This window comes from Entelurus aequoreus, linkage group LG11 (genome assembly GCF_033978785.1).
Source record: "Entelurus aequoreus isolate RoL-2023_Sb linkage group LG11, RoL_Eaeq_v1.1, whole genome shotgun sequence".
Lineage (NCBI taxonomy): Eukaryota > Metazoa > Chordata > Actinopteri > Syngnathiformes > Syngnathidae > Entelurus > Entelurus aequoreus.
In genome coordinates, this window is record NC_084741.1 from 52,156,252 (window position 1) to 52,228,340 (window position 72,089).

A 72,089-nucleotide genomic window follows, 5' to 3' on the forward strand; every position below is an offset into this window, starting at 1 on the left:
CAAACGTGTCCGCATTATTAAACTTTCTACCACAGGAAACATACTGAACAAATACAGCAGTTACTGTCAGACTCTAATCTGGGATACCTTGTCTATCAGAGACATGGTTAAAACCCACAACACCTTTCGTTCTAATTAATGTCCCGGGGTACAAGATTACAGAAAAGACAGATCGAGTGACAAAGGGGGGAGGAATTATGATTTATGAAAGGGAAAACATTAAAAGTAGATCAATTTGAGTATGTTGAAATTAAAATCACATTTTTCTCAGAAATGTATTTCAAGGTAATTGTAGTATACCGACCGACCACAGCTAAAGACATTTTTCTTGATTCATTTTCAGACATCCTCAAACAGCATAGTATGAAAGAAATAACGTCATGGGGGACGATAATCTGGACTGGTTAAATAAGACGCGTAGAAAGAAACTTAAGGATATTATAAACGGCTTCTACATGATACAAATGATAAGCAGCCCTACTAGAATTACAATTGGATGACACAAATCAAAGAGAACATCTGTAAATACACGAATACAAAACCAGAAAGAAGAGTGTAAAATAAAAATACCTTTGGATTAATAAAACAATTTGGATTCTAATAAAGACATGAGGACTCAGCTCTCATAAGAGCAATTAAAACAGGTCTAAATACAGATCGTATGATTTTAAAAGTTTGGAGGAACAAAGTTACAATGTTTATGCGGAAGTCTAAGGCTGACTTTCACTTAGAATGAATCAAAGATGCAAAAGGGAACATTAGAAAGTTATGGAAAACCTGATACAAACTTACGGAAAGAGAGCAAACAAGAAACAACACTATAACATTAAATATCAATGGCGCTACTATCGCAGACAGTCTGGACATAAGTAATAATTTTAATGAACATTTCATCGAGTCTGTACAAACCCTGAATAAAAAGTCCCTCAAAATCAGTGCAAATAATTGTCATTTATTCAGGATGAACTAATTTTAGAATTAACAAATGAAACAAAGTTAAACAAAATCTTCACTGCATTATCAGACTCACGATCTAGAGATATATATATGGGTTGGACACTATCTTCCTAAAAACATATAAGGATTGTATTATTGCTCGTATAACAACGATTGATAAATAAATTAAACGGAAAACACTTTACCTACCACGTCGAGAAACTGCTACTATGATTAAATCCATAAAGCAGGAAATAAAGAAGACCAGAACATGTACAGACCAATTAGCCTTCTCCACGTTATAACAAAAGGAATAGAACATTTGAAGTTAAAAGGTGGCTTTGGAGCAATCAAGGCTGCTCACACGGTCACTAAGAGGGGCATTATGTTGACACATCAATTTAATGAGTATTATATTTATCCATGAGAGCATTTTTGTTGTAAATTGTGAGGTATGGCTGTTAAAAGCTTGGTTGTTGTTACGAATGATGATAGATGTGAACAAGAGCATGTATTGTCTTTGTGTGATGATGTAAATAAGGTGTGGTTGTATTGTATATTAAGAATGTGTCCATGAAGGGGCATTTTAGGACTTCTCTTAATCTGATTACATGCTACAGTATGATTATTTTTTGATTAATTATTGATTACTATGAATGTATATATTTATTATGATTAATTAGTGTCATAATTTTATTGCTTGATTTTTGGATCCCTTTAATTTAGGTAGCCAGGGACTGCAGATGGAAAGTAGCTATTTAGATATAATCTGGTACATAACTCTGTGCATTGTCCCATCATAGATAGACTAAATTAAATACAACTATTTAGTGAATTATTGAGGCCACAATAATTCACTAGGTGTTGTAAAATATCAAAGTACTATTGCAAAAGCGAACAGTGACCTCAAACATGACCTGTCCTCCGCCTCTGTTCTTGCTGCGCTTGACTATCAGCTGCCTTTTCTTTTTCTTGGATGTTTCTGAAACTACTACTACTACCACTACTACTACTACTACTATTACTATTACTACGACTAACACTGTCCCTGTAAGAGGGACAGAGGGGGGAGGTGAGTTTGGATTGGGTCAAGTTTGAGCGTGTTGAGGTTTTATTTAATCGATATGATCAATCCGGTACAAGGATAAAGGAACGTAATGATTTAGATTGACAATTGCAGTGGTTGGCGGAAGCAACCCCAACCTCAAAGGAGGGTGCCAATTCAGTAATTAAATGTTTTGTGAATTATCTATTATCCCGACATGGTTTCCCCAAAAAGATTAGGTCAAACAACGGCATCTAATTTAAGAAAACAGGTTAATCTTCTTCAGTCACAAGATCAGCACTTCTCAGGACCAGCAGCTTCCTAGGAAGGTGGAAAGACCATGAGACCAAAATGGTAAGTTTGCAAAATGTAGAATTTGTGTGCCAGTTCCTCTGTGCAGATTTGAGGATGAAAGCAGCCACTCCACATTCCCTTGCACTCGCTAAGAGGGGCACGGTCAAAGCCAATCCAGGACCAACACCCGATACCTGACTGGAAGGAACCGAGAGGAGAGACAACACCTTGCCAGCGATGACGAGAACAACTAAGGTTGCCAGCCAATGTGTCCACCAGGACTCCAGCAGCTGTGGAAAGAAGTGTCGGGAGTGCCGAAGCGGCGAGGAGGCCTGGACCAAAGCCCCACGCCCCATACTCTGCCCCCGCCTTCCCCAAAGCCCCCACAGCTCCAACTTTTTTTTTGGTGTGTGTTTGTATGTGTGCCCAATGGACTGAACCACACCCCAAGAAGAGACATAGACAGACTGTTTGAGTGGATCTCTTTCTTCACCAAGGCAGCCAAAAGCCCAACAAGGTGTCGGCAGGCCATCAGCCTGAGGCACCACCGAGCCATCTATACGAGCACTAATCGAACATGGACTCATACGAAATTCAGTTGTGTGTTCAAAATCAATTGATAATTAACAATATTGGTAACTACATTCATTGCAAATGCCGGGAAAAATATTTTTGCAAATGTCTTACAGTCATAAGTCTATATACATTCATCTATTTATGTTCAATGATGTTCATGATCAAAGTATTTGTTATTCCTTTACTAAATCAAAGGGTAGGCCACTAATTGTGTTCTGTGAGATGGTTTTACTGCAGGCTGGTAACAGCGATCGCTCTGAAGGAGGGTCATAGACGGAATTTTTGCCTCGTATAAAAACATTGAGGTTTTTGCCTCTATCTGTGGTAGAGATTTAACTTAGTAGTCTACATCAGAAATTGTTTTGGTCCAGGGTCTTAAGACCCTGGAAGGTGGGTATGTAGTAGAATTTCTGATCTTTGACCTATATTGCATGTCTAATAAGAATGTCCGCTCATTTTCAATTCTCTTCCATTTTGTGCCATTGAATGGACCAGTGGGACAAAGGTGAATATGGAGTTGTGCCAACCTATCTACAGAATGTTTAAAATGTCCAAATATGACTAAGAGATACAAGGTTGTTTTGGAACAGACAAAACCAAAACAAAATAATTATGACGCACTAGATAAAAAACAATGACGCACAAGAGACATATAAAAAATGGCAGAAGACCGGAACTCGACAGTGATTTTGGCTTGTGTGTGTCTTGCAGAGGTGGGACCAAGTCATTGCTTTGCAAGTCACAAGTAAGTCTCAAGTCTTTGCCCTCAAGTCTCGAGTCAAGTCCCGAGTCAAGACAGGCAAGTCCCGAGTCAAGTCCAAAGTCAAGACTGGAAAGTCTCAAGTCAAGTCACAAGTCCTGCATTTTGAGTTTCGAGTCCTTTCAAGTCCTTTTAACCACAGACTAATATTTTTACACAGATTGTGTATGCTTTTAAACCGCTGTATTTATTTATTAAAACAAGTGCATTTGAAATAGCAGGAAAAAAATAGTACTGACATTGCAATTCATAATAGCACTATTAACCAGTCATTTTAATAGTTTAAACAATTTTAAACATTTAACTCATTCCTTTACAGAATAAACACATTTGCAAAAACAAGTGCAACTGTACTTATTTGTACAAAAGTGTTAACATTGTATTTCCATGGCATATTGCATTGTAACTAGTTCCACATCAGTTTCTATTCTGTTCTTACCTTATCTCATTGATCTCATCTCATACTGTATGTGTGTTTATGTGTGCGTACACATGAAAAACATAACAAATACATGAACATAACAATGAACAGAGTTGTACTTTTTAGATGTCAGGGCCCTATGCAATATGTACACATATTCTTAATATAGTATACATTTTAACTGACCTTTATTTGACTATGTTTGTCTTTTTGTAGGTGGCTAAAATATGCGGTGCTGCTGACCGCCGTCTAACGTTATGTTACTGTGTGTGATACATTGACTAACGTAACGTTATGTTTGGTACCTCATGCAACCCTGCTTAAAAAAATCACTTGACAAAAAGTATGAATAAGGTAGCACACTGCGGTGGACGCAACATATTGCTGTGTTTGAAATGATGTTATAACCATAGACATCTTATAAGTAGACGCAGTATTGGTTGCTGTGACGCGAGCAAATTGCATCTTGAAGTGGTGATGAGGAGCCGGCGAGCAGCCTAAACTGACAGTTGACAGGTAGGAAACAAAGATGCCGGGCTGGTGTTCAGCGTTTTCCTGCTCAAATGAGCGGACTGTTGAAAATAGGAATTGGGGGATTACTTTTCACAAGTAAGATTTAACATTAATGTACTATTGGTTGTATTTTATGAAAATAACATCACCACAGAGTTGAGAAGGAGCAAAGATCTTCAATATTTGTATGTGAAAATCACAAATAAATCTTCTGGGGGAGGATGACGCCCCTACAGGGGTTTGGTTTACAAACTTTCAGCCCCACCTAAAACAAAATTCACAAGCCGCCACTGATTATGATGCATTCTCATTTTAGGCAAAATATAAGACAATACTTTCTTAACAGTATAATTGTAACCAGGAATAAGTCTTCAAGTAACAATATTCAAATACTAACATTGTTGGGTAAGACAGCATTTGGTTTTATTCTGAATCCAGTGAAACAGATTGGTGGTTTTAGCTGATATAAAGAGTTTCAGGTGTTTATATAAGTTTAAGTATTTGGCAGACGCTTTTATTCAAAGCGACATACATAAAAAATACATATATAACAATCACTGTAAACATTATCATTTAAGGGAAGAATGTAATACAAAATATCAATACAAAGTGTCAAGACAGAATAAACTCTCTGCTGCTGCAGCAACAGAGATACGGTCTATAAGATATATAGATATCTAATGTATTCATACATTGTTTATGTAGGATATACGCATTTATATTTAACGTAATCATATTGTTTCTTCAACTTAAAAATAGCTGACCGTTTTTTTCCCCCTTCTCTGGGCTTATATTCCCAGTTTTGATCTCGGACGTCTGGTCACTTATAGCATATAAGAATATTATATTACTGTTAAGCAAACTATGAATAATAAAACATGTGTCCGTTATCATAGCTACACGTATGACAAAAAAGCGCGTGAAAATGAGTGGTATTCAGTGAGGTAAAATGAATTAAATGCGCTGACAGTTCATTGCTCCTGCCAAATGAATTGCACTAAGTGGAGCGGATCACCACTCCAAGATGGCGGCCCCGCGTCTCGTCTGCGCCAGTAGGCAGTAGCGCTCGATGCTGCGTCTACTTACAAGATGTCTATGGTTATGACGTTAGCAGTGAGTTTACAGCCTCACTGATTTAACTACACAGCAAATAAAAGTCACGTTACTTAGCCAATAAACGTTATCTTACATTCAAAACTTACCCTTCTTTGTGCAACTTCAAATGTCGAACGAAGTTGGAAGTTGTTGCGTCTCCGTCTGTAATATTCGAACTGCGTGATTTGCATACGGCAATTCGTTTTAAGTTGACCAAGTCGTAGTTTTTATACCCGAACGAAACCAACTTTGGTATAAATCTTTCTCACTGGCGCGTTGTTTGACAACTCTTGTTCATTGGTTGTCCTGCAATTTGATTGGCTGAATGCTGTGTGATGAAAACAATGTAGATCTAATTTGATTGGCTGTTGTACTGAGAGCACACACGTTGACACGCAGCACACACGCTGATAGACAGACACGTACAAAATGAAAGCTACAGAGCGCTCCCAAATAACTTTTTAAGCTTTAGGTTTTGGGGAAAGTAGCAAGTCATGTCAAATCAAAAGGCTCAAGTCCAAGTGAAGTCACAAGTCATTGATGTTAAAGTCTAAGTCAAGTTGCAAGTCTCTTTACATTTTGTCAAGTCGAGTCTAAAGTCATCAAATTCATGACTCGAGTCTGACTCGAGTCCAAGTCATGTGACTCGAGTCCACACCTCTGGTGTCTTGTTTACTCCGGAGTAACATGTGGTCTGTCTGCACGGCCAACTTAATTCAACCTGCACTTCTGATAATGGGTAAATACATTTGTTGTACTAAACTACTTTTGTTGCCTGTTTAAGCTTCGGACAATCCACTACACCTTCACTCACAGGTTACACACGGACATACGCACATAAATAACACTTTTCAAAATAAAAGAAGCACAGTTGTATTGCGTGCACGACATAGATGTTTTTTAAACTTTATTTTGTAATTTGTGATTGCAGCTGTTCACATTCACTCACAATCACGCATGCGCATAGTCCACACGGAAGTAATACAAATAACACTTTTCAAAACAAAAGCAGCACCGTTGTATTGCACACTCGACATAGATACTCTTTTAAATTTATTTTGTAATTTATGATTGGCCTCACGTGGGCCGGACAGGGATGCACAAAGGGCCGGATGTGGCCCGCGGGCCGCAGAATGCCCAGGTCTGCTCTAGGGTGAGGGCAGTGAGATGCATGCCTGAAAAACTGCGAGGCGTGCAGGCATGTTTCGGGGTTAAAATGCATTTGTTGGTCATTCTCGGAGTGGCAAGGGCACTGATGTAATATTTCATTTATTTTTCTTAATATCTCCTGGACCTACCAGTTAAGTCCCAAAGATCGACTGGTCGATCGTGACCAACGGATTTGCTACACCTGATGTAAAACAAGAAGTATGGACATAAGTCTGAAAAGTTGGAAATGTAGGCTAGGGCCCCTTTATAGCCAAAGTAGATACACAAGTATACTTAATAAAAAAATACTTTGGAAGCTTTAGAATGGCCCAACCTGGGTATAGACTCAAATCCAATTGGAAGTATGTGGAGTGACTAAAAGACGGTGTATAAAAGAGATTCACTCACAATTAGACCGACATATTGCATATTTGCAAGGAGTCAAGCCATGCCAATAGAATCGTACACAAAATGCTTGCTGTGATTAAATCAAAATTTGCTATCAAGTAAAGTATAAGTTGTAGTATTTTTTTTCAGTTTTTCTACTAAATAGTACAGATTGGATTTGTATTATTATTTTAATTATTTATAAATGTTCTGGGTTTCTTTACCTCATTTTAAAATGTCATATTTCCACATACACTTCAGCGAGCCTATTGTAATAGAGGCCACGTGTCAGGACATTCCATTGTTGTTGCATTGGAAAATAACAAGAATGCCTGTACATGGTGGTGCGTACGGTTGCATACTACCCCGTACGATTGAAAGAAGCACACTGGGAATAACACATCATAGGTGAAAATATAAGAAATAAAATGCAGATTTTTTTAATGGCACAAGTATTGATGTTGACAATAAAGTGAACTGCATGAACATCTGTTGAGAGTAGCCAAAAATTGTACTCAGGTAAGAGTACTGTACTCTATAGTAGTATCCCTCAAGTAAAAGTAAAAAATAGTCTTCCAAATAAATACTTCAGTCAGAGTAAGTAGTCAGTGAATAACTGCTGAAGTACTGAGTAACTGCCAGGTAACTTTTAAATATATTTAGTAGAAATGTGTTAATGGTAGTTGCACTACAACCGTAGTAGGTGTGTGTTTGTGTTTGTGCCTTTGTGGGTTTGTGTGTGTACCGACAGCATGTACTACAAAATATGCACAGTTTACAGTCACTTATGATGTCACAACATGGCTTTTGTTAGCATCTACAACCTACTACAAAATTGTCCTGTTTTCGTCTTGTTGGAAGTGGAATTCTCATAGTCAGAAATGTGACTGTTTCTACTGACACAGATGACACATGATATGAATGTTATTTTTCTTATTTTGTAAGTAAACATTGAAGAGTTACCTTGCCTCGTCTGACACCATGTCCCTTTTTAAAATTTGAGTGCGGTCATGTCACTGCCAGGCTCCGTTTGATTGGTGATACGGAGTCAAAGGTCACTAATGCTTACGTTGGATGGATCGGTGGAACAGAGTCATGTGACTGTGCCCGCTGTAAGCCAAATAAATTAATATGTATTTGTAAGCTTTAAGCAATAAATTGGATAATGTAAAAAAAAAAAAAGAATAAGCTATACGAACGAAACTCAATATAACAGAGGTAAAGTAGCGTTTCTTCTTTTACGCAAATATACTCGAGTAAAGGTAAAAAGTTTACCTTTACCTGTGCAAAGATCAAGTTTATATATATATATATATATATATATATATATATATATATATATACTGTATATATATATATATATATATATACTGTATATATATATATATATATATATATATATATATATATATATATATATATAATTTTTTTTTTTAACTAACCGAGAGGTTAGTTTTATATATATATATATATATATATATATATATATATATATATATATATATATATATATATATATATATATATATATATATATATATATATATATATATATATATATATATATATATATATATATATATATATATATATATATCGGAGGGTTGCTGGTTACTGGGGTTCAATCCCCACCTTCTACCATCCTAGTCACGTCCGTTGTGTCCTTGGGCAAGACACTTCACCCTTGCTCCTGATGGGTGCTGGTTAGTGCCTTGCATGGCAGCTCCCGCCATCAGTGTGTGAATGTGTGTGTGAATGGGTGAATGTGGAAACACTGTCAAAGCGCTTTGAGTACCTTGAAGGTAGAAATGCGCTATACAAGTATAACCCATTTATCATTTATTTATATATGTATGTATGTGTATATATATATATATATATATATATATATATATATATATATTATATATATATATATATATATATATATATATATATATATATATATATATATACAGTGTATATATATATATATATAAATATATATATATATATATACACAAATGTATGTATGTGTATATATATATATATATATATATATATATATATATATATATATATATATATATATATATATATATATATACAGTGTATATATATATATATATATATATATATATATATATATATATATATATATATATATATATATATATATATATATATATATATATATATATATATATATATACACATACATACATACAGGGCAGCACAGTGGCATAGGGGTTAGTGCATGTGCCTCACAATACGAAGGTCCTGAGAAGGCTATTCCACAAAATTGTTTGGGTGACCCCAAACAATTTTGTGGAATAGCCTTCATTTCTAAGAACAAGAATAGACTGTCGAGTTTCAGATGAAAGTTCTCTTTTTCTGGCCATTTTGAGCGTTTAATTAACCCCACAAATGTGATGCTCCAAAAACTCAATCTGCTCAAAGGAAGGTCAGTTTTGTAGCTTCTGTAACGAGCTAAACTGTTTTCAGATGTGTGAACATGATTGCACAAGGGTTTTCTAATCATCAATTAGCCTTCTGAGCCAATGAGCAAACACATTGTACCATTTGAACACTGGAGTGATAGTTGCTGGAAATGGGCCTCTATACACCTATGTAGATATTGCACCAAAAACCAGACATTTGCAGCTAGAATAGTCATTTACCACATTAGCAATGTATAGAGTGTATTTCTTTAAAGTTAAGACTAGTTTAAAGTTATCTTCATTGAAAAGTACAGTGTTTTTCCTTCAAAAATAAGGACATTTCAATGTGACTCCAAACGTTTGAACGGTAGTGTATATATATATATATATATTAATATATATATATATATATATATATATATCTATATATATATATATATATATATATATATATATATATATATATATATATATATATATATATATATATATATATATATATATAGCGTATTACTACGTATGTCATGGCTTTCTGACTTTTGCGTCACGCTACTTTCGAAAATATGAGCAGGAAGTTGAAGTTGAAGAATTACGCTTGGAGGTGTGGGATCCTAGATGGTTATTCCAGTCAAACCAGCCTTGACAAAAATAGCCGTAATTACGTCATCTTTAGCAGAAGTTTCCAATGGAAATGAGTAATTATAGTATAATTCTGAACTTTATTTTTGAACTTTTGTCTGCCTGAGTTCAATATATAACAAATCTAAATTCAATAAGTAATGAATCCAATAATTTAACAATTATAATTAAGGTATTAAAGACAATGTAATATGTAAACTACTGAGTCCAAACTTGATAAACACTGACAGGTTATCCAAAAGAACAATTAGTATGCGTTAACAACTTAATGAGGTACTAAATAATGAAGATGGTTCCAGACATTGCAAATCCACTAACCACTTTCCACGTTTCATTCATGAATTCCTTATTGTAATCTATTTATAATCTGAGGTTTTATTTTGTTTTTAGAACAAAAGTTTTTTCTAAAAATAAAAATAAAATATGCTTCTATGGCGCGGTGCCAGCAACCTGAGGGTTCCTGGTTCATTCCCCACCTTCTACTAACCTCGTCACGTCCGTTGTGTCCTTGAGCAAGACACTTCACCCTTGCTCCTGATGGGCCGTGGTTAGGGTCTTGCATGGCAGCTCCCGCCATCAGTGCGTGAATGTGTGTTTGAATGGGTAAATGTGGAAATAGTGTCAAAGCGCTTTGAGTACCTTGAAGGTAGAAAAACGCTATACAAGTATAACCCATTTACCATTTATTATGACATCATCTGTTTTTGGGAATTTTGCATATCATTCGCAATTCTGAAGTAAGACAAGAACACATACTGTATGGTTTTCTTTTTTTATACATTCTAATTTGTAATATACACGTACATGGCGGCTAACAATGCAGTTAATGGGAGTACATTATTCCGCTTATAAAACTTTAATAATAAACATCCAAAAACCATAAACAATACTCCGTTTACGTTTTGTGAGCTGAATATTATAAGTTTTAGTTATATTGTTATTGTAAATGCTAACGTGGACAAACTCTTTTCAGCGGCGACGTGATAAAGAGCGCCAAATAGCTTATGCACTTTTTGACATGCTGTTACATCATCGCCTCGACAGAAAGTCAATAAAAGTTAATTATAGTTTATAAATCATTCCTTTTACCTAGATAATATAATGTTGTAGCCATACACCGAGAAGTTGGTTAACTTTTCAGTTCAGTTTAGTTTCAGTTTATTGCGAACATGCCTACGATACAATGTAATGCATCACACAATTCCAGTTGTTTCATTACAGCGCGTCCGAAAAGGAGTAGGAAGAAGCAGAGTTTATTTAATCCTACCCCTTTTCATACCATAGCAATTTTATCCAATTTCCTTGTTCTCTGTAAAAGAACAGTGAACAAATAATTAATAAATACATAATATACCATAGTAAGCATAAAAACATTAAAGGCCTACTGAAATTATTTTTTTTATTTAAACGGGAATAGCAGATCCATTCTATGTGTCATACTTGATCATTTCGCGATATTGCCATATTTTTGCTGAAAGGATTTAGTAGAGAAAATCGACGATAAAGTTCGCAACTTTTGCTCGCTGATAAAAAAAAGCCTTGCCTGTACCGGAAGTAGCGTGACGTCACAGGAGCTAGTATTCCTCACAATTCCCCGTTGTTTACAATGGAGCGAGAGAGATTCGGACAGAGAAAGTGATGATTACCCCATTAATTTGAGCGAGGATGAAAGATTCGTAGATGAGGAACGTTACAGTGAATGACTTGAGAGGCAGTGATGATATCTTTTTTCGCTCTGACCGTAACTTAGGTACAAGCTGGCTCATTGGATTCCACACTCTCCTTTTTCTATTGTAGATCACAGATTTGTATTTTAAACCACCTCGGATACTATATCCTCTTGAAAATGAGAGTCGAGAACGCGAAATGGACATTCAGTGCCTTTTATCTCCACGACAATACATCGGCGAAATGCTTTAGCTACGAGCTAACGTGATAGCATCTTGCTTTAACTGCATATAGAAACAAAAGAAATAAACCCCTGACTGGAAGGATAGATAGAAAATCAACAATACTATTAAACCGTGTACATGTAAATACACGGTTAATGCTTTCCAGGCTGGCGAAGGTTAACAATGCTGTGCTAACGACGCCATTGAAGCTAACTTAGCAACCGGACTGCACAGAGCTATGCTAAAAACATTAGCTCTCCACCTACGCCAGCCAGCCCTCATTTGCTCATCAACACCCGTGCTCACCTGCGTTCCAGCGATCGGCAGAAGGACGAAGGACTTCACCCGATGCGTTTGGCGGCCCGGAGACGTAGGAAGTCAAGGTGAGGTCGCCGGCTAGCGAGTCTGCTCTCCAACAAAGTCCTCCTGGTTGTGTTGCTGTAGTCCGCTGCTAATACACTGATCCCACCTACAACTGTCTTCTTTGCAGCCTTCATTGTTCATTAAACAAATTGCAAAAGATGTCCAGAATACTGTGGAATTATGAAATGAAAACAGAGCTTTTTGTATAGGATTCTACGGGGTACCATAACTTCCGTTAAACTGACTACGTCACGCGCATACGTCATCATACCGCAACGTTTCAGCCGGATATTTCCCGGGAAATTTTAAATGTCACTTTATAAGTTAACCCGGCCGTATTGGCATGTGTTGCAATGTTAAGATTTCATCATTGATATATAAACTATCAGACTGCGTGGTCAGTAGTAGTGGCTTTCAGTAGGCCTTTAAATACATAAATAATCTTTGTCTCAATAAAAAAAAGAAAAAAAGGAAAAAAATCGTGACTTTGACATCCAACTTATACCAAAGATGGCGAGATAGACACAAAAAGACGCTCGTTAGCGGCACTTTATATGAACATCCCATCAGTTGGCATCCTAGTGAGAGCAGACACTGTACAGTAAGTGATTGTTTTATTATGATAGTTTGTATATCTTGTTTAGCATTTAGCAATACTGCTGTATGATGGTTATGTATGATGCGCACTGGTGTTGTCGTCGAAGAAAAAAGCGAATGTTGTGATGCATCTGTGAAAATAATACAGAGTATATAATAAGGGTAGGTAAATCTCAACTTCTTCCTACCCTTTTTTGACATATTGAGTTGTGAAAATATCCCTTAATGTAACTTGATAAACACAAATGAATCATAAGCATAACCAAGACCATCATTCAGCTGTCAGTGGCAGCCAAGATGGAATGTTAGGGTTAAAAGTATGTGTCTGTGTCTGTTTGAGCGACATGAGGGAGGGCGTTCCGGGCTTCATAAGGGACATTGTCGCCTCACTTTGCTTACACAAGTTGATCTTCTCTTCACACAACAAGTCAGAGGTGAGCTTGATGCATTATATGTACAAGTATGTAAGTGTTTGTGTATTGTATCATACTGTTACTCAAAAGCTACTTGATATTTTTTTGGGATGTTTATTATACTCTGATTCACTAAGGTTATTTTCAATGATTGGTTTTAGAGCTGACTATTTACAACCTCCGCAATGATTGTGTACCTGTTCCTGTGCATGCTCTGTACAACTTGCCTGGCACAAATACGTGAGAGACCCTTTTACTGCAGAATGTCGCCAAATGTTCAGCATTTATGACAGGGAGCAGCAGTACTTTAACCGTGCGATTGTTTGACTCTGCAGCTTTCCAGGACCATTACTCTTTCTCCCCAACGGTTGGAAGTGGTAGTGGAACGTCATTTGCGACACAAGGAATCGGTAGAATCACAGCAGTTCGGGTTTGGGAGCTAAATTCCGCTTACATCGTTGGGTCAGTATCTTCTTCTCCAAGGGATTTTCAATATTAGAGTTCCGAACAACATTGTTCTGTATGGTAATATATTCACCATCCCTAAATAGTTTGTATTTTGTTGTGATTTTATGCAGACTTCAATTGCGCTATGACTATATTTGGACTAATCAAATTGGCCGAGCAGTTGGCCAACCACTGGAAATGATACTGCACCCAGGAGAAAAAATTATTCAGGTTTGACACTCACTTTATCAAAGGGAAGTGTTTCTTCTTCACATTAAACAATCATAGTAGTAGCAAGTATGCTCAAACTAGAATGAAAATGTCTTCTACCTGAATGTTCTGGAACCATGTGTCTTAAAGTCTGCACATTGCATTTAATGTTTCAGGTGTCTGGTAAATACTTCACCTCCAACTACATCTATCAGCTGATATTAGTGACCAGCACAGGCCGCAGTTTGATCAGTGGCCAGCCTACACAGGTGATGATCATTACCGTACTTTGTTTGACACTGTTACTTATTCATCCACAAAAACATGCATCAACTTGTGATGCTGCGTTACAGACCTCCTTTAACTTTTACCCCACTTACCCGGATGCCGAGCTCCGAATCCTGAGTGGCCGTTTCAACGGGGCTGGGATCACTGGACTGGGAGCTCATTGGGGATTGATCGACCCAAACGGAGTGGTGAACCCAAATAGCACTTACGCGGGTTAAAGGCATGCCAGCTTCATAGTTTAGTTTTGATGGATTACAGAAGCTTCAAAAATATTTACTTACTCTTCAATGAACATCTTACTATGGATATTTGATACAAAATATATATACTGAAACAAATCATTAAATGATTCCCAATGATTGTTAAGATTAACCGAAGAAGTGATGGATTTATAATTTTTGGTAATGTTGTTGGTCATGTTTTATTTACCGTATATTACTATATATTTTGTCTTATCATTATTAACCTCTTTCAAACTGCATTTTTATCAACAACAAAAATTATTTATTTAAGGGTAAATAAACTGTATCTTTGAGCAATTTAATTAGCTTACCATTTGATTTTATACTGGTTTCCTGCACTTCAAACGCTTTGTTGAGGCCTACGCTCATATGTGGCATGGTTATACAGGTTTAACTGGAATAAGCATTGACCTCTTACAGTAACAGAAGAAATTATTCGAAAAGGGAGCAAAAGAAGACATCAAACCACTGCTCTGCTTTGTTGTCTTTTCAGTCACGGTAGCTGAGGCAGATATGCGAAACAATGGAAAAACTTAACAAAAGGAAGAATTTAATTTGACAATTAGTGATGACAAATTAAGATGCACTGTACACACACTGTGTATAAAGCCCTTTAAAAAAAACAGAAACACCGGCAAAAATACTCCATTTACATGTCATGACCTGCGTATTAACCATGTATTGTATACGCAACATTGTTATAATAAAAGATAACAGAGATAAACTACTTTTAGCAACTCCTTGATCACAAAGCGGTAACTAACTTCTGCAGCTATTGACATACTGAGCCGGCGAGCTGCTGTGTCGCCTCTGGGTTTGTAAAAGTTTGTGCAAAATTATAAATCATGCCTCTCAATTGTATAGTAGAACGTTGTGATCATAAGCTGAGAACTTGGGCAACTTGAAAAACAATTTAGGCCTGAAGACATCGCAAGAAAGACTTGAGAAGGCGCTTGTTTTCTCCCACAATTATTTTTTTTTACCTAAAGAGTGAGGATTATGATTAATTAATTATCGCCTCCCTGCTCTAAAGGTTTATTGTAGATCATAAATCTTACATTACATCTCACCTGAATAGAAGAAGGCTGAGGACGTATTTAGACCCGTAGCCAATTTATACCCGGAAATGGCGAGAACGAAACGTAAAGACTCTTAGCTCCACCTCCCTTTTCTTTGCGAGGATTATAAATCATTCCTCATCTAAATGAGAATATAACAAGATTCTATCATTTGCCATCCCAATGACAGTAGGCATTGTACAGTAAGTGATGTTTTGTTATGTTTGTTGGCTCTCATAAAGTCAGCAGTAAGTAGTAATCAGTTATAGTGTTAAAAAAAAAGCAAATGCTGTGATGAGATTTTAAAATAATGTGCCGCATATGCTTAAAATGATCAAAATATGTGAATATTAAATTGTATTATAAATGTGCCCGTTACTAGATTACATATATACTTATGTCATGTATATAAAACCTTAATGGAGGTGTTTTATTGTTTTTTAAGGGCTTTATAGGCAGAATAGAGCAACTCCCATAGGCTCCATTATAAGCAGAATTTTGATCGCATTTATTCAATATTTAGAATGCAGGGGAAAAAAAAATCATCTGTTGTCAAATCATTTATAATGATTGTGAACAATAGGCAAAATTCCCCCCCAAAAAGTCCACTTCCCCTTTAACAAATTGTATCTTTACATGAACGGATATCAATAAAACTGAACATATTTAAAGTAAACATATTTTCCTGACTGTGGAACAGAGTCAACACAATGAAATTCCTCTCCAACTTCTACATTTTAAGTTATTATATAAGTAATATTGTTAATGTAATGAGAGTGTACATATGGAACGAAATGGCCCCAATAAGGGTCCATTACTATTAACTGTCATTTAGCCCTACAACTCCCCCTGGGGGTCCCCACACCCACTGTATTAATTTAAGTGTGCCTTTTCTTTGGCCCACCCCTATAATGTTATTCATTTTCTCTGCCTACAGTAAATAAAAATGGCGTCTATCTATAACACACATGTCATTGTTTTTATGTCAAGATGATTGGGAACGGTTTATAATAGTTATGTGCAATAAAACTTTTCATGAACTCAACTCACCTTTATGCGTGTTCTTAACTGTGTGTTCCACGTCCTCGATGTCGAGAGCAGTTTTGATTTGGGCTTACAAGTTAAACAACTAAAAGTAAATGTTTTGGGCATTGTTTTATCCAAACGCATCCACTGGGTTTCTTTTTTTTTTTTTTTTAAAGAAACCCAGTGGATGTGTAGCTTTTCTAGTTGTAGCGAGCTACTGCCCAACACTCTAAATCAGTGTTTTTCAACCTTTTTTGAGCCAAAGCAAATTTTTTTCATTGAAAAAATGCGGAGGCACACCACCAGCAGAAAACATACAAAAATGAAACTCAGTAGCCAATATTGACAGTAAAAAGTTGTTCTCACAAGTGTTGGATTTACAAACCCCGTTTCCATATGACTTGGGAAATTGTGTCAGATGTAAATATAAACGGAATACCATGATTTGCAAATCATTTTCAACCCATATTCAATTGAATATGCTACAAAGACAACATATTTGATGTTCAAATTGATAAACTTTTTTTTTTTGCAAATAATCATTAACTTTAGAATTTGATGCCATCAACACGTGACAAAGAAGTTGGGAAAGGTGGCAATAAATACTGATAAAGTTGAGGAATGCTCATCAAACACTTATTTGGAACATCCCACAGGTGAACAGGCAAATTGGGAACAGGTGGGTGCCATGATTGGGTATAAAATTAGATTCCATGAAATGCTCAGTCATTCACAAACAAGGATGGGGCGAGGGTCACCACTTTGTCAACTAATGCATGAGCAAATTGTTGAACAGTTTAAGAAAAACTTTTCTCAACCAGCTATTGCAAGGAATTTAGGGATTTCACCATCTACGGTCCGTAATATCATCAAAGGGTTCAGAGAATCTGGAGAAATCACTGCACGTAAGCAGCTAAGCCTGTGACCTTCCATCCCTCAGGCTGTACTGCATCAACAAGCGACATCAGTGTGTAAAGGATATCACCACATGGGCTCAGGAACACTTCAGAAACCCACTGTCAGTAACTACAGTTGGTTGCTACATCTGTAAGTGCAAGTTAAAACTCTCCTACGCAAGGCGAAAACCGTTTATCAACAACACCCAGAAACGCCGTCGGCTTCGCTGGGCCAGAGCTCATCTAAGATGGACTGATACAAAGTGGAAAAGTGTCCTGTGGTCTGACAAGTCCACATTTCAAATTGTTTTTGGAAACTTTGGACGTCGTGTCCTCCAGACCAAAGAGGAAAAGAACCATCCGGATTGATATAGGCGCAAAGTTGAAAAGCCAGCATCTGTGATGGTCTGGGGGTGTATTAGTGCCCAAGACATGGGTAATTTACACATCTGTGAAGGCGCCATTAATGCTGAAAGGTACACACAGGTTTTGGAGCAACATATGTTGCCATCCAAGCAACGTTACCATGGACGCCCCTGCTTATTTCAGCAAGACAATGCCAAGCCACGTGTTACATCAACGTGGCTTCATAGTAAAAGAGTGCAGGTACTAGACTGGCCTGCCTGTACTCCAGACCTGTCTCCCATTGAAAATGTGTGCCGCATTATGAAGCCTAAAATACCACAACGGAGACCCCCAGATTGTTGAACAACTTAAGCTGTACATCAAGCAAGAATGGGAAAGAATTCCACCTGAGTGTCAGGACTTGGTCTTTGGCGTGATTTGTTCTCCCGTGGTGCAAATGAACTGAAGCGGATATGGCGTGGAGGCAAGGACATGATTTTATTTTACACTAACAAGGCTCAAAAAGTTATAAACAAAAGGCGCTCACAGCGGAGGTAAAAAGACTATGAAAACAAAAGGTGCGCAAATAGGCAGAAATACAAAACTAGACTATGAAACAAAAGACATGCACGTGGGCACAAAACTATGAACAATAAACAAAAACTTACTTGGCATAGAAAGTTCAGCTGGAACTATGGAAGCATGGGTAAAAGTTATCTAGTGAAGAGAAGGTGATGTTGCCAGGAAGACAGCCTGGCAACTGGGAGCTTAAATAATAGTGACAGCAGGTACGTGACTCAAAATGTGAAAACGTGAGACAGGTGTGTGTGAGTCCAAACGTGGAACAGGTGAAACTAATGAGTAACCATGGAAACAAAACAAAACCAGGAAGTGAAACCAGGAACTAAGGAAGTCCAAAACTAACAGCATAACTAAACAAAACATGATCCGGACCATGGATCATGACAGAACCCCCTCCTCAAGGACAGATACCAGATGTCCAAAACCAAAAAAATGAACAAGAGTCATGGGAGGGCGGGAGGGGGACATGGCGGTGGGTCGCCAGACCACGTGTCCCCGAATCCACCGGGGCAGAATCAGGTGCCGGCGACGCGTAGACCGCCACTGTACCTGACCAGGTGGGCGACCCGGGAAGGGCCACATCCGTGGCGGACGAGGAGATCGGCGCACTTGGCGTGGCGGACGACCAGGTAGCGGCCATATCCGTGGCCGACGAGAAGGCAGGCGCGTTGTCGTCGTGGTGGTAGCAGATGACGCGGGTGCAGCCGACGAAGCAGGCGGAGAAGCTTGGCCTGGGGCGTCAGGCGGCGAAGCTTGGCCTGGGGCGTCAGGCGGCGAAGCTTGGCGCGGGTCCTGGTCTTGGCATGGGGGGTCCTGGTCTTGGCATGGGGGTTCTTGGCTTGGGTCCTGGCGGCTTGAAGGGTCATGGCTTGGGTCCCGGCGGCGTGGTTCTTGGAGGCTTGGGGGGTCTTGGCATGGCGGTACTTGGCGGCGTGGTTCTTGGCGGCGTGGTTCTTGGCGGATTGGAGGGTCTTGGCTTGGGTCAGGGTCTTGGCTTGAGTCCTGGCTTGGTGGGTCTTGGCTTGAGTCTTGGCTTGGTGGGTCTTGGCTTGAGTCTTGGCTTGGTGGGTCTTGGCGAGGGTCTTGGTCTTGGTCTTGGTGGGGGTCTTGGTCTTGGCGTTGGGGGTCTTGGTATTGGTCTTGGCGTAGGGGGTCTTGGTCTTGGTCTTGGCGTGGGTCTTGGTCTTGGCGTGGGGGGTCTTGGTCTTGGCTTGGGGGTGCTTGGTATTGGCTTGGGGCTGCGACTGGCGGCACTTGGCGTCGTGGAGCTGCGACTGGCGGCACTTGGAGTCGTGGAGCTGCGACTGGCGGCACTTGGAGTCGTGGAGCTGCGACTGGCGGCACTTGGCGTCGTGGAGCTGCGACTGGCGGCACTTGGCGTCGTGGAGCTGCGACTGGCGGCACTTGGCGTCGTGGAGCTGCGACTGGCGGCACTTGGCGTCGTGGAGCTGCGACTGGCGGCACTTGGCGGCGTGGAGCTGCGACTGGCGGCACTTGGCGGCGTGGAGCTGCGACTGGCGGCACTTGGCGTCGTGAAGCTGCGACTGGCGGCACTTGGCGTCGTGAAGCTGCGACTGGCGGCACTTGGCGGCGTGGAGCAGGTAGCGGAACTTGGCGTGGAGCTGCGACTGGTGGCGCTTGGCGTGGAGCTGCGACTGGTGGCGCTTGGCGTGGAGCTGCGACTGGTGGCGCTTGGCGTGGAGCTGGTGGAGGTGGCCTAGCTGGAGGCTGTGGCTTGGCAGGTCAAAAGACTGGTGGTGGCGGCCGTGCTGGTGGCTGTGGCTTGGCAGGTCGAAAGACAGGTGGTGGTGGCCGAGCTGGAGGCTGTGGCTTGGCATGGCGATGCTGACCCACCCCACCTGAACAGTTCCCAGCCCTAGCCCCCCCCCCCTCAAGGAGCGGATTCCGGACGCGCTCCCCGCGGTCTGGAACCGTCTTTTGGGGTGGGTGGAGGGAGGTCAGGAGGGGGGCAGAATCTTCCCCTCCAAACTGTCCAAAAAGTCTTTCTTCCTGGGATTGAGTGGGTGAAAAAAAATAATTGTGTGACTTGGGCGTGGCTTGAGTTCTGGGGGCGTGGCATGAAAACTGGGTGACTGTGACTGACAGGATCTAATTTGTAAAAACATGTCCTGATAATGTCTTATAATGTTTTTACAGTCTTTTGCTGGAGGTGAGTGATCAAAAGAAAAAGTCTTGAAAAAAAAATCCTGGTCTGTGATGTCATCCTGGGTAAGCCGGGCAGGCTGCGGCCCATTTCCGCCCGGAGGGGGAGGAGCTTGCGGGAGCGCCGCATGCTGTCCGCTCACCTTCCCTGACGTCCTCCAAACGGAGCTGATCGGCACCAGTTTGCCGGTCGGACCCCACATGAGATCCTTGCGCTCCATGGGGGAATGGCGAAGTGTTTCCGCCTCCATAGCGCGCAGGACTTCCCACGCTCCCTCGTCCAATTTTGCGGGAGAACTTTTTTGCTGGCAACATCTGTCAGGACTTGGTCTTTGGCGTGATTTGTTCTCCCGTGGTGCAAATGAACTGAAGCGGATATGGCGTGGAGGTAAGGACATGATTTTATTTTACACTAACAAGGCTCAAAAAGTTATAAACAAAAGGCGCTCACAGCGGAGGTAAAAAGACTATGAAAACAAAAGGTGCGCAAATAGGCAGAAATACAAAACTAGACTATGAAACAAAAGACATGCACGTGGGCACAAAACTATGAACAATAAACAAAAACTTACTTGGCATAGAAAGTTCAGCTGGAACTATGGAAGCATGGGTAAAAGTTATCTAGTGAAGAGAAGGTGATGTTGCCAGGAAGACAGCCTGGCAACTGGGAGCTTAAATAATAGTGACAGCAGGTACGTGACTCAAAATGTGAAAACGTGAGACCGGTGTGTGTGAGTCCAAACGTGGAACAGGTGAAACTAATGAGTAACCATGGAAACAAGACAAAACCAGGAAGTGAAACCAGGAACTAAGGAAGTCCAAAACTAACAGCATAACTAAACAAAACATGATCCGGACCATGGATCATGACACTGAGAAGCTTAATAAATGTGTCTCCTCAGTTCCCAAACGTTTACTGAGTGTTGTTAAAAGGAAAGGCCATGTAACACAGTGGTGAACATGCCCTTTCCCAACCACTTTGGCACATGTTGCAGCCATGAAATTCTAAGTTAATTATTATTTGCAAAAAAAAAAAAAAGTTTATGAGTTTGAACATCAAATATCTTGTCTTTGTAGTGCATTCAATTGAATATGGGTTGAAAAGGATTTGCAAATCATTGTATCCTGTTTATATTTACATCTAACACAATTTCCCAACTCATATAGAAACGGGGTTTGTACATTCAAACCATAACCAACCATGCATCACTATAGCTCTTGTCTCAATGTAGGTGTACTGTCACGACCTGTCACATCACGCCGGGACTTATTTGGACTTTTCTGGAGTCTTCCTGTGTGTAGTGTTTTAGTTCTTGTCTTGCGCTCCTATTTTGGTGGCTTTTTCTGTTTTGTTGATATTTTCCTGTAGCAGTTTCATGTCTTCCTAAGCGCTATTCCCCACACCTGGTTTGTTTTAACAATCGAGGCTATTTAAGTTGTCGCTATGCTTTATTGCAGGGACATTGTTGATTGTCATGTCATGTTCGGATGTACTTTGTGGACACCGTCTCTGCTCCACACGCTGTAAGTCTTTGTTGTCGTCCAGCATTCTGTTTTTGTTTACTTTGTAGCCAGTTCAGTTTTAGTTTCGTTCTGCATAGCCATCCCTAAGCTTCAATGCCTTTTCTTAGCGGCACCCGTCTTCTGTTTATTTTTGGTTTAAGCATTGAATACCTTTTGATCTGCATGCTGCCTCCAGCATATTGTGATCATGACAAAGCAATTAGCTACAGGCTGCCACCTACTGATATGGAAGAGTATTACATGGTTAGTCTGCTGGGCTCTAGACAGTACTGACACTTAACAACGGCACATTTTTTGCGGATCATAATTACTGGTTTGCAAAAAAATATTTTTAACCCAATTAGGTGATATTATATAATCTCCCACGGCACACCAGACTGTATCTCACGGCACAGTGGTTGAAAAACACTGCTCTAAATGACTCAGACTGCATCCGTTTATGTTAAAAACAATAAATGAAGAAATGAAGCCACTGTTTTAGTTATGTATTGTGCCAAATGCAGGAAACACAACGTTGTTCCTCTCAGGTCTTTATTGCAAGACTACCAACATGAGAATGTTCATATCACAACAACGGCACCTTAACAGTGTGCCCAAGAAGACATAAAAACCACACCTATTCTGCTGAGTGTGAGCATGGTCCTAGTGCCCGCCACACCCCTCTGAACACCCAGACAGCAAGTTATGGGGAAAACGAAAACCTTCCAAGGGGCCTTACTCACCTGCCGTACAATATCCTTCCCGCGGAGGAGCGAGTGCGACCTGTGGGGCAGAACAAATATCAGGGGCCGGTGGAGGTGAAGGACTTTGGAGGGTGACCTCAGGTGGGGACTTGGCCCGGCAGTAGTTCCTCACCTGCAACACAATGCGTCGGTTTAAGCCTGTCCACAGAAACACATTCCCTGCGCCCGCCCATACCAAGCACAAAGCTTTTAGGGCCGCGTTCCAGCACCCTAAATGGGCCATCGTAAGGGGATTGGAGGGGTGAACAGTGGGCGTCGCAACATACAAAAACAAAACGGGTAGACTTATGCTACGACGGAACAAATGACTTCGGGAAACTGTGGTTGACTGGGCCAGGAGCCAAGGGTCCCCTCAACAAAAAGGGAAAAAGTCGCGGGGGGAAACCCTCAGGCAAAACCCTCAGGCAAAAACTCCCCCGGAACACGAAGTGGCTGACCGAACACCAATTTAGCGGGGGCTGAGCGCAATCTGAGCATGACCCAAGGTAAACGGTCAATCCAATTGCTATCAGAGAGTGCTGCGTGCAAAGCTGCTTTAAGTGACCAGTGAAAATGCGCAACCTAGACTGACAGAAATGCACGGGCAATGTCTACAGAGGCAGTGGAGGAAACAGGAACCGATTCTGGCCATCTGGTGGTGCCATCTACCATGGTGAGCAAGTGCGTATAACCCTGCGATGGAGGCAGGGAGCCAACTAAGTCCACGTGTATGTGGTCAAACTGCCTGACTGGAATCGGAAATGGTTCGAGGGCAGCCTTAGTGTGCTGATGGTCCATGGCACGCTGACATGCCACGCATGTGGCTTCCCAATGCCTAACATCCTACCTCAGGCAAGGCCAAACAAACTTAGCACCAACCAACTTGATGAAAGCCCGAACGCCAGGGTGCAAGAGGGAGTGGATTGTGTCAAAAACCCAGCGGCGCCAGTCCACTGGGACTACCAGACGGGGGCGGCCAGTGGAAACATCGCAGAGGAGAGCGGGTCTGCCATCCTGAACCATCATCTTCTCGAGCATGAGCGCCGTACCGTCAGTCTTGAGTGCGCGGATGTCAGGGTCGTAGGGCACTTTTGAAGGCAAAGGAATCGTGGCCAGCGAGGAAATGCGGTGACCTAAGAAATCGATCTCCGACAGCCCAACCTGACATTAAGAAGGATTGACGTTCAGGCTGTGCTCGTCAAGACGTGTGAACACCTGCATTAGGTGTGACCGGTGCTCCTCAGCTGAAGGACTTGCCACCAAAATGTCATCAAGATACAGTAAACAAACACAAAATTGATGCCGCACAACACAGAGTCCATTAAGCTTTGAAAAGTTTGTGCTGCCCCCCTTCAGGTCAAAAGGCATACGCAGGAACTCAAAAAGCTCAAACAGGGTTATTACTGCGGTCTTGGGCACGTCCTCGGCACGCACCGGGACCTGGTGATAACCACGAACCAAGTCTTCCTGGGCGCGGCACCACTGCTGCCCACTGCTCCCCTCACCTCCCAGGGGGTGAACAAGGGGATGGGTCAAATGCAGAGGACAAATTTCACCACACCTAGTGTGTGTGACAATCATTGGTACTTTAACTTTACTTTACCTTCGAAAAAATGGCGGCACCAGCTCTCATCGGAGCCCAACAGCGACAGCATATTATCCATCAAATCCACCGTGGTACTATCGCCCAAAATAGGCAGGGAAAGAAGTCTATCTGCCCTCTCTCTACGCGTCAGTTAGAGTAAATCTCCGAAGCAGAATATCCTTGAGGGCAGCGTATTTGCCGTTCTGTGGAGGTGTTCGCAACAGCTGCATAGCACGGCGAGTGGTTGTCTGATCGAGGGCTGTTACAACCATGTAATACCGGGAGTCGGCGCCGGTGATTCTTTGCAGGTGGAAAAGTGCCTCGATGTGCTGGAACCATGATACCGGGTCGCTCTGCAAGAACTCCCGAAGCTTCGTCGCTGCGGCGACAAATGCAGGTTGCTGGATTTGGGGCGACATGGCCAATGAAGACACAACTTCTTCTTCTGCGTGAAACATTGTCGGGGTCACCGATGTTGCAAATGCAGGAAACACAACTTTGTTTCTCTCAGGTCTTTATTGTAAGACTGCCAACATAAATGTTCATATCACAACAACGGCACCTTAACAGTGTGCCCAAGAAGACATAAAAACCACACACCCATTCTGCTGAGTGTGAGCATGGTCCTAGGGCCCGCCACAGTATCAATATTTTGCTCTGCCACAATAATGTAATGTAATTAAATTTGTATTACATTACACCCCTATCAAACAGACAAAGTCTAGAGCCAAAGTCACAGAGAAGTTTCCTATATGCAAAAATTATGACTAAAGTGGTGAAGCTGAATTTTCATTTGAACTTTAATTTTTTTAAGAACATATCATTTTAATGTATTATTATTATAGTTAGAATATATTAATTTTTCTAGCGCTCCATAATTGTATGTACTGTACATTTATTTGTCATCAGTTTTTATGAGTCATCTTTTTTTCTGCAGTATATTTTTTTAGTATTTATATTGTAATCTTACTGACCTTAGCCTTGATAATATTTTTCAATCATCAATCAATCAATGTTTATTTGTGTCATGACTTGATTCTTGGGGTTTGCTTCTCCGGAAGGCAAAGGAAAATTGGCGCGGGCAAGGCGTGAATTTAAATACATTATTTATTTTTTAACACTAATAAACTACAAAAAAAAGGAAGCAAACAAAAGGCGCGCACAAAGGCGGAAACACAAACTTGACTAAGAAACAAAAGACATGCACGTGGGCACAAAAACTATGAACAAAGAAACAAAAACACTAACTGTGGTCTTAATAAACAAAACTTACTTGGTATGAGCAAAAACATGAAAAAGAGCAGCATGGATCATCAGAGTGGCAGGAGTGTGAATGTTTGAGGACGCCAGGACGAACAACAGAAACAGAAAGATTTAATGATCAGTGAAAACAGGTGCGTGACTCGAAACGTGAAACAGGTGCGTGACAAGACAGGTGAAAACTAATGGGTGACCATGGAAACCAAACCAAACAAGGAAGTGCAACCAGGAACTAAAAAGAGTCCAAAAAAACAAACACATGGCCAAAACAAAAACATGAACAGACATGACGCATGACCAAAACAAAAACATGAACAGACATGACAATTTGTATAGCCCAAAATCACAAGAGTCTCAAAGGGCTGCACAAGTCACAACGACATCCTCGGTACAGAGCCCACATAAGGGCAAGGAAAAACTCACCCCAGTGGGACGTCGATGTGAATGACTATGAGAAACCTTGGAGAGGACCGCATATGTGGGTAACCTCCCCCCCCTCTAGGGGAGACCGAAAGCAATGGATGTCGAGTGGGTCTGACATAATATTGTGAAAGTCCAGTCCATAGTGGATTTTTTGTGATTAACACATGGTTTCATATCATTTGACAAGGTTTATCCTGTTAGACTGTACTCTAAGCAGGTTAGATGTAATTACTGAATACGATAAAATCAAAGTACTAATTTAGTGTTAATATTTGAGTGGGCCGCGGGCTCCTCTGTATTGGATAGGTCAGGCCACGAGGGCAAAAAGGTTAAGAACCCATGATCTAATCCACAAGGCCACTGAAAGCATATTCTTAAAACCAGATCTAAAGTGAGTGTGTCAAATCGGTGCAGGTTGCAACATAACATGACCATGATCACACTGTTTACAGAAAATTAATGTTCATATGTGACACAAAAAAGTAACATAAAGTAACAGCACAGCGAAATAATAAAGATACATATATGAAATAATACACCCTGACTCAGTGTAAGAACCAAGAGAAACAAGTTATCCTAAGTTCTGTCTGACGCAGAAGTAAAGTTCACTTCATGTTCTCTACTGCTCGCTAGTGTCAGCATATCTGAGTTATTGTGCAGAAATACGGGGAAATAATTACTAAATTACACTTTATTCTCTAACTGTGTTACAAAAAAGATCAGTCAGAAAAATACATAATGTTGGATACAGAGAACATACAAACACTTTATAAAATCCAAAATATTGAAATTCAATGATTTGGTGCATTTGCAAACTGCTAAAATTAAGCACAAAGCAAACTATAACCTGCTACCCAGGAATGTCCAACAATTCTTCTCAACAAAAGAGTTAAAATATAACCTTAGAGGAAAATCTAACTTAAAACATATGTATGCAAGTACAACACTTAAGTCCTTTAGCATATCAGTATGTGTAATTAAATTATGGAATGGATTAAGTAAAGAAATCAAACAAAATACTAATATGATCCAGTTTAAGAGGCGGTTCAAATTACAAGTGTTTAAAAAGTACAAAGAAGAAGAATTCTGAGTCACGTCATGAGTTTATTGAAAATGAAATATCATCCATCTCATAAGCGAATCGTAACTGATTCAACTACCTATGATAAGAGCCGATGTATTTAGAACACATTGATGTAAATTGAGAACAGGAAGTATGTGTTAATAATTGCTATGGTGTGGAATGTTTTTAAAATCAATATGCACAACGAACGTGTAGCCATTGCCCACAGCGGTGGAGAGTCATTCAAGTTTTGTTCCCATTAATAAGGCAGAACGCAGAGTCCATAAGAAAAGGGGAGGATTGGATAATCCCTGCTTCTTCCTACTCCTTTTTGGACATGTTGTAAAGAAAATATGTAAAATATGTGATGTATAATATTGACACTGTGTACATTTTTCGAAATACATTTTACCAGCCAACCAAGCTCTCACAGCTGTTTCATTGACTTGTTTTCAACTTTTTCATGCACAATCACAAGCACTATTATTAATTCTCTATCATGTTTCACTCTTCCTCCTCACTGGCACTGCACTTCTGCATTTCCAGCACTGGCTATCAGAGATTTGGGCCTATATGAGTGCGTTGAGAGAGCTAAAAATGGTGAGATATTTGCATACTTTCTGAATATTTAGCTCTATTCTTGAACAGGCATTTAGTTGTACATTTGTATGCTCGTACAACACTTAAAACCTTTAGCATATCCGTATGTGGAATTACATTATGGAATGGATTACCTAAGGAAATCAAACAAAGCACCAATATGATTCAGTGTAAGAGACTGTTCAAAGTACAGGTGTTCACAAAGTACAACAGAACAATAATTATGATGAAGATATTGAACCCTCTTTTTTTTTTTTTTTTTTTTAGATAAAGAATACTTACTGTATGTATTTAATATTTGTTTACTTACTATGGTATATGATTTATTCACTGTTCTGTTACAGAGAACAAGAAAATGGGATACAATTGCTATGGTATGAAAAGGGGTAGGATTAAATAAGCTCAGCTTCTTCCTACTCCTTTTCGGACGTGCTGTAATGAAACAACTGGAAATATGTGATGCATTACATTGTATCGTATGCATGTTCGAAATAAACTGAAACTGAACTGAACTGAACTGATCTGAACTGAATGTATCATCGTTTGTTTTTTACATTGTTTTCCTGCTCATTAAAAGCTAGTTGATGGCATCTACGCTCATATGTGGCATAGTTGTACAGGTTTGACTGGAATAAGCATTGGCCTCTTACAGTAAGAGCACAAATTCCTTGACAAGGAAACACAACAAAATACGACACAGTACTATTGCTCTTCTTCAGTGGCTTTCCAGGCACGGTAGCTGAGGTAGCTGCTGCCTCCATAAGACACTGCTGTCAGGAATGCGAAACACTGGGGGAAGAAGAAAGAAAAGAATATTAAGAAATCTGACTGGTTAGTCCGTTAGTGATGACAAATAAATGAACATGTGAATATAAACACAATGTGTTACAGTTGCAGTATATGTGTTTTAATAACCCTAGGACACATTTGATATTGGAAATAAATCATAAACTGCTTATATCTCAACCAATTTCCAACGGTTTACTTCATTGTCAAAACATGTGCTACCAAAAAATGTTTTACCAATGAGATGCCCTGACTCTTTGCCTCTACTTGCCTAGACTCGGAGAAGACAAGTACCTGAAAAGGGCAATTCATATCTACAGTAACCTATTCCGGGTGCATTGATTTGATGACATTGTCTACAAAAATTTAAAATAAAATTTGGAGCCGACAAATTCAATTTTTCAATGATAGTCGGGACAACTTAAACCTTGTAAGCTCCCGGTAGCTCAGCAGGTAATTTTAGGTAGCTCACCAAAAGATCAAATATTATTTGCTCAAAGTCCACTATATGTATAACTGTTTACTTTAGACAATTTGCCTCTATCGCATGACAGATTACCACTAAATAGCACGGAGACAGTGACCGCACTGCACTGTTCAATACAATTTAAATGTTGCCAATCATAAAAAATAAAACCCAAAATCTGTATTTTTTTTTCAAAGTAGCCCTAGTAGTGATTAAAAAAGCTGAACTAGAAGGAAATGCATACTGAAATACAAGACGTACAAAATTGATTAACCAATTTTTTGTTGTTGATTTTTAATTCAAAATGTGAGTTGTGGATACCAACATGTTCTTAATGTTCTGGAAAAACAAGCTTGTTCTCTAGGAGTTGGGTTCAAATAAGCTATCAAAATACACGTTACTAATATGAGTAGCTCTTGGCGATTTCAAATAAAAGTAGCTCTCAAAAGAAAAGAGTTTGGAGATTCCTGGTATAAGTTAATATTTCTGAATTAAGTAGTCATATTTATTGTCTTGATTAGCCTAAAAATATATTAACCTGAATTAAAAGCCAAGAACTAAATAAGAACAATTGAGTATATGTACATGTCATTATCTGATTAGTAAACCGATTATGAAGTGTACTATAAAATACTAGTCAGCTATCAAAACAGTTGTTAGTTGCAGCCCTAATGTCGCTGACTAGAACCATCAAACAAAAGTAAGGTGCCACATACGATACCAAACAGGAAACAGAAAAATAGAATAAGAGCACCAAACTGGAAATGATGGCAGGAAACATGAAATCCAAACTAACAGTCCAACCTGACGTGGAGAATTTGACACAGATCCTTGTTAAAGAGCACATTGTTGTACAAAAGTACTGAAACATTGACAAGTTGGACATTCAGAGCAATTTTAGGTTTTTTCGTAAAATTTCACCCGAATATCCCAACATTTTTGTAAGTAGCATTTGCAGCTTGCGATTCCGAAAATATACCCAATGATTCTGTTTTCAGTCAAAAGCAGTCTATTTGTCAGGAACTCGCATGGCTGCAATAGTAGTGACCCCAAGATGCAGGAACCAGGAGAGCGAAGAGAAGGTAAGATGCTTTTAATATCATCAACAGGAAAATGAAGCAGTCTTGCATGTATAGTTCTAAACAATAGTCAATCCTCGAGCACTGAGTAGTGCGCAAGACAGGCATAAATAGGAACATGCTTATTGGCAGCAGGTGTGAACCGGATGGCAATCAACAGCAGGTGAGGGGAAAAACACAGCGCGCACTTCCATTCAGGAAGTGGAAACAAAACAAGAGCACTGACAGAAAGTGAATACAAAACAAGGAAACAAACAGAAATGAAGTGACAGATCGTCACACTATTTACTGTATGTCAGGGGTTCTTAACCTTTCTGACATCGGGCCAAGACTTTTCCACTACAGAGGGGGCCAGGACCCTCTCAAATATTAACACTGAATTAATAATCTTACTCTAGTTTTGAATCGTAATCACTAATTATGTCTAACCTACTTACAGTTTAACAGTATAAACCTTGTCAAATGACATGAAAGCATGTGTTAATTACAAAGATTATTGTCAAGGTGTCAGTCAGGCTGAATACAAACATAAATATTAATCAGATATACTGCAAACAAAGGGACTCATAAAAACTGATGAAAAAAAATTACATAGAATTACACAGTGCTAAAATAAGAATAAAAAATCTAACTCAACTTAAAGGCCTACTGAAACCCACTACTACCGACCACGCAGTCTGATAGTTTATATATCAATGATGAAATCTTAACATTGCAACACATGCCAATACGGCCGGGTTAACTTATAAAGTGACATTTAAAATTTCCCGGGAAATATCCGGCTGAAACGTTGCGGTATGATGACGTATGCGCGTGACGTAGTCAGTTTAACGGAAGTTATGGTACCCCGTAGAATCCTATACAAAAAGCTCTGTTTTCATTTCATAATTCCACAGTATTCTGGACATCTTTTGCAATTTGTTTAATGAACAATGAAGGCTGCAAAGAAGACAGTTGTAGGTGGGATCGGTGTATTAGCAGCGGACTACAGCAACACAACCAGGAGGACTTTGTTGGAGAGCAGACTCGCTAGCCGGCGACCTCACCTTGACTTCCTACGTCTCCGGGCCGCCAAACGCATCGGGTGAAGTCCTTCTTCCTTCCGCCGATCGCTGGAACGCAGGTGAGCACGGGTGTTGATGAGCAGATGAAGGCTGGCTGGCGTAGGTGGAGAGGTAATGTTTTTAGCATAGCTCTGTGCGGTCCCGTTGCTAAGTAGGCTTCAATGGCGTCGTTAGCACAGCATTGTTAACCTTCGCCAGCCTGGAAAGCATTAACCGTGTATTTACATGTCCACGGTTTAATAGTATTGTTGATTTTCTATCTATCCTTCCAGTCAGGGGTTTATTTTTTTTGTTTCTATATGCATTTAAAGCACGATGCTATCACGTTAGCTCGTAGCTAAAGCGTTTCGCCGATGTATTGTCGTGGAGATAAAAGGCACTGAATGTCCATTTCGCGTTCTCGACTCTCATTTTCAAGAGGATATAGTATCCGAGGTGGTTTAAAATACAAATCCGTGATCCACAATAGAAAAAGGAGTGTGGAATCCAATGAGCCAGCTTGTACCTAAGTTACGGTCAGAGCGAAAAAAAACATGTATTTCACTGCATTCTAGTCCGTCACTCTAACGTTCCTCGTCCACAAATCTTTCATCCTCGCTCAAATTAATGGGGTAATGGTCCGAATAGCTCTAGCTGCGTTGAAAACAATAGGAAAATATGAGGGAGTGAACAACTGACAACGTCACGCTACTTCCGATAGGGGCAAGGGTTTTTTTGATCAGAGACCAAAAGTTGCGAACTTTATCGACGTTGTTCTATACTAAATCCTTTCAGCAAAAATATGGCAATATCGCAAAATGATCAAGTATGACACATAGAATGGATCTGCTATTCCCGTTTAAATAAAACATTTTCATTTCAGTAGGCCTTTAAATGAATTCAAAGTGCAAATGAAAATACAACATCACCACTTTAGTCATAATTTTTGCGCTTAAGAAATCTCTCTCTGACTTTAGCTCCAGACTACTTCTCTTTGTTTGATATTGTATTACAACTGAGTACCACTGCAGCCCATTCAGAGCACAGCTGAGAAACAGCTATTTTTGGACGGCTCTCCAGGGGTTACTCGCGGCCCATCAATGGGCCCGGCCCTATGGATAAAAAACACTGCTGCTGTATATCGCACCAATCCCAATTACGAACGTAAATTCAACTTGGTTTTCTTTGCACTTTAGGGTTTAAGTCACATATCTGTGAGGAAAAACTGCTTGTCTTTCTCTTAATTCTAAAGCTTCTAGTATTGCACGGTCATACAAATTAAAAAGTCTTACAGACGACGCAGCCCAGCAGTTGTAGTTGTGACGTCCGGCGACAGTAGTCTTCAGTGAGTAAACTTCTAGCACTGCTGTCAGCAGATAGAGAGCTGTGTCACCACTGTTCAAACACACTGACTAGCCAAGACAAACACATGACCACAGATGAAAAGTACAGTAAAAAAAACATATTCAATTGTGTGTGTGTTACCAGTGTAGTCCAGGGGACCTTGGGTATCCTGTTTTGGGTCCCGGTGAGGTAAATTATAAAGAGGCACAGGGTGATGACCCAGCAAGTGATGGAAACAAAGAGGGCCATGCACAGGGCAGAGAGATTAAAATAATCAGTGCCTGCCAACAGAATCCACACCATTATGCCACACACCTGCAGGAGAGAAGAGCACAGGTTCATGTTTGTATTGTGCTTTAGTTGATGCTATACACTATATTGCCAAAAGTATTTGGTCAACTGCCTTGACTCACATATGAACTTGAAGTGCCATCCCATTCCTAACCCATAGGGTTCAATATGATGTCGGACCACCTTTTGCAGCTATTACAGCTTCAACTCTTCTGGGAAGGCTGTCCACAACGTTGCAGAGTGTGTTTATTGGAATTTTCCACCATTCTTCCAAAAAGCGCATTGGTGAGGTCACACACTGATGTTGGTCGAGAAGGCCTGGCTCTCAGTCTCCGTTCTAATTCATCCCAGAGGTGTTCTGTCGGGTTCCGGTCAGGACTCTGTGCAGGCCAGTCAAGTTCATCCACACCAGACTTTGTCATCCATGTCTTTATGGACCTTGCTTTGTGCACTGGTGCACAGTCATGTTGGAAGAAGAAGGGGCCAGCTCCAGTGGCTGAGTTGCTGTTGTTACAAACTCTTCCATTTTCTTATGATAAAGCCGACAGTTGACTTTAGAATACTTAGGAGCGAGAAAATTTCATGACTGGATTTGTTGCACAGGTGGCATCCTATGACAGTTCCACGCTGGAAATCACTGAGCTCCTGAGAACAGCCCATTATTTCACAAATGTTTGTAGAAACAGTCTCCATGCCTAAGTGCTTGATTTTATACACCTGTGGCTGGGCCAAGTGATCAGGGCACCTGATTCTGATCATTTGGATGGGTGGCCAAATACTTTTGGCAATAACTAATAAATTACACTACTTGCATTGTCCTAGTATACATGCATGGGGGACGAGGTACAAAATCAGTTCATTTCCACCTCAGCTACCTTTTCTGAGCATAGTTTTATAATCTATTACCTCGAAGACTTTTCAAATGTTGGTTGAACACAATCCAGTGAGCTGCAATATATGGTAGTTCAATAATTGAATTTGTTTTCGGACATGCTTAAAGGGGATCTATGATGATTCTTATCTACATTTACTCCCAGGGAATCCGCAAAGGTACTGCACAGGGTCGTGAAATGTTTGCTATATGTTTGTATTATTATTGTTATTGTTTTAATACATATATATATATTTTTTTTTTTTTAAGGTCTAATGTTTGCTCTATTGTCCTCAAGTCGCAGACATTCTTGTGCACATGCATGCATTTTTTGAAAATCGATTTTAAATTTGCACGTACATTGGTACTTCAACTTGAAGGTTAACTACGTCATTCACAATTCACAATTCAAAAAACACGTCTTTTTTTTTTTTAGGATTATTTTATTTATTTATTTATTTATTTTTTGTCCTGTCCAGCCACTAAGACAAATCATATTGTTGATGTAGATGCCCATATCTGCTGTACAGATTTACTTTACAAAATAGAAGTGTGGGATACTTCTCTTGTTGCCTTTTTTGTATTTGACTTTATTAAATAGATTTAATAAATTGGGGACAGCGTGGCACAGTGGCCGTGCCAGCAACCTGAGGGTTCCTGGTTCGATCCCCACCTATTACCAACCTCGTCACGTCCGTTGTGTCCTTGAGCAAGACACTTCACCCTTGCTCCTGATGGGTCGTGGTTAGGGCCTTGCATGGCAGATCCCGCCATCAGTGTGTGAAAGTGTGGGTGAATGTGGAAATAGTGTCAAGGTGTTTTGAGTACCTTGAAGGTAGTAAAGTGCTATACAAGTATAACCCATTTGCCATTTATATTAATGGGATTAAAGGGGATAGAAAGAAGAATAAAAAAAAGAAGATATGTTGTTTTTAGGGTCACTAGGTCACTATGAATACTTACTCCAGGATGGTAACATTATCAAGACTATCAAAGAAAACTTTGCAGAAAAAACGAAGAGCGCCTCTGAATCATAAAGGTTTCAGCTAAAGAAACAAAATACCCTTCACAAACAATCAAACCTGCCTTTCCTGTTTCAAGCAAGTATCTTGCTGAAAGTTTCACATTACAGCCCAGAAACTATTCTAATGTTAAACATGAAAATATACCCCAAATCCCCCATTAGTCACTTCAGTAGTTTTCATGTTAAAACAGTATTACCTTCATGTACAAAAATCACCCAATCTGAACCATCCTCAAATTATGCAACACTTTGTCTTTCTGCATTTGTATATATCCTAACGCTTCCCTTTGCTGCCGTTTGTACTATTAGTGGCAGCCTGCCAGACTATGTGGGTTGGGTTTTTTTTTAGAATAGAAGTCCTGACTTTTTTTTCTCAGCTTATTTGGGAAGGAAGCAAGACAATGAGGGGGCGGTGGGCGGAGGAGGAATACGGTTACGTGTTTTTGATTAACATCCGGTTTCCTTGAGGTTTGTTTTATTTTTTTTTAATGTTAGTTTACCTTCTATAAAAACATTATTTACATGAAAGATATATTTTCATTACACATTTTAGGGGTACATGTCCCTAGGGTGCGACCCTCAAAGGAACTGGTTAGTAGTCTTGAAACCTGCCACTTGGGAACATACTTGATAGAGTACAAATGTAGAAATTGTGACTTATCTGTCTGATAATTAGCCTTATGATGTGCATTCATGCAGTATTTTGTTCATTAGAATAGTGATTAGTTACTGCCTGCATGATGTCTTTTTGGCCAATGAAAGGTATTTCCGTTATTTTTATTGAGTTTTATGTTTTTGTTCTTTTTTTTTTTATCACATAATTACCTACATGTGATGCAACAAGTTAGGACAATTGCTTCATTTCTATCAACATTACTGCAATATTGTTATTTCAGTTGAGAGATTCAACAATAAATTCTTTTATAAACATGCATTGTTATGCTACATGCATGGTACAATATACCAGTGTCCTCTTCAGTGGACATTTGTTTTGCTCTGTTTACTTTGTTAGCGTTACAAATGCCCTGTAATGCAAACAACTAATGTCCACTGCAGAGGACAGGTTCTTAGATGAGATTATGGTTTGCAGCTTTCATAAGGTCCAAATTATTGGATTTACACAATAAATTGCACATTCCAAACTTACTATTTCGGCAATGAGCAAGATCCCCTGAGCAGTCGATGTGAAACGCTGGTCGAAGGCCAAGGTGGAAGGTGAAACGTTGCACTCTGGTAGGGCAGGAGGCCTGCGATCCAACACCATAGTGGTTCTCTCCATGATGCACTGGTGCAAATAGTCTGTGTGCTCTCAGTGAGACTGTTGATGTTCCCGAGGAAGCTGTATTCCGGTACCAAAATCAAACAAGGACACCCCCCTTCTGCATCTGATAAATACTGTACGGGCTCGTATGCAGGAACACTTATTTGGGTTTAGGTCAATCTATTTCCTGAACATTACATATGTATTGTGAGCTTTTATTATTTTTCTCTCTCTTTCTTTGCTTTTTCTTTTAAATTGTAATTGTACTGCCTTTTTCATGGCCAGGGGATAGACTACAGATGAAAACTAGCCTTCTGGCTAATTCTGGCTTTTTTTAACCATGTGTTTTATGAAATTGCATTGTCCCCTTTGAAATAAACTAATCTAATAAAAAAATGAAAACCAACGCTTTCCATCCTACCTGATGGAACTTGAGAGGTGATGCATAGAGGAATGGGCGAAACTGCTCAAAGATAAGTGTGCCAAGCTTGTGGCTAGAATTGCTGTGGAAGGTGCATCTTCAAAGTGTTGAAAAATGTTGTATATATGTACATGTTTGTGTGTTTTAGTTTCAATACATTTGCGAGAAAAACAAATTAAAAATTCACATTGTCATTGTGGGGTATTTTCTGTAGAGTTTTGAGGACAAAAATGAATTGATTTCAATTTGGATTAAGGCTGTAACATAACAAAATGTGGAAAAAATAAGCTCTGTGAATACTTTCCAGATGCACTGTAAAGATGATCTTTGACTTTGTTTTGCAGTAGGTATTTAAAAACAGAAAAGTGCACCTGTAACTGACAAAATAAATAGACCAAAATCAAATCTGTTCTGTAGAGAGCATTGTATACCATAGGGCGAGCGCCCACTGGAGGGCCACTAACAAATATCTGTCTCTCTGCTGTATTCAGGTACTCAGTTGTAATACAATTTTCCACCACTTGTGGCAGTAATGACACTATCACTATCACTAAAGGCCTACTGAAACCCACTACTACCGACCACGCAGTCTGATAGTTTATACATCAATGATGAAATCTTAACATTGCAACACATGCCAATACGGCCGGGTTAACTTATAAAGTGCAATTTGAAATTTCCCGCTAAACTTCCGGTTGAAAATGTCTATGTATGATGACATATGCGCGTGACGTCAATCGTTGGAACGGGAAGTATGCAGACACATTGAATCCTATACAAAAAACTCTGTTTTCATCTCAAAATTCCACAGTATTCTGGACATCTGTGTTGGTGAATCTTTTGCAATTTGTTTAATGAACAATGAAGACTGCAAAGAAGAAAGTTGTAGGTGGGATCGGTGTATTAGCGGCGGACTACAGCAACACAACCAGGAGGACTGAGAGATGGATAGCAGACGCGCTAGCCGCCAAACTCACCTTAACTTCCTCCGTCTCGCCGACCGCATCTGTGATCGGGTGAAGTCCTTCGTCGCACCGTCGATCGCTGGAACGCAGGTGAGCACGGGTGTTGATGAGCAGATGAGGGCTGGCTGGCGTAGGTGGATAGCTAATATTTTTAGCATAGCTCTGTGAGGTCCGGTTGCTAAGTTAGCTTCAATGGCCTCGTTAGCAACAGCATTGTTAACCTTCGCCAGGCTGGAAAGCATTAACCGTGTAGTTACATGTCCATGGTTTAATAGTATTGTTGATTTTCTATCTATCCTTCCAGTCAGGGGTTTATTTATTTTGTTTCTATATGCAGTTAAGCACGATGCTATCACGTTAGCTCCGTAGCTAAAGTGTTTCGCCGATGTATTGTCGTGGAGATAAAAGTCACTGTGAATGTCCATTTCGCGTTCTCGACTCTCATTTTCAAGAGGATATAGTATCCGAGGTGGTTTAAAATACAAATCCGTGATCCACAATAGAAAAAGGAGAGAGTGTGGAATCCAATGAGCCAGCTTGTACCTAAGTTACGGTCAGAGCGAAAAAAGATATGTCTTGCACTGCATTCTAGTCCTTCACTCTGACGTTCCTCATCCACGAATCTTGCATCCTCGCTCAAATTAATGGGTTAATCGTCGCTTTCTCGGTCCAAATCGCTTTAGCTGCATTGAAAACAATTGGGAAATGTGAGGAACCTTTCAACTGTTGACGTCACGCTACTTCCGGTACAGGCAAGGCTTTTTTTATCAGCGACCAAAAGTTGCAACTTTATCGTCGATGTTCTCTACTAAATCCTTTCAGCAAAAATATGGTAATATTGTGAAATGATCAAGTATGACACATAGAATGGATCTGCTATCCCCGTTTAAATAAAAACATTTCATTTCAGTAGGCCTACTTAGTCTGGAGCTAATGTCATAATGTTTCTTGAGCGCAAAAAATATAACCAACGTGGTAAAGCACTTTCATTTTATTGACAGTATATTTAAGAAACATATATATTATTATTATTTTGTATTAATATATTTAGAATGTATTTATTTTAGCACTGTGTAATTGTCTGTCCATCCGTTTTTATGAGTACATTTTTCTGCATTATATTTGATTAGTATTTATTTTTGTAATCAACCTAAGCCTTGATAATAATCTTTGCGATTAACACCTGCTTTAATATTGACAAGGTTTATCTTGTTAAACCAGGGGTGTCAAACTAAAGACAACTTCAGATTGTTTTCTTTGTTTTAAAATAGAGCAAGCACATTCTGTAAATGTACAAATCATAATGTTGTTGGGTTTCTTTTTACACTTACATGTTGCGGTTAATAGTATCATATCTTTATTTCTCGTTATTGATACTTTCTGAATAAATTATGTGATAATGTTCATCAGTCAACTCATTGGTCTTAATTTTAAATCCATCAAAATTTAAAAAAAATAATATAAAGATCAAATTACAGCATGTTATTTATGTAGTTTGCTCATTTTCCTCGACTAGTGCACTAACATCATGTGTTTTTTGTTTTTTTTTAACATATGTAGCATAATCTACAAAGATAGAAATAATTGCTTTTGCAACATCTAGTGGACACATTTAGAACAGCAGTTTCTTTCATTCAATAATTTCAGCTCATATTCACTACTTAGCAAATTTACTTTGCAAAATGTACGTTTGACACCCCTGTGTTAAACTATAAGTAGGTTAGATATAATTATTGAATACAATGAAAATCAAGAGTAAGATTACTAATTCAGTAATAATAATTAAGTGGGACCCGGTGCCCTCTGTAGTGGAAAATAATCAATAATAATCAATGATGCATTAAGTAATACTGGTGTTGAGGGTCAGATATGATTGTTATGAATGTGGTGCAATGCAAAAAACGCCAAATCTTGAATATAACAGTATGGTCAACCATGCTTCCAGGTAAATTCTGATTAGTGATTGTTGGCCCTGTGATGAGGTGGTGACTTTTCCAGGGTGTACCCCGCCTACCGCCCGAATGCAGCTGAGCACCCCCCGTGACCCCGAAAGGGACAAGCGGTAGAAAATGGATGGATGATTCAATTACATCCAAACTATTAACATGCCAAAATCATAAAACATGTCATCTGATCTGATATGTTTCAACTTAAAAAAAACAAAAAAACATTCTTACCATTTTGTAATCCAGATGTCATTTGCAGGGATCAGGCCAAACCGTTAGGGGGCAGTAGATACACAGCAGTGGCCAATAGACTTCAGTCTGGTGAGGGACAAAAGAATGAAGGTTTGTAAAGTGGGCTGGTGGACTTTGGGCACAGTAGCCATGTAATTGACAACACAGCAATCATTACTTCAAGTCCACATAGCAGGCGTACACTCACAAATGACACACTTGTTTACCGGAATATTTAATGCCAATGTGAAAGCATGAATATTATTCATCATATTATGCATGTTATTTAATTGGTGGTTTACCTTCTTTAAAAACAGGAAAATCAGGAGCCTAGAGGAGCAAGACATATTGATACAGACATATTGCAAACAAAATTGTGAAAAATCATTTGCTTTTTCCTTTTAACACATTTTAATCAGTGGAATTAAATGTGTCCTTGGCTCATGCAACATTTCCCCAAGCAGCAATTCTGGACCCAAGGCTGCTCAGAAAGAGATTGGAATAACCAGATTACAAAAATCCAATTTTATGATCACAAAAATCTAATAGCACTGGAGCTAACAGATTAAGGGGTTTGTTGTTAAGCTCATGCAAACAAAATAACCTTCACATTTGCTTTGTGCTTTTCCACAGCAACCAAAAAGCCTTCGTGCATGCCATGCATTTTGCATACTTTATCTTATGCTAATTAATGGACTAATTCGCTCCTCTATCAGCCTTTTTCTCTGCACCAATATATACTCTGTATTAAACCCCCAATCTCTCTATTTATTGAAGCTTAAGGCAAACTTGCCCTTATCCTGCTCATGATAGTCACCATAAAGGGTCCTCTCGTGATGGTGCAGATATCATCTCCAGTCATCAGTAATCTAGAAGTCACATTTCCCCAACCCCATAAAGAGTGAGAATATCTCAAAAAGTTTGGTTAAAGTATGATTAATCTCCATCCGTCCATCTATTAATTTTTTTCTACCGCTTGTCCCTAACTGGCTCGCGGAAGGTGCTGGAGCCTATCTCAGCTGCATTCGGGCGGAAGGCGGGATACACCCTGGACAAGTCGTCACCTCATCACAGGGCCAACACAGATAGACAGACAACATTCACACTCACATTCACACACTAGGGACCATTTAGTGTTGCCAATCAACCTATCCCCAGGTGCATGTCTTTGGAGGTGGGAGGAAGCCGGAGTACCCGGAGGGAACCCACACAGTTACGGGGAGAACAAGCAAACTCCACATAGAAAGACCCAGAGTCTGGGGATCGAATCCAGGCCCTTCTTATTGTGCGGCACATGCACTAACCCCTCTTTCACCATGCTGCCTTATGATTAATCTTTCACTAAAATAAATTTGCACATTAATTTTTGTAACCCCACTTTCGTTTTCACCAAAATATTGCCAAATGCTGTCTCAGTTATTTTACAGCAAAGAAAGTAGTCAGTTCGCTCGCATACACATAATTCCCCAAATCCTGTGTTCAAACAAAGAATTGCATGCGTTTTTGTTTTTTTTATTGAATATTACTGCAAAATAGATGGCATTGCTTAGATAAAGAAGGTATAAAACACAAATGATTTCAAATATTGAACTCAGCAGATGACGAGAATTGTGCCAATGTGATCATGGGATCGGATCAGGGGCCGATATTTGCCTTTTTTTTCCCCACATCTGTGTCCCAGTATGGATGGACAATATGGCCTAAAATCTATATTGCGATATATATTGCAGCTTCTTGCGATAACGATATACATATATTATTTGGTATGTAAAAGATAATATAATTATTATTAAAACGTGTTACAAAGGCTCATATTTATCATATTGTGTGACATTTCCAGTTGTATTATGTTCACAAAAGTATTATTATTCTCCTCGATGATTTACTGTTTATCGTTGGTTACTTGATGTTGTAACACAGTTATGTCAACATCTGCTACTGATTCTTAACATTTTCAACATCATTGACTGATTAATTTTTTGAGCACAATTATATTCAGACAAAAATCCGGGATGGCGGTGTAACAATATTGAAAAAATATTTGAAATATTTTCTTATTCCTTTTATTTTGAACAAAATAAAGGCAATAGTGCAAAATAACTAACTCTATTGGCTCTGATTTAAATCAATTTGTTTTCACACCTAAAGTCCTGCAGTGTCCAGGAACTTATTTCTTAAGTTTGTTGACAAAAACAACATTCAAAAGCTCCATCGTCAGCCAAATCGGTATAATTTATATTGTATATTGTCGAATTCAAGCACCCCTATCTCCCAGTGTTTACGTGGCAGAAGATTGTACACACGGGAAAGATTCCTTCAAATTTAATGCACACTCAGGGAGACACAATTACAGTTCTGTATTCCTTGTTACACACATGCAGGAGTTGCATGAATTCCAGGAGGTTGCATGTCTTACCAGAACACCGGCTTGAAATTTCTCTACTGACTCAAAGCTTTACATAGTGAAACCCATTATCTACATCTTTAAGTTATATATAAACTAGTGTTCTCCCATTACCAATATGTTGGTACCGGTACTGGTACCAAAATTATTTTGATACGTTTTGGTACTTTTCTAAATGAAGGGGACCACAAAAAAATGCATTATTGGCTTTATTTTAACAAAAAATCTTACGGTACATTAAACATATGTTTCTTATTGCAAGTCTGTCTTTAAATAAAATAATGAACATACAAAACAACTTGTCTTTTATTAGTAAGTAAGCAAACAAAGGCTCCTATTTTAGCTGCTGACATAACGGGCAGCACGGTGGGACAGGGGTTAGTGCTTGTGCCTCACAATACGAAGGTCCTGAGTAGTCCTGAGTTCAATCCCGGGTTCGGGATCTTTCTGTGTGGAGTTTGCATGTTCTCCCCGTGACTGCGTGGGTTCCCTCCGGGTACTCCGGCTTCCTCCCACCTCCAAAGACATGCACCTGGGGATAGGTTGATTGGCAACACTAAATGGTCCCTAGTGTGTGAATGTGAGTGTGAATGTTGTCTGTCTATCTGTGTTGGCCCTGTGATGAGGTGGCAACTTGTCCTTACGCCCGAATGCAGCTGAGATAGGCTCCAGCACCCCCCGCGACCCCAAAAGGGACAAGCGGTAGAAAATGGATGGCATTTGCAGTAACATATTGTGGCTGGGGGTGGCGGACCGGTACTTTTCAGAGGCAGTATAGTACCGAAAATGATTAATTAGTATAGCGGTACTATACTAATACCAGTATACCGTACAACCCTAATATAAACCGGTGTGGGTGGCACTGGTAGCAGGTGGGTAAAGGGTCTTGCCCATGGACATAACAGCTGTGACCAGGATGTTGGATGCTCGGGGCCTGTTTTGCTGCCAATGGAACTGGTGCTTTACAGAGAGTAAATGGGACAATGAAAAAGGAAGATTAGCTCCAAATTCTTCAAGACAACCTAAAATCATCAGCCCGGCCCGGAGGTTGGGTTTTGGGCGCAGTTGGGTGTTCCAACAGGACAATGACCCCAAACACACGTCAAAAGTGGTAAAGGAATGGCTAAATCAGGCTAGAATGAAGGTTTTAGAATGGCCTTCCCAAAGTCCTGACTTAAACGTGTGGACAATGCTGAAGAAACAAGTCAATGTCAGAAAACCAACAAATTTAGCTGAACTGCACCAATTTTGTCAAGAGGAGTGGTCAAAAATTCAACCAAAAGCTTGCCAGAAGCTTGTGAATGGCTACCAAAAGTGCCTTATTGCAGTGAAACTTGCCAAGGGACATGTAACCAAATATTAACATTGCTGTATGTATACTTTTGACCCAGCAGATTTGGTCACATTTTCAGTAGACCCATAATAAATTCATAAAAGAACCAAACTTCATGAATGTTTTTTGTGACCAACAAGTATGTGCTCCAATCACTTTATCACAAAAAAAATAAGAGTCGTAGAAATTATTGCAAACTCAAGACAGTCGTGACATTATGTTCTTTAAAAGTGTATGTAAACTTTTGACCACGACTGTAAATGTGAAATAATGTTAGAGTGCACAGGAGGCAACACAACTTTGCCCAAACTGACAAAGCTTAAGAAAGTGTCTCCTCAACCTCTAGCACTGCAACCATCGTCTCCTTCACTTTCATATTAACTTGTCCTCCCCTCTAATTCCTGCTCCCTGCTTCTGTCCTGTGCTTCGTCTTCTTTGTGGCGTGTGATTAGATTCACACAAAGCCTTGTATCATTGTCACCGACGCATACACTCTGCTCCATTTATTCCAACTCTGCTTGCCTCGATGTAAATAACCTAAACTCTGCGTGAACCCCCTCCATTCCCTCTAAACACACGCACACGCACACACACACACACACACACACACACACACACACACACACACACACACACACACACACACACACACACACACACACACACACACACACACATATTAATAAATGTGTGATAGCCCAGATGCAGCACTGTAATTGGCCAATGTAGTTTCCTGCTCTGGTGAAGATATTTTTAATGCACTCACTTAAAGGCACACACACACACGCACACTAATCCTTGCCTGTGAAACATCTGCCACATCCCCCAGCACATGAGTAGGCTACATGCGGGTTACACACACACACGCAAACATGCACAGTGTATGCAAACCTACAATCATCATACAAGCAGCCCCTCCCTGTTTAACCATCAGCTCTAAAAAAAAAAAAAAGCACATGCTCACCCTCAAAGACCGTCAATGCTGTTTCTTTTTCCCCCAAACCTCCACAATGTATACCATGGATGGTCTTCTTGGCCTCTGATTCATCTTCATATATTCATTGCCAACGTAAAACTCACATTAGACACTGTCACAAAAGTGTTTGTCATGATTGTGGTTATTTATTTGGAGTGATTGAGAACCGTACTGCCCAGTGACGTGCAGTCAGGGGAGGCAGGTGAGGCGGGGCCTCACGTGCCATCATGGAAAGAAAAAAAATGTAAAAAGAAAAAAAAAAAATTAAATTGTTATATGTATCCAGTGATTATATTATAAAGTTATTTTCCATTTAACTTCACCAGTTTTAGATTACTTTTATTCAAAATCGCTGAATTTTCACATTTGCCGTCCAAATACTGAGAAGAGACTTGCTGTGATCAGCAGCCAGTTGAGGCACGTCACTCAGTAGAGCCTCACCATGGATTGCGGACTCGGCTAACTGCTGGCCTGCTGTGCAGTGAGACCGTATTGCTATATGAACTATATTATGCATTACCATATAGTTAGCTGAGGTATATAATGTACAGTGTATTTTGTCAACAACTGTATGTGTGTAACGTATTTCTTGTGCTGAGCGATCATAAAACGGCTGCGAAGATGCACTGGCTGAGGCTCGCAGTAATCCCGTCTCCTGGTGGTAGAGAATGCACCCCCGCCGTAGAATGCACCCCCTGACGGGAGTGTTATATCAACTAAAGCCCACAATTAAACTTTCCACGTGCAAGATTGAATTTATTTAAAAAAGTAATTTAATAAGAAGCCAAAAAGTGCAAAAACAATAATGTTCGTGTTGGAGGAGTTGTGAATGACTGCTGGGCCGCAACATTAGGTACACCTGCAGACTGCAGCACGAATTTCATATTTCATTCATTCACAACTCCTCCAACACGAACATTATTGTTTTTGCACTTTTTGGCTTCTTATTAAATAACGTTTTTAAATAGATTCAATCTTGCACGTAGAAAGTTTAAGTGTGGGCTTTAGTAGATATAACACTCCCGTCAGGGGTGCATTCTACGGTGGGGGTGCATTGTCCAGCACAACAGCGGTGCATGGACTTCATTTATAAGTAAAGGTAAGACCATAATTAAGTTTTTTTTATTAAATGTGCTTTTTTTTGTGCTACAGTTTGTATGTGTAAAGTTAAAGTTAAGTTAAAGTACCAATGATTGTCACACACACACTAGGTGTAATGAAATGTGTCCTCTGCATTTGACCCATCCCCTTGATCACCCCCTGGGAGGTGAGGGGAGCAGTGGGCAGCAGCGGCGCCGCGCCCGGGAATAATTTTTGGTGATTTAACCCCCAATTCCAACCCTTGATGCTGAGTGCCAAGCAGGGAATAATGCTGGTATGAGCTTTTAAACATAACCCGTTATCTGCTGCCAATCAAATGGTGAATAAGATACTCTTTAGGGTTCATATGTTTGTAAATCTGACTGTAATGAAGTCAGTGCCTCACCAGCCATGAACCTCACCGCACGTCACTGGTACTGCCACATACTGAATATGTCTCAAATGTTGCCACTCCTTCATTCATTCATTCATTCATGTATTTATTTGACAGGGACAGTACAATTAAACATTGCTACCCATAGGTAACCGATGTCAAAGTACATAAGGCTTATAGCCACAGGTTAATTTGCAACTTGTGTCCCTGGTTAGGTTTTTAAAGAAAATATGAGAAAAGTGTAAAACACATACAAAAGGATTAAGAGAAGTACAAAAATAAAAACACATAGAAAATAATTGTCCCCATTTGTCCACACTACATCCAGTTTTAGTGCTCACATTTCTGATTTTCCTTAAGCCACTTTTTCAGTTTTGTGGAGAAAAGTATAATGTCCGACTGTGACTTTAGCTCCAGTTCCACAGTTGTGAGCATAGGCGCTCCGGGGCCCGAGCACCCATGAGGGATTGATGACAACTTTCAGTCTGTAAAATAATTTTTGAAAAATCAATGCTGTTGTTCATAATTTTGCAGTGAGTTTGACCCGTTTTGAATAATAAAAGAGTCACAAATCAAATAGTCTGTGATTAAAAAAGTCTAACCAAGATTTCATTGTGCCGGAAAATTAACTGATGGCAAAATCATCTTGATTTAAAAAATATTGCACACGTGGTAATGAAGGGCATACTTACCCAACAGCCATACATGTCACACTAAGGGGGGCAGTATGAACAATGCCAACACTGTCATAAACATGTGCCATATAGTGAAACCACACTAAACAACAACGACAAACACATTTTGGAAGAATATTTGCACTGCAACACAAAATAAACACTACAGAACAAATTCTTAGAATTCCCTGCAGCACCAACTCTTTTGGGACGCTACAATATAAACAAACGCCATGGGTGGATCTACACCTACATCTGGGGCGGTATAGCTCGGTAGGTAGAGTGGCCGTGCCAGCAACTTGAGGGTTCCAGGTTCGATCCCAGCTTCCGCCATCCTAGTCACTGCCGTTGTGTCCTTGGGCAAGACACTTTACCCACCTGCTCCCAGTGCCACCCACACTGGTTTAAATGTAACTTAGATATTCGGTTTCACTATGTAAAGCGCTTTGAGTCACTAGAGACAAAGCGCTATATAAATATAATTCACTTCACTTCACACCTAACATCCACTGTAACGATACCACATACAATAGAGTATCTAATCGATACTACTATGATTACATCGATATTTTTTAACATCACAAAATCTTCTTTTGTTTTTCTTAATCTATATTAACATGAGGACTTTGAATATGACCAATGTATGATCCTGTACAAGAGAAGAATAAATTATTATTACATTTTAACAGAAGTGTAGATAGAACATTTTGAAACAGAAACTAAGCAGATATTAACAGTAAATGAACAAGTAGATTAATAATTCATTGTGTACCACTTGTCTTTAATAATGTTGACAAAGTGAGAGAATGATAGATGACACGATATGTTTCTGCATAAGTCAGCAGCTAAATTAGGAGCCTTTGTTTGTTTACTTACTACCAAAAGACAAGTTGTCTTGTATGTTCACTATTTTAGTTAAGGACAAAATTGCAATAAGAAACATATGACACCTTCACTACTGTATCTTTGTATTTCTTGACACATCATATCAGGGGCTAATCCATTAAGACACTTAAAAATAGCTTTTAAAAAGGAGAAATGTATAAAATTATCAAAACTCATCATGTTATATTTTTGGGTAATATGGCAGTGATGATGCTTCATTGGTTTTTGGTCAAATATATTTAGTATATAACGACAACAGAGGCTTCACTGCACATCTCATGGCCTGTCCCCAGACCATGGCTCAATAAGACATATGGGATAAAATCATCGCACGCATGTAAACGTGTGCAACTTGAACAGATAAACAAGGTCTAATAAGCTTGAAACAGTTTATATTTATTTTTATGGTCATAGTCATTTTTATAATATGGCCATCAAATTTTAGTTTAGGGTCCAAAATAACATCCAAATATTTAAATTCCTTTACCTGCTCTATTTTGTTTTAATTAATGTTGACCGGAATTGCATTTAATGATTGTAGCTCAATAAGGTAACAGTGCAAAAAGTTTGTTAAACACAATATCACACCAGACGCTGATGCAGTTTCATGGCTGGCGAGGAACTGATTCCTTTGCAATTTTGTTTTTATCAACCTTTATCAAGTCTTGTGCTTTAACCAATAGTAATACATGTTGCCCGTTGAGAGGATAACAACAAGAGAATAACTCCCCTTAGGTAAAAATTTTAGTTTCAATTACTACTAAAAGCATGACGTGAGAACAGTGTTTTGTTCAGGACAGAACACACAGAAGCTGATACAAATAACAACAGAGGAGATAAACAATTTAAAGAGATGGTTTGAAAAAAACTAACTATCTGTGAATGTCAGTAAAACTAAAATATTGCAATTGGGTAGTGTTACCATCTCTGAGTTATTGTGCAGAAATATGGGGAAATATGTTATAATCCGTAGCCCGGATCATGTTTTGTCTGTTAGTTTTGACTAGGGCTGCAACTAACAACTAATTTGATTATCGATTAATCTGTCGATTATTACTTTGATTAATCGATTAATAATCGGATAAAAGAGACCAACTACATTTCTATCCTTTCCAGTATTTTATTGGAAAAAAAACAGCATACTGGCACCATGTTCTTTTAACTTTCCAAATAAATGGACATTGGGGATGCAGCATACACCAATAATAACACAGAAATGTAACTCATCAGATCAGAACTGAATCAGATATTGTACACGTTTCTGTTGTGAATAATAAATGATTAATTTTAGGCTGCCTCTGAATAATAGCTTGAAATATTCCAGCACCTTCATAACGTTTAGTTATACTAAAGCGTCACTCAAATCCAAATATATTTATATAGCTTTACCGGGCCTGGCTACATTGATCCATTATGAAACCAACCTGAGATATTTCTGTCCGTTACGTTTATTTCGAAATTGGTAACCGTGCGTTTTCTCTCTCAAAACGGAGTCAAATGTGCCGGAGACACATTATAAGCCCCGCATTGCAACAAAGGCATAACGTTAACGTTACTCACAAAATGTTTTGCAGGAAACGGTCTTTTTTGAAGTCTTTAAAGTAAAGTGTTCCCACACTTTTGATGACTTAGGTCGTATACTTTTCTCCTTTGAAACAATAACCTCAAGATGTTTGAACTGTTTTCCTCCGCCATTTTTCGAATTGTTCCAGGCAAAGGAGACGGCGTCGTCACCTGAGTTGCACATGACACATCATTGGCTGGCTTACTGCCACCTCATGAGACGTAGCCTCAGCGCCCCCTGGCGCTGTTTCGTACTGTTTTTGTACTTATTTTGATTATTGTTTCTCAGCTGTTTGTAAATGTTGCAGTTTATAAATAAAGGTTTATAAAAAATAAAAACGTAGCCTCAGCGCATGCGCATAGCATAGATCCAACTAAATTAATCGCCAACTATTTTTATAAACGATTTTAATCGATTTAATCGATTAGTTGTTGCAGCCCTAGTTTTGACTACCTTAGTTCTGTTTCAGCGCCCCTGTTTTGTGTCTCTTTGGTTACAATTGGTGCTGATTGGTTGCAGCTGCCTCTGATTAGTGTCTGGGATGCTCACCTGCTGCCAGGCACTAATCAGAGTGCTATTTATTCCCGTTTCTTTCTACACTCAGTCTGGTTTCCTAGTTTGTATCACGCAACAGGTAACGACGGTTAGTTTTTGATTCCTCCTTATATGCTAGCTTCCACGAGAGGCTCTATAGTTTTGATTCCTGTTTTATATGCTAGCTTCCAACGTTAGGCTCTACTTTGCTTTGCCATCTGTGCTATCAGCACGCTTTTGGTGTTTCCTGTTTTTTCCCGCATGATTTATGAAGAATAAATAATTTCCTACCTGCACGCTGTGTCCGGAGTCCGTCTGCATCTTGGCAGAACGACCTCCGCATCATCATGCGACCAAATCGTTACAAAATAAGTACAAAAGTATACTTATTCACTAACCATGTTACAAAAAGGCAAGATCAGTTCAAATAATACCTAATGAGTGATTCTTACAGTGATTAGAAACACATAGGAGGCAGCCACCACAGTTCACATACGTCACACAAAAGTCACAATTTCTCCGTGATTGTCGGTCCAAAGCTAATGTAGAATTTTGAAAACAATTTTTGGGTCGTTTTGTGTGTTTTTTAAGTTTATTGCGCCATCGGGTGCATGTTAGAGTGCCTGCTGGTCACGAAACACTGCAAGAAGGTAACAGCAGATGCGGCTGTAAAATTATACTTTAACAAAATGAAAGTATGATTTATTGTAAGTTTATGAGCCAGAGTATTTTTTGAACTATGTATAGATGTAATACTTTGGTTTATTTTATTAGAAACACAAACGTCAAAACGACAGCAATTGTATGCATCCGGGCACAGCCACACCTGTCCTTGGGGGGGATTTTGCCTATCATTCACAATCCTTTGAACATATCTAATATGCAAAGAAGTCAAACAATGTACTATTATGATCCAGTTCAAAAGATTGTTCAACTAAAAGTGTTTGCAAAGTAAAAGGAATAATAATTTTGATATTGTCTTAAACTTTGTTGAAAATGAAATATTATTCATCTCATTATGTGAATCATAACTGACTTAGCTATTAAAGGGGCACTGCACTTTTTGGGGAATTTTGCCTATCATTCACAATCCTTATGTAAGACAGGGACACATGTTTTTCTTTTTTAATGCATTCTAACAAGTAAATAAATGCAAGCCAAGGTCTGCTTGCAATTGAGCCTATGAGAGTCTCTCTATTGTGCCTATAAAACATCAAGGTTTTATATACAGGCTATAAGTATATACACTAAATCATTTGTTTGATCTGCCAGAAAATGTAATGAATTCCAAATTAAAATACCTCAAGTTGAGGGCTTTTTTCAGCATTTTCTTGGTGCGATAAAAACGGGGATTATTAGATCAATTCCAGAACATAATTAATTTCAAAACATACTTTTATTATTATGATGTGTTGGATGTTAGAAAAGGTTTGATCAAGTGAAATTACCTACAGAACAATTGTAGGTATCAAAAACACTATAACCTGTTTATTGGTAACTGTCTGTATGGAGTTAAAATAGGGCTAAATAGTTTGAAGAATACTTTAGTGTGTTTAAATTAAATATAATTACGATTCACTCTGGTTTTAAATAAAGTATTTATTTTTCTTTTTCACTTTCATATATTTTGAAGTTTGAGCTTGTGTTTTCAGATTAAAATTCTAATTTTTACTGTTTCAATTTCCTTTTCAGCTTCTTTCCAGCTGATTTTTTAGCAAAAAAAAGGTGTCCCTTCTCACGTTGCTTTCATGCGATGTAATGTGAAGCTATTCATTTATTATGAATTGAGTATAAAACCAAGACAGACACAATACCTTATGAAAAAAACTACCTCAAATATCAAAATGTATGAAAGTAAAAGATGAAACTAAATAATTTATTCAAAATAATTACCAAAGTGAATCATAATTACAGTCAACCTGAAATAAAATGTGTGCATTTATTTTTAAATTTTGAATACACTGATGTATTTTTCAAAATTCAACATAAAATTTTGATTTTTCAGTTTTAAAGTTATTTTTTCAAGTACAAAATGTTGGCCCCAATTTAGCTCCATACATCTGGAATGTATTGGTAATTGGACTATGCATCCATCTATTAGTAAATATTAATTTGGCGTCACCTTGTGGCCACAACATTCACAAAATTAAGCTCATGACACCATATGTTGTTATATGATGAAGACATATTTGTTACTGGATACTTTCCGATGCGACACTGTGTTATCTGTAAGTAATATGTAACTATAATTATTTGATGCTTGTTTATATTAACAAATGTCATGTTTCAGACTGCAATATTGTTCAATTAAGGACATCCTGTTTGAAAACCTTCCCATCCAACCTGATGGAGCTCAAGGGGTGCTGCAAAGGAATTTGCAAAGAGGAAAGGTCAAAACCGCCCAAAGATAGGTATTTCAAGCTGGTGGGGTCGCATTCAAAAAGAACTAAGGCTGTAAATGCTGCCAAAAGTGCATCAATAAAGTATTGACAAAAGGCTGTGAATACTTATGTATGTACATGTGATTTCTTAGGGTTTTTTTTAAATACATTTGCAATGTATAAAATGTATAAAAAAGGTGTTTACATTGTCATTATGGGGTATTGTCTGTAGAATTTTGAGGACAAAAATGAATGTATTCCACTTTGGAATAACGCTGTAGCTGTACCATAAAATGTGGAAAAAGTGAAGCGCTGTGAATACTTTGTCTTTTGCATTTCACTGTTGAATATTCTGTTTTGCTTCAGAAACCGACATGCGCTCGGCTTTCTGTCTAGCACAAACCGACAAATCAATTAGAACCAATCAGTGCATCGAAATTTGATGACATCATCCAACATCTGTGCTCATGTCCGCTTGCTTCATGTCTGTTTTGCCGTGATTGTAACGAAATTAAAGAATCAACAATGAGTAACTTTGATAAAAATCAGTGTCACCTCATGGGTGCAGAAAGAGACGCTGTCTTGATAATCCTGAGCAGTCCGTGAGAGCAAGAAAAGTTGGCACAGTACGACGCGAAAAATGTTGTCTATTGCCTGTGTACATAATGCACAGGATACGTGTGCAGCCACTACTCTCTCCAATGACCACCTGAATTGTGAGTTGACTCTGCTGTTGTTGTCTTGTGATGCAGCTGTCAATGTAATGATGTCATGATTCAGTGTCCAATTTAACTCACCCCTGTCCAGGGATCACCCAAAAAAGGTGTTTTTTTTTTTGGATGCAATTAATTAATTACAGTGCTGGAGTAATCATTCCTCTGGAAAATAAACTGTTTCACAAATTGTTTAGGGTCAGGCAGGCATTATATACAATTAGTCTGTTTTTGCAAAGAAACGTTTGGAGGTATTAGTTTATGCTGCAAAAGTTGTACAACATTTTAAAAATTAATTTTTTTAAATAAATGTGCATTTTTCCAAATGAAACTATAATTTTGGTTGTTAGACACGATGCAATTGCAACCCACATCTGCAGGATGGCTGTTTCATGAAAAGCTTTACAAAAAAACATTGATTTTCTCCAAACAAGGAAATTGAACATATCGGATTTTGCATCTGAAGTCTTCAAGTATACATTAATTAATTTATACGTATGCCCAGCTTGTGTGCTGTTGTGTGCTTAGCTGTTGTGTAGCTGCTAGCGCCGAGTAGCCTTTAGCCAACCATGTATACCTTTTGTAAACGATTCACTAAGATACAAGAAAAGACCAACCTTGTGTGTTTATTGGAGGCCTTTAGATGTTAACTGGCTGCAGCTTTGCATAAGTAAACACACTACAGGACTGCTTGTATCTGAGCTTACATTAAAAATTGTAGAAGAAAGCCAATATAATCTGATACTTGGTTTTTGTTTGCGGATATCGGACAGATATTCGATATCAAAATTGGATCAGGACACCCCTTTTTATTTTTTTATTTTTTTTTCACTCAGTTAAAATACAAGTAAAAGTGGTTCTCATATATATATATATATATATATATATATATATATATATATATATATATATATATATATATATATATACAGTATATATATATATATATATACTGTAATTTCCTACCCACATTTACTCTGTCTTTGTCATGTAAAGGATTGTACTTTATTCCAGTACAGTCGTCCCTTGTTTATTGCTTTTAATCGGTTCTGGTCATGACCGCGATGAATGAATTTCCGCGAAGTAGAAAAGATTAAAGGCCTACTGAAACCCACTACTACCGACCACGCAGTCTGATAGTTTATATATCAATGATGAAATCTTAACATTGCAACACATGCCAATACGGCCGGGTTAACTTATAAAGTGCAATTTTAAATTTCCCGCTAAACTTCCGGTTCGAAAACGCCTTTGGAGGATGACGTATGCGCGTGACGTAGCCAATGAAACAGAGGTATGGCTCCCCATTGAAGCCAATACGAAATAGCTCTGTTTTCATGTCATTATTCCACAGTATTCTGGACATCTGTGATGGGGAATCTGTTGCAATTTGTTCATTGCATTATGGAGAAAGAAGCTGAGCAAGCAAAAAAGAAAGTTGTCGGTGCGAAGCGGAGTATTTTGCGAGGGAAGTCAGCAACACAACACAGCCGGTGTTTCGTTGTTTACATTCCCGAAAGATGCAGTCAAGATCGAAGAACTCGGACAACAGAGACTCTTACCAGGAGGACTTTGATTTGGATACACAGACGCGATACCGTGAGTACGCAGCTGCGCTTCCAAACATATGATCGCTTGCCCGTACGTGCGTGTCATGTACGTAACTTTGGTTAAATATATAAGCTTTATGAACCTTGGGTTAGGTGAACGGTCCTTTGGGCTGAGTGAGTGTGTGTGTTGTGCAGGTGTTTGAATTGTATTTGCGGGTTATATGGACGGGATCCCGCTCGAGCTATAATTAGCTTGAGCTAGTAGCTAGGAGCTAGGAGCTAGCATAACAAACACCTAGGTGTTTGTTATGCGGGATTAATTTGTGGCATATTAAATATAAGCCTGGTTGTGTTGTGGCTAATAGAGTATATATATGTCTTGTGTTTATTTACTGTTGTAGTCATTCCCAACTGAATATCATGTCCCAACCGCGCGCTTCCAAACATTTGATCGCTTGCCCGTACGTGCGTGTCATGTACGTAACTTTGGGTAAATATATAAGCTTTATGAACCTTGGGTTAGGTGAACGGTCCTTTGGGCTGGTTGTGTTGTGGCTAATAGAGTATATATATGTCTTGTGTTTATTTACTGTTGTAGTCATTCCCAGCTGAATATCAGGTCCCACCCGCCTCTCACAGCATCTTCCCTATCTGAATCACTTCCACTCCCCACTAATTGTTCACTTGCACTTTCCTCATCCACAAATCTTTCATCCTCGCTCAAATTGATGGGGAAATCGTCGCTTTCGCGGTCCGAATCGCTCTCACTTCTGGCGGCCATCATTGTAAACAATAGGGAACTTTGCGGACATTTTCAATTGACTACGTCACGCTACTTCCGGTAGGGGCAAGCCTTTTTTTTATCAGATACCAAAAGTTGCGATCTTTATCGTCGTTGTTCTATACTAAATCCTTTCAGCAAAAATATGGCAACATCGCGAAATGATCAAGTATGACACATAGAATAGACCCTGGACAATCGCCACCTAATCACAGGGCCAACAGAGATTAACAACATTCACACTCACATTCACTCACTCCAAAACAGAATCTAGTAACGCTGAGTGAGGCTGAGCCAATCAGTGGCCACGATACTGAGCATCACCCTCTGATTGGTTTGTTCTCCTCTATTGGTCAATACCACTGTAGTATTTATCAGAATCAGAATCAGAATCAGAAATACTTTAATAATCCTCGAGGGGAAATTAAGATTTTCAGCACAATCCCATTCAAGATCAGACAAACATTACAGGGAGACAGAACAGGATCACTGACGGGTCTGCCAACTTCCGACGGCCCTTACAAAAAAGGTGAGAAACAGGTAAACGCTGGGGTAAGAAAAAAAAAAATCAGTCTAAGCCTGGGCCCCTGGAGAGGGGGTCCAGACTGAGGCTACGGGGGGAAAAAACTCATAGCCACAACACACATAAGCATGTGTGTAAGAGGGACACATCCATCCATCAAAAAACACAAAGGACATTAAAGACATTAAAAGAGCAGATATGATGCAACCAGCCATTTCTACACACTGCCACAAACGTAAAACAACAACAACAACAAAAACATATACACTGCGGTGGACTCTGCGGTGTTCCACACTATCGTCTGCTGGGGAGGGGGGTGCATGGCCAGAGACAGGAGCAGACCCAACAAAGCAACCAAGAGAGCCGACTCCACCCTTGGCCGCCCACCAACTCTCAGCCAGTGTCCAGTCCGCATGGATGAGTGAGGATTATCTTTTTAGTTTATTTAGTCATTTTTATGAAAATGCCTATTTTGGAAAACTAAAAATGGAAGAACATGCTACAAAAAAAATAAAATTATATATATATGTATATACTGTATATATATTCCCATAAAATCAGAGACGTGCTGAAACAGCAATATTTGAAGCGCAATTTAGCGAGGGACAATCTGAATATTTGTTAACATATCATTAAGATATTGATTGGTTTGTTAAAGGTAGTTGCAGAGTTAATACATTTTCATAATAAACTTCAGTAAGTTATTTGTAAGGCAAAACACAGCCAGTGTATTTTGCATCTAAAGAAAGTGCCAGAAGATTTTAGATTTTTTCTTTCTCAAAACAAAGTGTTAAGTCCAATTAAGAGGCGGCACTGCTTTGACAAGCTTGCAATAGAGCGAGAGAGCGCCTCCATCTCGAGATGAGCATTTACTAACCTTACTAGTTACGGGGGGAACGTAAGGATGGGGCGGGGGAGCTGAGGCCAAGCAAAGAGAGAGAGAGAGATGTATCAAACAGAAGCCCCCTGCTGAGTGGGGAATGGAAAAGCTGCTGGCACCAACATGAATATTTCAGCAGATAGCAAGAACTCTCTGTACCTCTCTCTCTCTCTCGCTCTCTCTCCAGTCCTCTATCCCGCCATATCTCTCTCCCTCTGTCACCTTTCCCATCTTCCCAGCCCCCAACTCCGGCTTCTCCTCCTCCTTTGCTCTCTGGTGGAGTGGACGGTGATAATGAAGGGTGTGATATAGCAACGGGTCGGGGTGTGGTGGTGGCGGTTGTGGTGGTGGGGGGTGTACGAAGCGAGGATAGAGAAAGAGACTAAAATTGTGGGGAGGCGTATCATAAAACCTCTTCTGAATGTTAATCTGCCGAAGCAGCAGTGTTATTAGTCGCTGTGATCATTTGGCCCGCGGTAGTTAGACAATAAAAACAGAGGGAATAGAAAAAACAAATATTGGCAGGCGGGGCACTTCTCGGGAGACCCTAAAATATGTAAGTCTGCTATTTTTTTTTAGAATAATTGAACAACTCATCATCAGTGATTGTGAATTTGCAGTGTTTCACTGTGGATAAAGTCACCAGATTGGTGTGACAGTGAGTGGCGTGGTTTGTGAAGCACTACCTACTCACTTTAGAGCAGCGGTGTCAAACTCATTTTAGATTGGGGGGCCACATTGAGAAAAAATCTACTCCCAAGTGGGCCGGACTGGTAAAATCACGCCACGATAACTTAAAAATAAAGACAACTTCAGATTGTTTTTTTTTGTTTAAAAATAGAACAAGCACATTCTGAAATTGTACAAATTGTATTCGTATTTCGTATTTCATTTATTTAATTGGGACAGTGCACATTATGCGCCGGACTTAGCATAAATGCTCCTTTTCAGTCGTAGTCCCAAGGCAGGTGTCATGGCCCGGGCGCACACCAGTGCGTATTCATCTGGGTGCCACTCCAGCTGCAGCAAGCAGCTGCAATTAATCGCCAGCAATCAACGCACCTGTCGCTGATGAGAAGACCTGCCTTCTTAAACCAGCACAACCTGCTATCCGGGGCCAGAACGTAGCGACCAGTCCTGTACAGTAAGCCGAACCTAGCAAGCTCTATGCACTCTTCCTCTCTTTGTGTTTTCTCCCCCGTCATGTTCATTTGTCTCGTGTCCCCTTGTCGCCTTCCAGCAGCGTACATCCGTTCCCGCGTCACGAGCTGTGTGTCTCGTCTCCCCGTATTCCCTCTGCTTCCCTGGCTGCCTCTTGGATCTCAACCTTCCGCCTGGAGAAGGACTTTGAAGCCTCTCTCCTCCCCTCGACCTCACGTCGGCTCACGGATATCCGAGCCGGCCTTGCCCCTCTTGGACTTCCGCCTCTCGCTTAACACTACCGGTAACACTCATCAGATAATTGCTACACATAGTCACACGCATACACACCCTATTTGGATTAGTTCACACACTTCATTCCCGATTTATATATATTGTGTATATATATTATTAAATATAGAGCTAAACAACGTCCCTGGTGTCTGTGCCGTCTTCTTCCCCTGTACACACATAACAGCAGGTTTGTAAAACAACACAGTGAGACACATAATACTTTAAAACCACGATGACAGAAATAAGAACCAAATAAATAAGACATCATAAAACAGACAAGCAGTTGCAATACACAAGACAATAGACCAGGACATACAATTCACTCATATCTTCAAATACGCTGGCCAGAAGCCCACTGGAACGGGCTAGAGTCTGAAAACAGTGTTTAATGGTTTAATGGATGCATGTCTGATTTTTTTTTATAGCCAGTGTTTAAGTTTTTGTTTTTTTAAAGTGGATAGTTGTCACAGTCTCTAATGTGTGTGGGCAAATCATAATGTTGTTGGTTTTTTTTTTTTACATTTAAATGTTGCAGTTAATAGTATTCTATCTTTATTTGTTGTTATTTATATTTTCTGAATAAAATATGCGATAATGTTCATCAGTCAGTTAATTTTCAATCCATCAAGATTAAAAAAACATATCAAAATCAAATTACAGTATGTTATTTATGTAGTTTGCTCATGTACTAACATCATATGGTTTATTTTGTACATATGTAGCATCATCTACAAAGATACAAAGAATTGCTGTTGCGACATCCAGTGGACACATTTATAACAGCAGTTTCTTTCACCCAAAAATTACAGGTAAATTTTTATACTTAGCAAACTCATCCCGCGGGCCGGATAAAACCTGTTCGCGGGCCTGATCCGGCCCGAGAGCCGTACGTTTGACACCCCTGCTTTAGAGTAATACAGATTTCTCATCAGAAGGATGACAACAAAAAGAAGACAATAATCAACATTGACAAATATTTCTTAACAAGTAATTGTTACAGCTAAAAAAAACCTACTGAACAAACTATTTTTAGACGGAAAAAGAGGCAGGGTTAAACAAGCTTTGCTTCTTCCTATTCCTTTTTGGACATGTTACAATATTAAACCGTTAACTTTGGACGTCCATCCATCCATCCATTTTCTACCACTTGTCCCTTTCAGGGTGGCGTGGGGGCTGGAGCCTATCCTCGGAAAACAGAAAAGATTGTAACTCTGCATGTTCGAAACACATCTCTGTATTGTTACCAGTATCTTTTCATTACTCTTTGTTGATGTCGTTTTGTTATTTCCTCTTCTTTTTTGTTATCAAACATGTCCAAAATAAATACTTACAATACAAATAAATACAATACAATCCCTTTTCATAGTTTTTTGTAAAACAGGAAACCATTTGTGGTCTTACCTTGTCTTACCTATCCTTCCACTGGTGAAGCTCTGTTACTTTGTTACTTTTCTTTCATTTAAGCCCCACTGCTGCTTTACCTCTCTGTAGAAAGATGGCAGTGACAAGCACCCGTCACCTCACGTATGTCCCCTTCATGGTACTGAGTGCCTCTCTGCAGGTTATATCAGATTCGATTAGGAAGAATACAACTGTCACACTGACATTAAAGACATTACAGAGGCTGTAGAAAGTCATGATATAAAACAAATGTTTCTGCAACATGCTGACAAACAGAAACGGGCACCCGCCATTGAACCCGGTTTATGAAGGATTGTTACCTTTTCCAGACACATCAAACCAAAATACTCTTCATTTACTCAATTTAACAGCATCTCTAGTAAAATATCATAATATGTAAAAAGCATTAGATATTTTTAAAGCAAATTAAAAAAAGAAACATTGTGTGTCTGAAAAGGATATCAAATTGTATATTGTCCTGCCTCAGATATAATAATCTAATTATTGGTCAACAATGCAATATGCATAATCACCTGATACAAAACAATATATTATTACAATAATCAGTACAGGCCAAACTTTTGGACACACCTTCTCCTTCAATGTGTTTTCTTTATTTTCATGATTATTTACATTGTAGATTGAAGGCATCAAAACTATGAATGACATGTGGAGTTATGTACTTAACCAAAAAGGTGAAATAACTGAAAACATGTTTTATATTCTAGTTTCTTCAAAATAACCACTCTTTGCTCTGATTACTGCTTTGCACACTCTTGGCATTCTCACGATGAGCTTCAAGAGGTAGTCACCTGATTTGGTTTTCACTTCCCAGGTGTGCTTGAAGGTCATTGAGGAGAATGCCAAGAGTGTGCAAAGCAGTAATCAGAGCAAAGGGTGGTTATTTTGAAGAAACTAGAATATAAAACATCCATCCATCCATTTTCTACCGCTTATTCCCTTCGGGGTCGCGGGGGGCGCTGGAGCCTATCTCATGTTTTCAGTTAGTTCACCTTTGTTTGTTAATAAATACATAACTCCACGTGTGTTCATTCATTGTTTTGATGCCTTCAGTGACAATCTACAATGTAAATAGTCATGAAAATAAAGAAAACTCATTGAATGAGGAGAAGGTGGGTCCAAACTTTTGGCCTCTACTGTATACATCATGTATGGTTGCATCCACATATACTAACAATAATGAACCCAGTTATCATTTCACCATATGTAATTTGTATAAACAACATTACACCTTTATATTTTATGTTCCTCCTCGTAACGCTCAAAAGCATTTTGACATATTTCTTGTTATAATTAAGGATGTTATTGCTTTGTTTGGTTTCTTCATCTAATTGATTTCATTGAGTCACCCAACAAACTGATAAGCAAATTTTTTTTAAAGCCGTGTTAACACAAGGCTTCTTCAAAAATTCTACATAAAACTCAAATTATATTTTCTATTATATTATATTTATATGTTGTATTACCTGTCTATTACCTATTTCCATCTCTGTCTCTACAAATTTTTAGGATGTTTGTAGCAGATTATTACACGCTTTGAACATTATTTGTGTAATTTAAAATTTCACCAAATCAATAAATGTTATTTTTTTGTGATTTTTCTAACACTGCATTTGTGTTTTTCCGACTGGCAGCATTGTTTATTCTTCGCTGGGCTCTTTTTTTTGTAACCTGCACAACTTATGTAAGGTGGTCTTGAATGTGAATGTGTTAATAAGCTGACAATGTTATGCAGAGGTATACTTATAACAATTTTATAAACAAATTATACTATTTATAGTCACGGTGGAGAGTGGAGGGGGCGTGGAGTCTTTTATTCTTGCTAGGGGGGGGCATAAGTGGGTTTTAACAAATGCAGTTTTACAGTGCAACCTGTATGTAATGTTACTTTGGCCAAAAATATTAAATATACTTGCAAAATAAAACCTCTGCCTTGTTTTTAATGAATATTTAGGCCTACTATGCTACTGTTTTTAGTGTTGTTCCTTATGGTGGTACTTGTAGAGTGTGTTTACTGAGGGACTACTTCAGGAGTGTCAAACTCATTTTAGATCGGGGGCCACTTGGAGAAAAATCTACTCCCAAGTGGGCCGGAATCACGGCACGATAACTTAAAAATAAAGACAACTTCAGATTGTTTTCTTTGTTTAAAAATAGAACAAGCACATTCTGAAAATGTACAAATCATAATGTTGTTGTTTTTTTACACTTACATGTCTGGGTCAATAGTATTATACCTTTATTTGTCGTTATTTATACTTTCTGAATAGATTATGTGATAATGTTCATCAGTCAACCTACTCGGTGGCCTAGTGGTTAGAGTGTCCGTCCTGAGATCCGTAGGTTGTGAGTTCAAACCCCGGCCGAGTCATACCAAAGACTATAAAAATGGGACACATTACCTCCCTGCTTGGCACTCAGCATCAAGGGTTAAATCACCAAAATGATTCCCGGGTGCGGCCACCGCTGCTGCCCACTGCTCCCCTCACCTCCTAGGGGGTCAAATGCAGAGGACGAATTTCACCACACCTAGTGTGTATGTGACAATCGTGTGTGAGTGCTCGCGCACAGGGTGCGTGTGATGCGTCAGTGCGTTAGATTTGTGGCAGAAGTGCTTGTAGTTAGTGCATACTGCATGCTGCCCCTGCTTGCTACTCTCTGCTTACAGCTATCGCCGCCAGCTAGCCCCTGGGTGGGTGAAAAGAGGAGCCGAGTGCGTAAGTCTCCTCCTGCTGGTACAAAGCCTCTCCACCACCAAGACCCCTGGGGTGCCTCCTCGTGGCCAAACACGGTAAACTGCGTCTTTGCGGACACAGGCTAAACTGTAGGGGATCTCGGAGCAGCAGTGGGGCCCAGAGGCGAGGCGTGCAGGCCCACCAGTGTGTGGACACGCCCTGGCGTCCGCCAACCACTGCCCCATCTATGGGTTAAATAGATATAAGACCTCAACGGTGGAAGTGGCGGAGGATGACACTGCATGTCACAACGGCACTGAAGGCGGATGAAGGCTGCAACAGAGGGTGGTCTCTAGTCGTCATGGATTCATGCCACTGGATCAAGGCCCCTCTCTGCCAAGGACCGTGTGGTGGCTGCAGGCACATCAGTCTCCCCACGCTAAAAGACGTCACGCGCAGGCATCCTCCCGAATGGGAACCCATCCATTTTACATCCCGGATACTTCAAAGTCCTTTGGCGACCGGGAAGTGGTAACGGGGGCAGGACAGTGAAGTCTGGCAGTCCCTAGCCACAACCTGGCACACAGGCGGTGGGTGTTAGATTCAGTCGTTAAGCTCATAGACTGAGGCAGAAGAGCTTTTTGGCAGCTGCACCCATGACTGAGCAGCCCTATTCAGGATCCACTCTGCTCACCCCAGTAGGGGAGGGGGTTAGAAAAGGTACCCTAAAAATAGCCTGCCTCACAACATCCTGTCTGGAATACCGCATCCAGAGGGATCACCACCACGCGGTCAGAAACAAAGAAAACAAAAACTACACATTGGAGCCTGGAACGTGCGAACCATTACGGACAACCAAGCCAGCGATCGACCTGAAAGGCGAACTGCCATCATCTCCAGAGAGCTAAGGAAGTTCCAGATCGACATCACAGCACTGTCCGAGACCCGACTGGCCGACGAAGGGCAGCTGAAGGAAGAAAAAGGCGGATATACTTTCTTTTGGAAAGGAAAGCCTGCAAATGAGCCACGAATCCACGGTGTGGGTTTTGCTATTAAGAACTGCCTCATCAACCACCTCCATGAACTTCCTGTGGGCATCAACGAGCGCCTAATGACCTTACGCCTTATGCTTGCTAGCAGTCATATGGCCACGGTCGTTAGTGCCTATGCACCAACCCTTGAGGCACAGGATGAAGTTAAGGAGGCCTTTTATGCTGACCTGGACAAAGTTCTATCTGAAGTCCCCAAGGAGGACAAGTTAATCCTGCTCGGAGACTTCAACGCCAGAGTGGGACGAAACCACCACCGATGGAGGGGTACGCTGGGGAGAGAAGGGGTCGGAAATACAAACTCTAATGGCACACTACTGCTAACTAAGTGCTCGGAGCACAACCTGGTTATCACCAACACACTTTTCCGTCAGAAAACCAAGTTCAAAACATCATGGATGCACCCTCGCTCCAAATTGTGGCATCTCATTGACTATGTCATTGTCCGCTCTAAAGACCGTCGCGACATCCTAAACACCAGAGCAATGACCAGTGCAGATGACTACTGGACCGACCACCGCCTCATTCGCTCCATCATGTTCATCCCCTTAATGCGGAAAAGACGGATGCAGAAAAGACAGTGCCGGCCATGAATTAACATCGAGCTGTTGAGTGACACCAACTACCAACAACAGCTGCAGGAGGCCTTTAGCGCAGCGTTGCCCAAACAGTACCCAGAGAATACGGAAACACACTGGAGCACACTTTCGACTGCCATAATGAAATCCTGCAAAAATATCCTTGGTCTCAAAAAGCGAAAACATCAAGACTGGTTTGATGAGAACGACACTGAGATCCTGCAACTAATTGACAACAAGCGGCAAGCTTTCATCACTTGGCAAAACGACATCCACTGCAAAGTGAAAAGAGTAGCCCACGCCAAAGCGAAGGCAGCTGTCCAAACACAGGTTAGGAAACTGAAGAACCAGTGGTGGACAAAGAAGGCTCTGGAGATCGAGCAGCTTGCTGACTCTGGAGACACGAGAGGCTTCTTCGATGCCACAAGAGTGATGTATGGTCCCAGCCACCGCTGCCTAACCCCCCTTCGCTCAAAGGATGGTCTGCTGCTGCTGAAGGACAAGGACGCAATTTCAAACAGGTGGAAAGAACACTATGAGGACCTCTTAAACAGGGACACTATACCTGAGATGGAGGCTCTTGACCAACTCCCACAACAACCCACAGATGAAAGCATGGGAGAACCACCTACCTTGGATGAGCTGCAGGATGCCATTGGAAAGATGAGGAACAACAAGGCTGCTGGGCCCGACGGCATTCCAGCAGAGGTCCTGAAGAAAGGCGGACCCGATCTTACCAAGCACATCCATGCCCTGCTTCTCAAAATATGGGAAGAAGAGGAAATCCCTGCACAGCTCAGAGATGCCCTAATTGTCTCCATATTTAAGAAAGGAGACAAGACAGACTGTGGGAATTACCGTGGCATCTCTCTCCTGTCCACCATAGGGAAAGCCCTCGCTCGGGTTTTGGCCAACAGACTCACCCCCCTGTCAGAAAGCGTGCTTCCTGAGTCTCAGAGTTGATTTCGCCCAAGCAGAGGCACCACAGACATGATTTTCATCGCACGACAACTGCAAGAAAAATGCCGGGAACAAAACCAATCATTATACATGGCCTTCATAGACCTCACCAAAGCCTTCGACTCGGTTAACCGTCAGGCCCTTTGGCTGGTTCTGTCCAAGATTGGCTGCCAAGACAAATACATCCGGGTACTGAGACTACTGCATGATAACATGTCAGCCACAGTGCTCAGTGGCAGTGGAGATGAAACGGAACCCTTTAGGGTAGACACAGGTGTAAAACAGGGATGTGTCATCGCTCCAACACTATTTTCCATCTTTGTTGCTGCTATCCTCCATCTCACAAACATACATCTGCCCCAGGGAGTCAAAATAATGTACAGAACCGACGGTCAACTCCTCAACATCAACCGTTTCAGGGCTAAAGGTCAAACCACCACCATATCCATCATGGAGCTGCAGTATGCAGACGATAATGCCCTCGTAGCCCTCTCAGAAGAGGACCTACAGTGCACTCTGTCTGCTTTTGCGAAGGCATACAAACAGCTTGGTCTTGCCATCAATATAAAGAAAACCCAAATCCTCCACCAATCACCACCAAACTGTAGTGCGCCTGTCCTGCCCCCAAACCTCTCAATTGACAAAATCCGACTGGAAAATGTGGACCACTTCCAATATCTCGGGAGCCTCCTGTCATCTAAAGCTGTCATTGACGATGAAATTCACCACCGCCTCAGCTGTGCCAGTGGGGCCTTCTCGAGGCTGAGGAAGCGAGTCTTCGAGAACCGTGACCTCCAAGCAAAGACCAAAATCCTGGTCTACAAAGCAGTCGTGCTCCCCACCCCTCTGTATGGGTCAGAAGCCTGGACCACCTACAGCAGGCACTTAAAGGCACTCGAGACCTACCATCATAGATGTCTCAGAAAAATCCTCAGGATCAGCTGGGAGGACCGACGCACCAACACCAGCGTCCTGGAGGAGGCTGACTTGCCCACCATCACTGCCACGATTGCCCAAAACCAACTTAGATGGACTGGCCATGTAGTCCTCCCAAAACAAGTTCTTTATTCACAGCTTGTTGAAGGGAAACGGGCCCCGGGAGGTCAAAAGAAGAGATTCAAGGATAACATCAAGGCAAACCTGACAAAGTGTCACATAGACCTTAAGTCTTGGGAAGTCAAGGCAACAGACAGGACGATGTGGAGAAACCTTGTCCGTGAGGGTGCCGCGCAATATAATGACGACCTCCGCCATGCTGCACAAGACAAGCGCAGACTAAGAAAGGAGAGAGCATCCACCAAGCAGGCCCAACCCAAGCCCACCACCATTACATTCCCTTGTCCACATTGCCCCAGAATAATCGGGTCCAGAATTGGCCTCTACACCCACCTGAAGACCCACAAGGACCAGGAAGGAGGACAGTCATACTCGACCACGAGTGACCGCCGATGATGTGACAATCATTGGTACTTTAACTTTAACTTTAACTTAACTCATTGGTGTTAATTTTCAATCTATCAAGATGAAAAAATAATATCAAAATCAAATTACAGTATGTTATTTATGTAGTTTGCTCATTTTCCTCGAGGTGCACCTTCATCCCAGTAATTGCTATTGCGACATCTAGTGCACACATTTAGAACAGCAGTCTATTTCATTCTTAAGTTTCGGATAATTTGTATACTTAGCAAACTCATCCCGCGGGCCGGATAAGTAGTCACTACTTGGTAAAAAATAAAAAAAAGTTTGAGAACCACTGGTTTACAATATTGTGTGCCAGGATTTATGCTTCAGGATGTCCATAGTTTTTTTTCTAAAATTCCAATCGTTTTTGCTATTTTGCCAAACATATTTCTTGTGATTTTTCTGGCTGAGCTTGTCGTCTAAAATGACACCCTCAATTGACTTCCATATGTTCTTTCAATCTCTGTTATCAATTACTTTAACTTATAATTTAGTACTTAATTTGCACTTTTTTGGTTTCCAAACATCATGCATTTGGTATTGTTCTCGTTTAGAGAAGATTTATTTTTGTCAAACTAATATGTTCATTTATTATTTTTATTTTATTTTTTTCTTTACCTAACCTCTGTTCTTTTTGTGTCTGTTATGTTTTTATATGTGACATTGTCATACTTGCCAACCTTGAGACCTCTGAATTCGGGAGATTGGGCGGGGGGGAGTTTGAGATGGGCGGGGCCGGGGGCGCGGTTAAGGGGGGAGGAGTATATTTATAGCTAGAATTCTCTGCCTTTGTTCTGCCATTTGAGTACTGGCGAGCCAACTCTGAATCCGGGAACATATCCTTCACGGATTTGTTGAAAACATCCGCAAATGAGAACTTGATGTTGCTTGCAGCTATCAGCATAGCCATCTTTGTCTCGGCATATGTTACACCCTCGGGTCTCCATTTAGCGAGGTGGCCCATAATACTGGGCTGGGACCGGTGCTGCGTTGCCGCCGCTTGTGCTTCTCTGACCGTTCATGAGTGACTATATCCATTCGGCCATCGAGTTCAATGGAGAAGTCTGAACTACAAAATTTGCAGGCAGCATACCCCTTCCCCTTCGAGCTGTCCTGGATGAACTGAAATTCTTGTTTCCAATCATTTTGGAACTTGCAAGCGTACTTCTTCTTACTCGTCGTCGCCATGACCATCTCTTCTTCATTCTTCTGCTTCGTCTCTGTTATGTTTTTGGACATTACCACTTGCTGTAGTTTTGAAGCAATGCATGATGGGAATCCGGATGTTGTGTTTCAGTGTATTAACGTGCCGGATGGAATAAACACACGCTGAGAAATAGCTCCGTGCCTGCCTACTTTATGGGTAATAGATAAACCTATGGATAATTGTTGTCCAGCTGGAGATTGGGAGAAATTCGGGAGAATGGTTGTCCCGGGAGATTTTCGGGAGAAGCACTGAAATTCGGGAGTCTCCCGGAAAATTCGGGAGGGTTGGCAAGTATTGACATTGTTGGTAGTTTAGCCTGTATTGGTGAGCCATTGCCAATTTTCCACCCGTACTTGTTACTACTTCCAAGAGCTTCTGCATATAAGATTTGTGTCATTAATGAAAATCACAATTTTTAAAGTATCTGAAACCTGTGCACATATCATTGATGTACATGTTTAACACATTTTGGACTCATTGCTGACCGCTGTGGAACACCACGTTAGACTTAGACACTTCCTTTTATCGTCATTGAAATTTAAACTTTACAGTACAGATAAGAACAACATTTTGTTGCATTAGCTCATTGTAGTGTAGGATAAAAGAGCAATAAGGTGAAGATATAAATACATAGATTACCGTACAAATAAATATATTACACTTTTGCATATGCATCCACGTGTAATGTATGAATATTAATTGTGCACTCAGAGGATAAACTCCTTTCAGGGTTCTGCCATTTATTTAATCAAACGTGCAAATTCTGTCGTTTTTACTCAGGCAAATGCTAAAAAGTATGAAAAAAACGACATTTATAACAGTTCAATCAACCAATATTCACATTTATTTTATGTTATTTAGCTCTGCCTCCCCTGGCCGCTAACAATTACATGCAGTCATGACACACAATCTAAATGCAGAGCATGCACCAAAAGGTGAGCTGTTGCCTGTGGGAGCCGAGTGATGTTTTGTTTATTTGATTGCAAAAATATTTTACATAAAAAAAAGCACTTACGTGCATTTGTCTAGAAAGAACACCTCAAGCTGCTGTACTTTTTTTAAACGAGTCACTGGAGATGTTGGAGTTCATCTAAATACAATTCAGGCTTCATCTCTGAATCTAGCTCACATATTTTAGTGCGACACCGTCAAAATAAACAATACTCCTGGGTTGCCGACAGTTTGCCATCACAAACACGGCATGATGGGATCGAATGCGTCGTGTGTGCTATTTGAGAAACTTGTCCTTTTTTGCTCCTTCCCTGAGATACAGAAAGTACCAACCATTACAGAAACGGAATTAGACTTCCCCGCAGCGTACATTTTACCAGAACCACAAAATAGAAAACAAAGTTCAATCCGTTTTTAACCCATAATGGTAAAAACCAGTGCTTTCAAATGATAATATGAAAGCACAGGGTACACCCTGGACAAGTGCCCACCTCATGGCATTAGACTTAGACTTAGACTTAGACAAACTTTAATGATCCACAAGGGAAATTGTTCAACACAGTAGCTCATTTACAATGATGGAAAGGACAATGCAGGTATAAATAGACTAATATAGCTATAAAAAAATCAAACATATATACGAATATATACATAATATGTGTACAGAGTAATTTATATACAGATATATTATATTATGTATATAACATATATACAATATAAACCAATGACCATGTACAATATTACAGTATATACAGTCTATATGACAGCAGCAGCATAAAATGGAGAGTAGGTCCAGCAGGAAATAGAAAATAGACATTATAAACAAAAAGAAGTAGCTAACATGTCAGGTGTCAGGTAATAGGCAGATGTCATCTATTGCTGTATCCCATCCATCCATTTTCTACCGCTTATTCCTTTCGGGGTCGCGGGGAGCGCTGGGGCCTATCTCAGCTACAATCGGGCGGAAGGCGGGGTACACCCTGGACAAGTCGCCACCTCATCACAGGGCCAACGCAGATAGACAGACAACATTCACACTCACATTCACACACTAGGGCCAATTTAGTGTTGCCAATCAACCTATCCCCAGGTGCATGTCTTTGGAAGTGGGAGGAAGCCGGAGTACCCGGAGGGAAACCACGCAGTCACGGGGAGAACATGCAAACTCCACACAGAAAGATCCCGAGCCCGGGATTGAACCCAGGACTACTCAGAACCTTCGTATTGTGAGGCAGACGCATTAACCCCTCTCCCACCGTGCTGCCTCTATTGCTGTATGGCGAGTGATTATACAGCTGGATGGAGTGTGGAATGAAGGAGTTCTTGAATCGCACAGTGCGGGAATGAAGTTGAAGGAGCCTGTTGGAGTATGAACTCCGCTGTCCCTTAATTGTCAGGTGGAGTGGGTGGGCAGGATTGTCCATGATGGCCAGCAATTTGTCCAGTGACCTCCTGTCCCTCACTGACACAAACGCCTCCAATTGCGTGCCAATAGTTTGGCCGGCTTTCCGGATCAGATTATCAATCCGGTTTGAGTCCCTTTTGCTAGGCCAACACAGATAGACAGACAACATTCATTTTATTCAGGACAAAATATTACAGATGTGTTCGAGTTGACTGCAAACAAATGTACCAAAATTAAAAGATGGTTTGATGTTAATAGATGATCCTTTAATTCTAGTCACACTAAGTTTGTGATTGTTTTGTAGTAGTAGGAAAGGTGTGGATGTCTTATTATATGTCAAAGGACTTGAGATTCAAAGAACAACAAATATTAAGTTTTGGGGTGTCATTATTGATGAAAATGTGTCATGGAAATCACATATAAATGATACAAGGGTTAAAGCAAGGGTGTCAAATGTACGGCTTGAGGGCCGGATCAGGCCCGCGAACAGTTTTTATCCGGCCCGACAGACGAGTTTGCTAAGTATAAAAATTAGCCTGAAATTTTTGAATGAAATAAATAGCTGTTCTAAATGTGTCCACTAGATATCGCAATAACAATTATTTGTAGCTTTGTACATGATGCTACATAGGTACAAAATTAACCACATGATGTTACTACATCAGTCGAACAAAATGATCAAACTACATAAATAACATACTGTAATTTGATTTTGATATTTTTTTTTTATCTTGATAGATTGAAAATGAACACCAATGAGTTGACTGATGAACATTATCACATATTTTATACAGAAAATATAAATATCAACAAATAAAGATAGAATACTATTAACCGCAACATGTAAGTGTAAAAACAACAAGAACAACGTTAAGATTTGTACAATTTCAGAATGTCCTTAATCTATTTTTAAACAAAGAAAACAATCTGAAGTTGTCTTTATTTTTAAGTTATCGTGCCGTGATTTTACCAGTCCGGCCCACTTGGGAGTAGATTTTTCTCAATGTGGCCCCCAATCTAAAATGAGTTTGACACCCCTTGGTTAAAGTATCTAAAATGATTGCTATTTTACAAAAGGTGAAGGAAATGCTAAATCAAAAAGCATTGTATATTTTGTATAACTCACTGATTATTCCATATCTGACATACTGTATTGAAGTGGGGGCTAGTGCCTGTAAAACATATTTAAATCCAGTCTTTCTTTTATAGGAGAGAGGCTTAAAAATCATTAGTGGAAATGCATACGGGGAACCCACAAACCCAATATTCAAACAATCAAACCTATTGAAATTCAATGGACTGGTAGAATACAATACCCTAAAAGAACATAAACAAATTCTACCAAACAACATTCAAAACAGATGTGTACAAAGAGAAAGTACTTATAATCTGAAAGTAACTGATTTTTTTTTTTTTATCCAGTTTTATAACAGTGACAATGGAAAGAAACATCTCAATAAAGGGTGTTGGTTGTTGGAACAGGCTTGACAACGGAAAAACAATGTTAAAAGTATTTCTGTATGTAAAAAATAATGTAAAAATCATGATGATGAAAAGATATGACGGAGTAAAATTATATCTTGGTTTATTTGTTGTGAAAGGAAAATGTGGCTTTGTTGTCTCCTGCACTGAAGTTAAAAAAGTCCCAACTCCCAACGATAGTCACACACACACACACTAGGTGTGGTGAAATTATGCCAGCATTTGACTCATCCCCATGTTCACCCCCTGGGAGGTGAGGGGAGCAGTGAGCAGCAGCGGTGGCCGCGCTCGGGAATCATTTTGGTGATTTAACCCCCAATTCCAACCCTTGATGCTGAGTGCCAAGCAGAGAGGTAGGTAATGGGTCCCATTGTTTATTGTCTTTGGTATGACTCGGCTGGGGTTTGAACTCACGACCTTCCAGTCTCAGGGCGGACCCTCTGACCGCAAGACCACTGAGCAGGTAAGTTAAATTTTCCCCCAATTCACTCTTGTGATATACATTTTTAACTGCTATCTGTTCCTTTTCATTCATAATTTACTTTAATGGTATGTTCATTTCTGTCTCTTTGTTTGATTTTAATGAATGAAATACAAAAATAAATTATGATAAAAAAATAATATTTGGACACAAATGCAATTGTATTTTTTAATTGTCATCCAGGAACATGTTTTTAATGTTGTGCTATACTTGAATGTGCTACATTTTTTTGCCCAAAACGTGCTAACAGTTTTATGTCATTAAGTCCAGTCAGCAAGATGCAAAATGTGCCACCAGTCAGAGTCATCTTTGTACTGACGTATGCATCGACTTGATCACTCACTGTATTTTAGGTAACAACCCATGGTTAAGATAGGCTCACAATAAATTGTGTAAATAATCTGTGTATACACATGATTAATGCACTATTTTTTGTGATTAATCACATGAGTTAACTCCTTTTAAAAAAAATTTAGCGGAGACCATGCAAGTATTTTAATATCATCCTTTTGTTTTATATGTGACATTGTTCGTAGTTTAGCCTGTGTTGGTGAGCAAACGACAATTTTCCAACCTTACTTGTTACTACTCCCAAGAGCTTCTGCATATAATATTTGTGTCATCAGTGAAAACCACAAACTTTAAAG

General features: G+C 39.9%; 2 protein-coding genes across 2 annotated transcripts; one reads left to right on the forward strand and one right to left on the reverse strand.

The window, feature by feature from the left end:
• Positions 1-13,475: 13,475 nt before the first annotated feature.
• LOC133660725 (zymogen granule membrane protein 16-like) lies at positions 13,476-16,790 on the forward strand. Its single transcript, XM_062064308.1, has 6 exons — positions 13,476-13,521; positions 13,662-13,740; positions 13,836-13,962; positions 14,079-14,178; positions 14,334-14,426; positions 14,511-16,790. The coding sequence occupies exons 2-6, from the start codon at positions 13,686-13,688 to the stop codon at positions 14,661-14,663; spliced, it is 528 nt and encodes a 175-aa protein (XP_061920292.1). The 5' UTR covers positions 13,476-13,521; positions 13,662-13,685; the 3' UTR covers positions 14,664-16,790.
• An 8,729-nt stretch (positions 16,791-25,519) lies between these two features.
• Positions 25,520-36,159, reverse strand: cmtm8b (CKLF-like MARVEL transmembrane domain containing 8b). The gene is made up of 4 exons (XM_062064309.1): positions 35,986-36,159; positions 32,794-32,967; positions 32,601-32,720; positions 25,520-28,723 (listed from the first exon to the last, which is right to left on the reverse strand). The coding sequence occupies exons 1-4, from the start codon at positions 36,115-36,117 to the stop codon at positions 28,637-28,639; spliced, it is 513 nt and encodes a 170-aa protein (XP_061920293.1). The 5' UTR covers positions 36,118-36,159; the 3' UTR covers positions 25,520-28,636.
• Positions 36,160-72,089: the final 35,930 nt, after the last annotated feature.

What these genes read in the sequence shown, in the direction of transcription:
- LOC133660725 (XM_062064308.1), top strand. Translation starts at nt 13,686, where the DNA reads ATGATTGTGTACCTGTTCCTGTGCATGCTCTGTACAACTTGCCTGGCA. An exon ending in AACTTGCCTGGCACAAATAC is followed by an intron (nt 13,741 to 13,835) that starts GTGAGAGACCCT and finishes TTGACTCTGCAG; the next exon opens with CTTTCCAGGACCATTACTCT. An exon ending in AATTCCGCTTACATCGTTGG is followed by an intron (nt 13,963 to 14,078) that starts GTCAGTATCTTC and finishes GATTTTATGCAG; the next exon opens with ACTTCAATTGCGCTATGACT.
- cmtm8b (XM_062064309.1), bottom strand. Translation starts at nt 36,117, where the DNA reads ATGGAGAGAACCACTATGGTGTTGGATCGCAGGCCTCCTGCCCTACCA. An exon ending in TCTTGCTCATTGCCGAAATA is followed by an intron (nt 32,968 to 35,985) that starts GTAAGTTTGGAA and finishes TCTCTCCTGCAG; the next exon opens with GTGTGTGGCATAATGGTGTG. An exon ending in ACTGCTGGGCTGCGTCGTCT is followed by an intron (nt 28,724 to 32,600) that starts GTAAGACTTTTT and finishes TTCTTCCCCCAG; the next exon opens with TGTTTCGCATTCCTGACAGC.